General features: G+C 37.8%; 1 protein-coding gene and 2 long non-coding RNA genes across 4 annotated transcripts; 2 read left to right on the top strand and 1 right to left on the bottom strand.

The window, feature by feature from the left end:
- Positions 1 to 2,069: 2,069 nt before the first annotated feature.
- On the bottom strand, positions 2,070 to 3,596 carry LOC131535030 (uncharacterized). The gene is made up of 4 exons (XM_058768160.1): positions 3,492 to 3,596; positions 3,108 to 3,404; positions 2,728 to 3,027; positions 2,070 to 2,606 (listed from the first exon to the last, which is right to left on the bottom strand). Exons 1-4 carry the CDS (start codon positions 3,532 to 3,534, stop codon positions 2,242 to 2,244), a joined length of 1,005 nt encoding a protein of 334 aa, XP_058624143.1. The 5' UTR covers positions 3,535 to 3,596; the 3' UTR covers positions 2,070 to 2,241.
- Positions 3,597 to 27,412: 23,816 nt separating this feature from the next.
- Positions 27,413 to 30,989, top strand: LOC131535032 (uncharacterized). Of its 2 annotated transcripts, none has more exons than XR_009269493.1 (6): positions 27,413 to 27,549; positions 28,157 to 28,173; positions 28,294 to 28,389; positions 29,010 to 29,095; positions 29,208 to 29,238; positions 29,859 to 30,989. It is a non-coding gene; the product is annotated as an uncharacterized LOC131535032 (long non-coding RNA). The 2 variants fall into 2 exon arrangements; XR_009269494.1 differs by having other exon boundaries at positions 28,291 to 28,389.
- A 4,462-nt stretch (positions 30,990 to 35,451) lies between these two features.
- LOC131535031 (uncharacterized) lies at positions 35,452 to 41,537 on the top strand. The gene is made up of 3 exons (XR_009269492.1): positions 35,452 to 36,647; positions 40,907 to 41,114; positions 41,364 to 41,537. It is a non-coding gene; the product is annotated as an uncharacterized LOC131535031 (long non-coding RNA).
- The last annotated feature ends 11,777 nt before the right edge of the window (positions 41,538 to 53,314 follow it).

The following is a 53,314-nucleotide window of genomic DNA, read 5'->3' as shown; positions in this document are numbered from 1 at the left end:
TTGTATTGAGCAACTTTCTCTCACTGAGAAAGAAGCTTTTCAGCATCTGTGCCCTTGGATTCTCTTCAATTGCTTAGTTGCACTAACACAGCATTTAGTGTTCTTAGAAGCTCCAAAATAGTAATTCTGAGCATTGAAGCTCTAACATAACTTTCTCTGCAAAAAAGCTCTAACTCATGAAAATCTGATTCTGCATTGCAAATTACATGTCATTTCATGAGAAAGAAACATCTTTCATGTACTTTAGCTTTACTCTTAAAACTGTATTGAGCAACTTTCTCTCACTGAGAAAGAAGCTTTTCAGCATCTCTGGGAATTCGTGTAATGTTCACAGACTTAATTAACCTCCGAATCTGTGGTGGCATCACGGAATCGCCGAAAATTCCGTGATGTGCTCACAGAAGGCATCAGCCGTGGTCCATGCACGGATTCACTGGTTCAACACCAGCTGCATCGGACCACGTGAAAAGAGTGACTCCGATGCAGTTATACTTTCACTGGAGTACCTGACCCCACCTCTACCCTAAACCTACCCAGTTCTGAACAATAATGATGACAATAATTTTGTTTTTTTTTTTTCAGGAGCCAGTTGTTTGAAGCGTGACAAGGGCAATAATGGATCCTCCCAGCAAGTGTTTCAGGAAGTGTGTTGCCATGCCTGTGTTATCTGACTGGACGACACACATGACTTGTCAGAGGATCATGTGCATTCTGTCCTCAAGGAAGAGTCGGAGGTGACTGTGGAGGACGAAGAAGTATTGGAGTCCTCCCAGAGGTTATGACACGACTATATGGAGTCAAGAGACCGCGGTGTTACAGCCCTACAGTACCAGACCAACCTGCTCACGATCTCTAGTAAGATGTTCTCGGGTGGACTGGGTACTGCCCCTAGCCTGAGCTCAGTCTGTGTCTGGATTACATAATTCATGAGAGTTGGATGCCCCTCCCTCCCTTTGTTAAGGAGCTATGGCTTCACAAGATACGTGTCTGACAGGGTTAAGTATTTATATTTTTCTGGGTTTTTAGAGGTTGAACTAGACCCTCTAGAGGTAGTGAAAGTCAAGGGAACTTATATTGTTTCCAGGTACAAAGTCATAAAAACTTATTTGTGAAGCGATGTGTATAAATCTTTAAAAAAAAAAAAGATCAAGGGCTTACCCATATTAACTTTGAGTCTAACTTTAGACATGGCGTGAGCTCCACACCAGTATATCCCAGAATCCTCTTCTCTCAGATCAGTGATGTTCACAGTAAAGACTCCAGTAGATGCTTCATCACTGAAAGAGAATCGATCATCTCTGATCGTCTCCAATGAAACTCCCTCCTTCACACACATGGAGGCTTCATGTGCTTTGCAGAAGCTTTTCTGATCTTCATCATGATGTTTGCACTGGATTGACACGTCGTCTCCTTCATACTTAGTCAAGATCAGCTCTGGAAATGATTACAAAACACAAGAACATCAATTCACAGCCGTAGCTTCACATATTCAGATGAATAAACCTTCCTCACCCTCGTTCATGATGACCATCAGATGAGTGTAAAGATAATTGAGGTCTGTTTCTAATGTCACTGCACACCAGTATTTCCCAGCATCCTCTGCTGTCAGTCCAGTGATGGTCCCAGTGAAGACACTTGCAGTGACGTTATCTTTCAGAGTCAGTCTGTCAGTCTTGGTCTCTTTCTCTTCTCTCACAGTCTCACTGAGAGGATTTCTGTCTCTAGTGGAGCACTTCCCTTACAGAGACTTTGTGTTTGATTTATAGATTGAATCATAAGGACAGATGATCTCAGCAGATTCTCCTTCATGTCTCACTACTGGAGCCACTAAAACAAACAGACCTTTCACACAAATAATTCTGAATAGACTCTATTTGCTACATTGAAATCTTGTGAATCAACTCACTGATGAGGTTGAGCTGTATTTTCGTGGTCAGGGAGATGAAAGTCAAATATGTGTCTCTGGTTTCTGCTCCACACCAGTAAACTCCAGCATCTCTCACGCTCACATTACTGATGCTCACTGTAACAACTCTCTCTTCATCAGATGAACCACTAATTTGTGTGCCACTTTAGATGAGCTGATGTTCTGACAGATGTGATTATCATCCTCTTTACAGAAATGAACTTTATGTTCCTCTGAGATCTGACAGCTGATGTTGACTTCACCAAAAGGAACATATTCTGTCACCATCTTTGTAGATATTTTGCATCTATAAACCAAAATAATTTACACAAAAATCAGAAGAAATAATTTACATATACAAGATACAGTATTTGTGGTTCCTCACCGTGTTTGACGCTCAGCTGAAGTTGAGTGAAGCTCTTAGTATAGTCAGATACTTTCACTCCACACCTGTATGTTCCTGCATCTGCAGCTTTCAGCTCTCTAAAAAACACCATCAAGACTCCTGCTCTGGTGTCGTCATATAAAGAAACATCTCCATTCTCCATCCATTCATCCTGAACTCCTGGATTCTTCCTCTCTGAACATCCAGCTGATTCTTTACAGATGTATTTTGTCTTGGTTTTGTATTGAGGATGTTCACACTTGATCATCAGACCACCTCCTGAGTAGCCACTCACTCTAGACACGCCCACTTTAGCTATCAATCAAATATCTGACGGGATCAGTGTCTTCATTGAATACAAAAACTAACAATTATCGAAGCAGCAAACACTGATATATTAATTTATTCTATGACACTGAAAATTTATTCTACTCACTCATAGTTTGCAGATGAACAGTAGTACTAATGGAGTATGACTGTTTGTCGATCCAAACTCCACACAAATAAACTCCTCCATCATCTGGTGTCACAGCAGTAATCCTCACACTGAAGAAGTTATTGTGTCTGTCATCAGAAATACTGAATCTTGCTTCCTCGTTATATGCGTCAATGGAGTTTTGTCGTTCTTTGAATATGACTTTTGCATCATTAATATGATTCTGTGAATATTCACAGCTGAAGGTGGCAATTTCTCCACTCTTTACAACCACTTTCTTCGACACCACACAGCATGAATCTGTCATTCACATAATGAAATATACTTCACAATGATGTACCCTTACAAAAGACACATTATTACACACTTGTATTGCTTACCTTTTTTCACATTCAAAGTTAAATCTATATACCACTTATTAAGAACCCTAATTCTGTATTTTCCAGCATCCTGTGTGTTCAGTTCTCTGATCAATATCATGAGTTTTCCATATTTGTTGCGAAAAAGAATGAATCTTCCTTCACTAGTCCATTCACTGTGTTTCTTGTAATTTATTATGTTTCTCCATGGGTCATGTTTAACCATATATTTAGCAGAGTCACTGAACCAAATTTTCCCAGAATCAACAAGCACGCTTCCTCCAGAATATCCAGTGACGCTAAAGCATCTCACTGCATCTGTCAATCAGATTGATAATGTGATCAGAAAGCTGATGAACAGAAAACAGCATCATTACTGCAGTGATGAAAAAGAAAAGCTCTGACCTGAGATCAGGTAGAAAGTGAAGAAGATGAGGAGGATCTTCATTGTGACTTGAGTTCAGTCTTCTTTATGCTGAATGATCTCTGTGTGAATCTCTCTGTCTCTACATCTGTCTGCTTTAGTTACTTCCTCTTTATTCAGCTCTTTATCAGTAATGAGCAGCTTTACTGGCTCCTCCCACCATCACCACTGTCTGAATATCACATTAATCACACTGAAAGAGCGCCACCTACTGGAGGATACAGTGTCTGATACTGAAGCTCATACAGGTGTCATGTTCTCTGTATCAGTGTTTGTCAAACCTGTCCTGGGGACCCTCATCACTGCATATTTTGTACATCTCATCTAACACACCTGATTCAACTCATCAGCTCACAAGAAGAAACTCTAATACCTGAAATGAATCAAATTGATCAGCATTATTTAAATCTAAATTTAATTATACTTTACATGCAAAGCGTCTGGGTGGCCCGAGTATACTTTAAATAATTTAAATGAATTAAAACAACAAAACATGATAAAAAAGTTAAAAATCTAAGATATAGTACAAAATAACATTAACCTCTTAACTGTCACCGTCCACCCTGTGGGACGCCTACCTTTACTTCACTATTTTACAATTAAATCCTAATCTAATCATGACAAACTATATATCGTTGGAAAGGTCTAAGACTCCTAAATAGGTATTTTACCACTTTTTCTGTAAAAAAATTATGTAGGAAAAGTAATAGATTAATTTATGACCAGAGGTGTCAAATCCAGGGTCAGAAAGTAAAAGTCCTGCCATTTGTTTATTCCACCCATGAACTCAGCAGCTGATTTCACCAGAGGAGGAACCAACTCATTCCTTTCAAGTCACAAGCAAGTTTCGAGTCAAATCCCAAGACCTCAACGAGTTGAGGTAATTAAGAGATAATTGAGAGACTAATTAAATGTTGATTGTGCATTAGTGATGAACACCTGCTGTTATTGAGAATTACAGAGGATCAGACGTTGATGTTTTATTGGTTAAAATGATGCCACCATCATGGAGATCAGTGTTTGCTTTAGTTGGGCTCTTGACCCTTTTAGTAACTGAGAATGGATTGCTTTTAAGCAATTGCAATATTGCTTCACAACAAACATTTGCACATTGCTGAATTAAAAGCTTGAGAAAGCAGATGAGCTTACACTTTTGGCTTTTATGTCACTTGAATGAACATCATGAAGGTGTCTCTCTTTGGTTTATTTACTAACGTTCAGCTGTTACAGAACTGCAGGAATTTACTATTAAACAAATGCCATCGTAATATTAAATATTGGAAAAAATTAAGAATTATATTGCTCAGGCTTTTAGACATGAACACTTATCATACGATCCTCAACAGTGGTGACAATAATTATTCATAATGTGGTGTTACCCAGCATGCATTGCAGCATGAAGCATTTTGTTGATTGTCACCCTTGTTGAGATTCATACGCTGGTTCTTGATGTCTGTGTGTGTCTGAGTAGGACTGGAGTTTAAATATTTAAATGCATTAGATTTAAAATTCTTTCTCTATAACTGCTACAGCAGTAAACTCATTGCGTACTGTGGTTTCACAGAGTTGTTTATTCAAAAGCAGAACATAAATTAAAAAAATGAAAAATGTATGTGTATATATATATATATACACACACACACAGTATATTGGATGCAAACAGATAAGCACCTGATGATTACCTCATCATATGAAAACAACTAACAGTTGCTCACTGCACAGCACTGATCTCTCCGCTTTACAACAGCACATGCATTGCTACAGAGAGATCTAACACAGGAGTCAAGGGTCAAGAGCCCAACTAAAGCAAATACTGATCTACATGATGGTGGTATCATTTTAACCAATAAAACATCAACATCTGATCCTCTGTGATTCACAGTAACAGCAGGTGTTCATCACTAATGCACAATCATCATTTAATTAGTCTCTCAATTATCTCTTAATTACCTCAACTCATTGAGGTCTTGGGATTTGACTCGAAACTTGCTTGTGACTTGAAAGGAATGACTTGGTTCCTCCTCTGGTGAAATCAGCTGCTGAGTTCATGGGTGGAATAAACACATGGCAGGACTTTTACTTTCTGACCCTGGATTTGACACCTCTGTTTATGACAAGAGTGCACCTGAAAAAAATCTACATCATGACATGAATTCTGACCTTTGTCACAGAAAGTCTTCTTAGTTGCCTTTTTCTCTATCACGAATTAGAAATCATAAGAAATTATTTATCAGTAGAAAACTTAAAATTTCAAAATTCATCCTTTGAAACCCATTTTAAAATCAGACATTGCATTACCATGTAAATGGTACATTAAAATCATGTTACAAAATATTTTCATTCATTAATTATAAAAAATTAAGTTTGGATAGTGCACTATAATGTCTCTGTTCAAAACTGTGGGTGACAGTTAAGGGGTTAAATAATTAATGCATACATCAGGAAGTGTACATGTTGAGACACAAAGGCTGATCCACTCTCATATAAAAAGAGCATCTTGAGCAACTTCACATCTTTATCAAATAGCATCACCTTCCTGTCACCCTGGAAAATCAAAATAATCCATATTTTTTATGTATTTGTTTGTTTGTTACTTTGAGTTCTTTGACTTTGGTTTTAAAAATATATTCATGAACAATAGCCCATGTAATTATTCAATAAGATCTCAAAGTTCATTTTTCCAGATTAACTCTTTCATTTCAAACTCATCAAAATCAGTGTGATTTATAATTCCTCAAAACAGAACACAAGAATAAGAAACAGGCACATACTCTATCAGCTATAATACCATACCATAACATAAACAAAGATAATTTCAGAAAAAAACAATAAATGTAACAAGCATTAGCACACATTTACCATTAGATGGAGCCAGAGGTTTCAATAAGACATGTGTGTTTGTTTACAATCTCAGTCAAGTTTGTGTTATCAAGGTGTCTTTTTGCAGAATGTGTGTTCAGTGTATTTGTTGTCTCTCTTTAACGGGTTACTCCACCCCAAAATGAAATAAAAACTTCTGTAGATGTCTGACAGAAATAAATTCAATCTGTTTAGTAATAACTGAAGCTGCTAACCCAGTCAACACGTGAGATCACGCGATGATCACAGTGACATCACACCATTCTCATACAGTGATACTCACAATGTGAGTAATATATGAGTTCATTGTGAACCCAAAAAGATGAGCGGGGTTCTTATTTCTGTCAGACATCTACAAAAGCACTTATTGAGAATTAACAGATTTAGATGATGATGTTTTATTGTTTTGTTTGACGTTACCATCGCGGTGAGTAGTGTTTGCTTTAGTTGGACTCTTGACCCTTGACTTTATAATATTATATTTTTTGGGGCTGCTGTAACTGTGTTTGTGAAGCACATTTGTTATGGCAAGGAAAACAGTATGCATGGCAAGGATTCAGTATGCTGCCTTTGTGAGGAGTTATTAATCTAGTTTAAATAGATATTTTTATAATAGCTCTGTAATTATGCAGTATAATGCAATAAGTCATAATCGTTTATGAAGGATTTTAAAAGCATAAGACAAGACACAAAATTTCAAATTACTGTAAGTTTAAACACAAAGAGAGACATCAAGAATCAGTGTATGAATCTCAACAATGGTGACAATCAAAAGCTTCATGCTTCATGCTGCAATGCATGCTGGGTACCTAGTCTCTGTGCAGTGAGTGCACTTTGACCTCACATTAGTATGAGCACACAGCAGAGGCGGACAATCCAGGGGTCAGAAAGTAAAAGTCCTGCCATGTGTTTATTGCACCCATGAACTCTGCAGCTGATTTCACCAGAGGAGGAACCAAGTCATTCCTTTCAAGTCACAAGCAAGTCTCAAGTCAAATCCCAAGTCCTCAAAGAGTTAAAGTTAATGAGATAATTAAGTGTCTAATTAAATTATGATTGTGCATTAGTGATGAACACCTGCTGTTATTGAGAATTACAGAGGATCAGATATTAATGTTTTAATGGTTAAAATGATGCCACCATCATGGAGATCAGTGTTTGCTTTAGTTGGGCTCTTGACCCTTTGACTCCTGTGTTAGATCTCTCTTTGCAGCATTACATGTGTTGCTGTAAAGTAAAGAGGTCAGGGCTGCACAATGAGAAACCATGCTTTTACAGCTGTACTGATTGTTTGTTTTCTTATTCTTTGTGTTGTATGTTTAGGTTTTGAAAAATCAATCTTGTGAAATAGCGTGCAAGGAACTTGTTGTTCTAATAGTTATGATGAATTCATTTGAAATCAACTGTATTTAATGCATATAAACACTTAAACTCCTCTGCTATTTAGACGCACGCAGACATAATGAACCAGAATATGAATCTCAACAATGGTGACAACCAACAAAATTCTTCATGCTGCAATGTATGCTGGGTAAGACCATAGTAAAAACTCCCATCATGCACTGCAGTATGAATTATTATTGTCACCACCGTTGAGGATCATATGATAAGTGTTCATGTCTAAAAGCCTGAGCTGATGCTGTTCTTCCTCATATGTAATCACTACAGTAGCATTTGTTTGGTAGGACTTTTTTTTCCTGAAATTCAGTAATAGCTGAATATCACTCAATAAACCAAAGCGAGACACCTTCATGATGCTCATTTAAATGATTTAAAAGCAGAAAGTGTAAACTAAACTGCTACATCAAGTTCTTGATTCAGCAATGCACAAATGTTTGTTGTGAAACAATATTGCACTTGCTTAAAAGCAAATTACTTTGATTTACTAAAAGGGTCAAGAGCCCAACTAAAGCAAACACTGCTCTCCATGATGGTGGCATCATTTTAACCAATAAAACATCAACATCTGATCCTCTGTGATTCTCAATAATAGCAGGTGTTCATCATTAATGCACAATCATAATTTAATTAGACACTTAATTATCTCATTAACTTTAACTCTTTGAGGACTTGGGATTTGACTTGAGACTTGCTTGTGACTTGAAAGGAATGACTTGGTTCCTCCTCTGGTGAAATCAGCTGCAGAGTTCATGGGTGGAACAAAAATATGGCAGGACTTTACTTTCTGACCCCTGGATTGTCCGCCTCTGGCACACAGTGAGGGCGCTGTGAGGTTACACTTTAGCTCACTGTTACCTCACATTGTGACCTCATCACGAGTATCCTGTGAGCTCATAGTGACATCACTGTGAGATCAAATTGTTGACTGGGAATGCTGTTTGTGGAGTTGTTGTATCAGATCTTGAGAGATTTAATGTATTTTATCTTTATCTATTACAGCCCGCGGATGTTACACTTACACAGTAACTACACATAACAAGGGTATATGTTTGCATAGTAGTTAAGAAAAATGTTGTAGTACATTTTATTCTACTTGCCTCAAACCACATACGGACGCTCAAGTGCACCAACAGCACTACAGCTATCAAAAAAACATAAATTTGGTAAATTCACGTGTATTATGATGGTGTATTTATATGCTATATCCTGGGAGCAGCTGGAAACAGGTAATCTAGTTTCTCACTACTGCACCTCAACGGACATGATTCGCTGCTGAGATGACCATATGCAATGCTCTTTTATCAGGTAAATTTTCATATAAAATTTTAAACCAAATCATAGCAGAAACTCATTACAAAATTTCCCCATACTTTAGTAATCTCGACCATGGTGGTTTTTAACTTCACTATAATTACTAAATTATACTACAGTATAGGCCTACTATTTGTATCAATGTCATGTAAGATATATGTTGTAATAATACAATAAGTACCCAGTATGTAGTGTAAAATATACTGCATCATATATTCTATGTTAGTACAATAAGGCAACTTGTTCTAAATCATAACATTGTTGCCAAACACAGTAGGTCATGCATACCACATAATCTTAGAATAGTTACGCATTACTTATGAAATACTAACAGTATAAATACTTTTAATTTTCCAAGTCATTGCCCCCTTATCCCCCAAACTTTGCAGTGCACATTGTTTTCGTTTACCTACACGTACTACAGCTGTAAATTATGCTGACGCAGAAAATTGCGCTTTGTGTGTCATATCACGTAATTTCAGAATAGGTACCCTTTAATTATAAAAATACTTACAGTATAAATGCTTTATAATTTCCGCAGGTTATTACCCCCTTATTCCCCAAACGTTGCATATTGTTCCCTTATACCTATGAGTAGGTACTGTGGAGGTACTAAATAGTGTTCTAAAGTTAAATAGGTATCTAAAGTGTTACCGAACATTTTTATGAAAGTAAATTGGTCAAATCAAAGATGGAGAATTTGTTGATCATAAGATGTTTTTCAGGCTTTTGTTGAATGTGAATCACTGAATGAGCAGCTCTTAGTCTTCGATGTCTTCTGTTCACGATGACGTTCATCTTCTGTCTGTCTCTGTTCAGTCTCATGTGTCTCGCTGTGGGTTTCCTGAATAAGTCTGTTTCATCTTTACACTCAAACCAAACTGAGACCCTGAACCTTCACCAGTTTTCTGTGGTTTTGAGCTGGATGGAAAAATGGCAGATCCATCATGCATCAACTCCAAAAAAAAACAAAAAAACACACACACACAAAAAACAACAAAAAAAAAACAGCATTCAGCATTCATTAGAAACACATTAAAATCCCAGTGTTAAATCAACACTGCTTCAGAGTGTATTTGGTCCCACTTCAAATAGTGTTAAAGTAACACTGAAGCAGAGTTAAAGTTCATGAGATAATTATGTGATTAATTAAGTGCTGATTGAGCATTAGTGAATAGCACCTGCTGTTAACAAACATAATCACTGACAGAAAGAGAAACACAAGAACAACAACTGACTTCAGCCACAGCCTTTGATAAAATCAACTGAAATAAAAGACATTAAATCTTTCAAGATCTCAGCAGGGGATGATTAAACAACAAAAAGAATCACCAGCTTCACTCATGATTGACTTTATTTCTGTCAGATGACTACTGAAGCCCTTATTGAGAATTATCAGAGGTTTAAATGTTGATGTTTTATTGGTTAAAAACAATGCCACCATCATGGAGATCAGTATTTACTTTAGATGGGCTCTTGACCCTTGACTTACTGTATTCATTTTTTCTTTGCAACAATACATGTCCTTGTGGCAGCGGAGTGATCTGGGACCGAGGTAGAGCTGGCAGAGCAGGAAACCAGGGCGGAGTGGATGGGACTTGAGCCTACCAGGGCGGACCAGACGGAGCAGGAGCCCACCAGGGCGCCACGGCGGTGCTGATAGAGCAAGGAGCCCACCACGACGGATCAGGAACCCACAGCAGAGCCTGGGACCTAGGGAGGACGGAGACACAAGGAGGAGACAGAACATGCACAGACACAAGGACTGAGGCAGGGAACACAGGAAGTTCATGTTAGGTCTCCATAGCCGTGACAGGACAGAACGAGAGTTCATTGACGGCCTCCATTGCCGTGACAGGACAGAACGAGAGTTCGTTGACGGCCTCCTAGGCTACTCTTTTTATGCCCCCATTTTTTTTTTAAGTGAAAGGATGAATGCCTTATATTATAAACAGTGACATTTAAGACTTGCATTTAATTCACCCCAAAATGGGCCATTTGCACATTTTCACTTAACTTCTGCTACTTCACGGAGTAAGGATAATTATGAAATTAATATTAGCCACAACAGAGGTGCAAATTTTGCAATACATAATTCAAATTTTAAAAATTAAATAGACCGCAGCAATTAACATTTTGTCAGAACCTCTAGTAAATTACAAGCTATTTGTTTGGTTGTCTATTGAGAATCAGATCTCTATTTGGGGGGAAAAAAATAAAAAATATCCAGAATTGTGCATATTCCTATGTTTGACTGACTGTTTCTCCCATGTAGTGAGAAGCCGAATATTCACCAGAAGAGACGGACAGCAGCTCGTAAGTGTTGCGATACTTAGTCATAGATCTGTTGTTTAAATTATTTACTTGCTGTTGGGAAGGAATACTTTCGTTTCCTTCTATTTCTATTCTGCATTTTCGTTGAGGTTTCGTTGTTTGATTGCACTTTCTGTTAATTATAATAATTTGCACCTCGGCTAAGAAGGAACCTGGATCATTTTCAGTGCTCCTTGCTAGCGAAGTGTTAGTTTCGTCTTGAGTTATTTGCACAAGGCTATTGGCTGGGCCAATCAGAAGCCGCCACAGCGACTGTAAAAGTATTTAAACTGCCTGTTCGCTATTACAAGTCGGGAGAAGCCGAATATTCACCAGAAGAGACGGACAGCAGCTCGTAAGTGTTGCGATACTTAGTCATAGATCTGTTGTTTAAATTATTTACTTGCTGTTGGGAAGGAATACTTTCGTTTCCCTTCTATTTCTATTCTGCATTTTCGTTGAGGTTTCGTTGTTTGATTGCACTTTCTGTTAATTATAATAATTTGCACCTCGGCTAAGAAGGAACCTGGATCATTTTCAGTGCTCCTTGCTAGCGAAGTGTTAGTTTCGTCTTGAGTTATTTGCACAAGGCTATTGGCTGGGCCAATCAGAAGCCGGCCACAGCTGTTTTCACGGTAGTGTGTTAGGCTGTATTTATCAGAGGTCCGAGCGCTGACGCGGAAGCATCAGCGGAAGCGTTCAGCCTCCTCGTGTGAAGACAGACGAGGGTAAAGACCATCGACTTTTCCTGCGCGACTTTAACCGAGCAACGACTCCGAGCGACACACTTAAGTATCTTTTCTTTTTTCCCCCTTCCCTTACACACTCTCCGTTTCCATCCTCTTTCCTGCCACCTCTATCATGTGTTTCCAAACTATTCCGGTTCTCTCTCAACCACGCTCTAACGTCCCACGCAGACGGCAACGTAATCCTGCTAACCTGCGCCTTATCTCTACCTCCTTCACTACACCTCTTCCTTCTCTGTGGGTCTCTGGAATTGTCAGTCAGCTGTCAACAAAGCTGACTTCATTTCTGCTTTTCTTTAAAATCCACGCTCAGCATCTTGGGCTTGACTGAGACCTGGATTCGTCCAGAAGACTCAGCAACCCCAGCTGCTCTCTACTAATCTCTCTTTCTCTCACACCCCCGCAAGTTGGCCGGGGTGGAGGCACTGGTCTGCTCATTTCTAACAATTGGAAATACTCAACCCGCTCTTCCCTATGCAATTACAACTCATTTGAATCTCATGCCATTACTGTATCAGCTCCGATAAAACTCCAGATTGTGGTCATTTACCGTCCCCCTAGCCAAATTCTAGCCACCTTCCTAGAGGAGCTGGACGGGCTGCTGTCCTCTTCGTGGAGGATGGCACTCCACTCCTAGTCTTTGGTGATTTCAACATTCACCTAGACAAGCCTTATGCTACAGACTTCCATGCACTCCTAGCTTCGTTTGATCTCAAACGCCTTACCACTACTAGCACGCACAAATCAGGCAACCAACTTGACTTAATTTACACATGCAATTGTACTGCAGATAACATTCTGGTACAACCGCTACATACTTCGGACCATTTCTTCATTACATTTACATTACACTTTGCTTCTCCTGTGCCACCAACCCCTACCAGTTACTTTTAGACGAAACCTCGCTCCCTTTCTCCTTCCCATCTTTCCTCTGTGGTATCCTCCTCTCTTCCTTCACCCACCCATTTCTCATCTCTGGATGTAAACGCAGCTACTGAGACTTTATGCTCTACCTTAACCTCTTGTCTAGACGACATTTGTCCTCTCTCCTCTAGGCCCGCACGGGCTGCTCCTTCCAACCCCTGGTTATCCGAGGTTCTTCGTGAACATCGGACTACACTCAGAGCGGCAGAGAAAATGGCGCAAATCAAACGATCTGTCGGACCTCAGTAGGTACCAGTCTATGCTCACATCCTTCTCTGCTAAAGTCCACACTGCCAAATCCTCACATTTCCGCAACAAGATCGACAGCGCTCCAGACATGCGTAATCTCTTCAGAACATTTAATTCCCTCCTCTGTCCCCTCCACCTCCTCCCTCCACCTCTATTACAGCTGATGACTTTGCCACTTTCTTTACAGACAAAACTAGATCAATCAGTGGTCAGTTTTCACCTCCACGCACACAGGACCCTCACCCTACCACATCCACTGCTAAAACTCCCATCTTTTCTTTCTGTCCACTCACTGAAGCTGAAGTATCCAAGCTTCTCCTCTCCAACCATCCTACAACATGTCCTCTTGACCCAATCCCCTCACACCTTCTCCAAGCAATCTCACCCACACTCTTACCTGCACTCACACACATCATCAACACATCCCTACTCACAGGTAACTTCCCCATTATGCGTTCAAGCAGGCTCGGGTAACCCCACTGCTCAAAAACCTACATTAAACACTTCTCTTATAGAAAACTACAGACCTGTCTCTCTCCTTCCGCTCATAGCGAAAACACTTGAACGAGTTGTCTTCAACCAAGTCTCACTGTTTCTTTCACAGAACGACAAACTGGATGCTAAACAGTCAGGTTTCAGGAGGGGCCATTCAACTGAGACTGCGCTTCTCTCGGTCACTGAAGCCCTGCGAATTGCAAAAGCCCATTCCAAATCATCAGTCCTCATTCTGCTGGACCTATCTGCCGCTTTTGACACTGTCAATCATCAGATACTCCTGTCCACCCTCTCATCACTGGGCATCTCTGGCATTCCACTTCGCTGGTTTGAATCCTATCTCACTGGTAGGTCTTTCAGGGTGGCCTGGGAGGTGAGGTATCCAAAGCACATACACTGGTCACTGGGGTTCCTCAGGGATCAGTTCTTGGACCCTCCTCTTCTCCACATACACTACATCACTGGGTCCCATCATACAGGCACATGGATTCTCATACCATTGCTACGCTGATGACACACAGCTCTACCTCTCTTTTCAACCAGATGATCCAACGGTAACTGCAAGGATCTCAGGTTGCCTGGCGGACATCTCGGCATGGATGAAAGAACATCACCTGCAGCTCAACCTGGCAAAGACTGAGCTTCTTGTCCTCCCTGCCACTCCGACTCTACAGCATGACTTCACGATCCAGTTAGGTTCATCAACAATAACCCCATCAACTTCGGTCAGAAATCTTGGTGTAATCTTTGATGATCAGCTGACCTTCAAAGACCACATTACAAAACTGCTCGATCTTGCAGGTTTGCACTATATAACATCAGAAAGATCAGGCCCTTTCTGACAGAGCATGCTGCACAACTTCTTGTCCAGGCCCTTGTCATTTCTAGGCTGGACTATTGCAATGCTCTTCTGGCTGGACTTCCGTCTAATACAGTCAAACCTCTACAAATGATTCAGAATGCAGCGGCACGACTGGTCTTCAACGAGCCCAAAAGAGCCCATGTTACACCTCTCTTTATCTCCCTGCACTGGCTACCAATCACGGCTCGCATCAAGTTCAAGACACTGATGCTTGCATATAGAACAACCACTGGCTCAGCACCCGTTTACTTGCACTCTCTATTAACAAACCACATCCCTCCAGAAATCTGAGATCTGCTAGTGAGCGACGCCTCGTGATACCATCACAGAGAGGCGCAAACTCACTCTCTAGATCATTCTCATTCACCATTCCTGGCTGGTGGAACGATCTTCCCACCTCTATCCGGAATGCTGGATCCCTGTCAATCTTCAAGCAACAACTGAAAACTCATCTCTTTCGACAGCACTTGACTTCATCCTAAACTTAAAAAAAAAAAAAAAAAAAAAATTATCTTTACTTATTCCTTCCTTGGTAGTTTGTATTTATTTGAACAATGTCTGAGACTTGGTGTTGCAAGCACTTCGTATGTCTGATTGCCTCTTCAAGATTAATCGCTCGATGTATTCCCCAATTGTAAGTCGCTTTGGATAAAAGCGTCTGCTAAATGACTAAATGTAAATGTAAATGTAAATGTAATGTAGTGACGGGCAAATGTAACACCCCTCCCCCCCACTTCCCCATACCATTTACAATTTTTATATATAGTGAAAAGAGTGTTCACTTTGGCTGACGTCTTCATTCGAAGTTGTTGTTGAAGAAGCAGCAACTCTGTCAGCCTCTTGTCTCGGGACAAAGCAGGCGCGGGCGCAATCATCAATCTTATTTAAACGGAAGCCGACGCGTCCTGACCGCATCACTGTCTTTACTGGGTGTTTTTAGGGAATATTTGCATTTATTCACAGATGATTTGATTAGCAAATCATGTGGTGGACTGTCATTATTTTGGCTAATGCGAGGCACCACTGAATGCGCATCAGTGGGTATTTAGAAGTAGGTATAGGCTACGCAAAGCCGACTGATACGCCGTATACCTGAATATACCCTGCACTACACCACTGAGACTGACAAAACCATGCATCAACAGATTCTTAGCTCACTGACAAATATCTGATCTTGTAAGATGTTCTCCCTTTACACAGAGCACTGTACGCGTGATGGCCAAATCGAAAGTGAAAGTGAAAGGCGCGAGCTCTCATTCAAAAGAATTTAAATTCCGCGCATATTGATAGCGGCTCCCTGATGTGCGAGTATTAGCACGTATGTGGGTGTGGGCGGTAAGAAAACGAAAAAGAAAAAAATATACTGTATGAACCTCATGAATATCACAACAATTTTGTGATTGGCTGTTATGTGTGGGGCCAGGGTGGGCCAAGCTTCTGATTGGGTGGGCCAGGCCCACCCTGGCCCCCCCGTGGAGCCGGGCCTGGTGCGGATCCATGTGCAGGCTTTTATTAGGCAGCAATAATGCGTACAATACTCGGCCCCAAGGGAGAGAATGTCCAGGGTTGAAATAGTGTATGTGATTAGTGATGCTGTGTGATCAGGTGTGCGTGTGATTAGTGCAATGAGTGATTGGTGACAGCTGTGTGCGTGTGATTGGTGAGATGGCTGATGGGAAATGCAGTCCATGTGATGTGTGGTGTAAAAGTCCATGTGGTGAGCAGGTGACCTCTAGTGGTGAATGAACGGGAGTGCAGACCAGATTCGTGACAGTTGTAAAGCAGAAAGGTCAGTGTTTTACACTGAGCATGTAGTAGATGCATCTATGTGATGAGATAATCATTGTGAACTGGCCAGATGTTTTTTTTTTTTTCTCTACCACTTATATATTTGGAGTTTGCACAACTAATCCTCTGATACTACAGTATGAGAATAAAACATTGCAGCCAACAGTTATTGTTAATGATTTTAAATCTATATGCATTTTTTTTTTTTTTTTTTTTTATTGTATCATGGAGACACACACAGATATCAAGAATGAGCATATGAATCTCAACAATGGTGACAATAAAAAATAAAAAAAACTCTTCACATTGCAATGCATGCTGGGTAACACCATAGTAAAAACTCCCATCATGCTCTGCAGTATGAATAATTATTGTCATCACTGTTGTGGATCTTATGATGAGTGTTCATGTCTAAAAGCCTGACCTGAATCTGTTCATTATTGAAGTGTTACAGTGTCACATGTTTAATAACTTTTTTTGGCTGTTTATTATTTGATGAATTTCAATCAATAACCAAAGAAAGAGAAACCACTTTGTCTTGTGTTTTATAAGTAAAAAGTGTAACGTGTTATCTATGTCAAGCTTCTGATTCAGCAAAGATCAAGCATTTGCAGCTAAACACTATTACAACTGCTTAGAAGCAGATTACTTAAAAGCTCAAGGGTCAAGAGTCCAACTACAGCAAACACCAACCACCATGATGGTGGCATCATTTTTTGACCAATAAAACATCAACATCTGAACCTCTGTTAATTCTCAATAAGATCTTCTGCTGATGTCTGACAGAAATATAGTCAGACTGGTCAATAATGAGTGAAGCTGGTGATGCTGTTTGTGGAGTTGTTTAATCCTCCTCTGCAGATATTTTAACAGATTTAATGTATTTTATTTCAGTTGATTTAATCAAAGGCTGTGGCTGAAGTCAGTTGTTCTTGTGTTTCTCTTTTTCTTCAGTGATTCTGCTTGTTAACAGCAGGTGTTCCTCACTAATGCTCAATCATCATTTAATTAATCACTTAATTATCTCATTAGCTTTAACTCTGCTTCAGTGTTACTTTAACACTATTTGGAGTGGGACCAAATACACTCTGAGCAGTGTTGATTTAACACTGTGGATTTTACTGTGTGCCATAAGTGTCTATATGTGTCTACACTGAAGCAGTGTCTGTTTGTGCAACCAGGCCATAGACACTTGGCAGTGTTAATTTAACACTAGGGATTTTGCTGTGAACTTTTTGACAAAAAATGAATCACAGATTAAAAATGTAAATTTCAGGTCTTTGAATATCACAATAACAAAAATAGTTTTAAAAATAAAAGTATTACTTTTCAGACTGAAGCTTTGTAAACTGGTAGTAGTGTTGTCAATGGAAAATAAAATAAATATGACTGGACAAAGTATTTAGAAAAAAATATAAATGAGAATATAAATGATTTATTTGTGCTGTCTTACATATCCAGCCAAGACACTGAAATATGTTTGAAAACAGCCATTATTTTGTGAAGTTATTTAATGATGTATTAGAAAAGAAAAATACACTTTACTTTAGAAAATGATGCAGACATAAAAAGTAAAAAATAGGGTACAACAGGGCTAAATGTACACATTAAGAAAAAATGTGCTATTCACTGCCCCTAAAATGAATAATTGCAGAAATATATATATATATATACTAGTCAACATTTGAAGTGGATCAAAACCTTTCATCAAAGTTATCCTAAAATCTAAAACCAAAATGCGTTCTTGATGCGCTTCTAATGTTGACTATTGTATATGTTTGTATTGAACATTAATGGAGCAACAGATTTTGTGTGAAAATGAATCATTCAAGTTGTTTATTTTGTCTAAAAATCTTATAAATGTATGAGGTGGCAAGGGGTCACCAGCATGGGGTAAAGGCACACAGTATTGATACAAATACTTAAGATAAAATAATGTTGTTGTTTTTAAATAATGTCTAAGTTAATACTTGTTCAAAACAATCACTTTAGCAAAGTTTGCACTACTTTCATCTTATTTTGAAAAATAAAATAAGTATTATTATATTTATTATAATAATATAAATAAAATTAATATATTAATTATTATTTTTGTTCAATAAATATATTGTCATTAAAATATGTTAATATAAAAAGATGTATTTTAAAATACAGAAACAAAATCAATTTAATAAGTAAAGATTCTGAAAGCATTGAAGGAGATCCAATAATAATTCAATATACAGTGAGGAAAATAAGTATTTGAACACCCTGCTATTTTGAAAGTTCTCCCACTTAGAAATCATGGAGGGGTCTGAAATTGTCATCGTAGGTGCATGTCCACTGTGAGAGACATAATCTAAAAAAAAAAAATCCAGAAATCACAATGTATGATTTTTTAACTATTTATTTGTATGATACAGCTGCAAATAAGTATTTGAACACCTGTCTATCAGCTAGAATTCTGACTCTCAAAGACCTGTTTCTTTCCACCTCCACTCCATTTATTATCCTAAATTAGATGCACCTGTTTGAGGTCGTTAGCTGCATAAAGACACCTGTCCACCCCATACAATCAGTAAGAATCCAACTACTAACATGGCCAAGACCAAAGAGCTGTCCAAAGACACTAGAGACAAAATTGTACACCTCCACAAGGCTGGAAAGGGCTACAGGGAAATTGCCAAGCAGCTTGGTGAAAAAAGGTCCACTGTTGGAGCAATCATTAGAAAATGGAAGAAGCTAAACATGACTGTCATTCTCCCTTGGACTGGGGCTCCATGCAAGATCTCACCTCGTGGGGTCTCAATGATCCTAAGAAAGGTGAGAAATCAGCCCTGAACTACACGGGAGGAGCTGGTCAATGACCTGAAAAGAGCTGGGACCACCGTTTCCAAGGTTACTGTTGGTAATACACTAAGGCGTCATGGTTTGAAATCATGCATGGCACGGAAGGTTCCCCTGCTTAAACCAGCACATGTCCAGGCCCGACTTAAGTTTGCCAATGACCATTTGGATGATCCAGAGGAGTCATGGGAGAAAGTCATGTGGTCAGATGAGACCAAAATATAACTTTTGGTCATAATTCCACTAAACGTGTTTGGAGGAAGAAGAATGATGAGTACCATCCCAAGAACACCATCCCTACTGTGAAGCATGGGGTGGTAGCATCATGCTTTGGGGTGTTTTTCTGCACATGGGACAGGGCGACTGCACTGTATTAAGGAGAGGATGACCGGGGCCATGTATTGCGAGATTTTGGGGAACAACCTCCTTCCCTCAGTTAGAGCATTGAAGATGGGTCGAGGCTGGGTCTTCCAACATGACAATGACCCGAAGCACACAGCCAGGATAACCAAGGAGTGGTTCTGTAAGAAGCATATCAAGGTTCTGGCGTGGCCTAGCCAGTCTCCAGACCTAAACCCAACAGAGAATCTTTGAGGGAGCTCAAACTCTGTGTTTCTCAGCGACAGGCCAGAAACCTGACTGATCTAGAGAAGATCTGTGTGGAGGAGTGGGCCAAAATCCCTCCTGCAGTGTGTGCAAACCTGGTGAAAAACTACAGGAAACGTTTGACCTCTGTAATTGCAAACAAAGGCTACTGTACCAAATATTAACATTGATTTTTCTCAGGTGTTCAAATACTTATTTGCAGATGTATCATACAAATAAATAGTTAAAAAATCATACATTGTGATTTCTGGATTTTTTTTTTTAGATTATGTCTCTCACAGTGGACATGCACCTACGATGACAATTTCAGACCCCTCCATGATTTCTAAGTGGGAGAACTTGCAAACTAGCAGGGTGTTCAAATACTTATTTTCCTCACTGTATATTTACAGAAGTAACAACAAATGACATTTTATTATATGATATGATTAATATCATGTTTTTTAATATGATGGTTTCATTCTAAACATGGTGATTATCTCTAATATGGACATTGTGGGGGGTGGGGGATAGGGGTTGTGGTCCCCAGACCATGGGCACGTACACCGGACCACAAGGGCACTTAGCAACCCTGTATATTGTGAATCATCCATGTCTTTAAATGAATAGTTTATTACATACATTCTATAATTTTTTTTTTTTTTTACATACATTACATACATACGTGGGTCGGCAGGCAGTTAGATAAATGACAGCAGTGTATTCATTGTAATCCTGATAATTCCTCAATCCGACACTGTCAGGACCAACCCGCCCAGTCAACAATTTGATCTCACAGTGATGTCACTATGAGCTCACAGGATACTCATGATGAGGTCACAATGTGAGGTAACAGTGAGCTAAAAGTGTAACCTCACAGCGTCCTCATACTAATGTGAGGTCAAAGTGCACTCACTGCACAGAGACTAGGCACCCAGCATGCATTGCAGCATGAAGCTTTTGATTGTCACCATTGTTGAGATTCATACACCGATTCTTGATGTCTCTCTTTGTGCTTGAATGACACAGTAGTTCATAATGTTTGTTTCTTATACTTTTATAATTCTTATGAAAGTGAATTTGTGCTGTGCAATTATCCCATCCAAAGTGCACACACACAGCCGTAAACACACACCTGTAGCAGTAGGCAGCCGTTTATGCTACAGCGCCCAGGGACGGGCACTTCAGATGTGGTATTGAGGGCTGTACATTCACTCCCCCCACCTACAATCCCTGCTGGCCTGAGACTCAAACCTGCAACCTTTGGATTACGAGTCTGACTCTCTAACCATTAGGCCATAACTTCCCAAGACCAAGACTGCATATTGAATCTAGGTGATGACAAAACAATAAAACATCATCTTCTAAATCTCTGTTAATTCTCAATAAGCACTTTTGTAGATGTCTGACAGAAATAAAGTCAGTCTGGTTAATAATGAGTGAAGCTGTTGATTTGTTTATTTCAGTTGATTTCATCGAAGGCTGTGTCTGGAAGTCAGTTGTATGTTTGGAGAAGGTTCTTATAACAGAAATCTGTTAGCTGGGCGTGCACTCGTGAGCTCATCATGTGAGAGCACTGTGATATCTCTGTGATAGTGTTGAGAAACAGGAAGTAGAATGTACCCCCGGTGACTGATATTTGATCTGCCTCCTCTCAACCTGCTCAACATTTTGGGTTCACAATGAGCTCATATATTACTCACACTGTGAGGATCACCGTATGAGAATGGTGTGATGTCACTGTGATCATCGCGTGATCTCACGTGTTGACTGGGCGGTCTCACGGCAGTTTGTGATTTAGTCACGTAATTTAATCTATTTATTCGTGGCAGGGACACGTTTATTTCGTTATTTTCGTAAATCCAGCACATTTTTTAAACTAATGCATTTCAATTGGATGCATCTTTCGTGCAACAGCACGATTCTTTCTGCCAGCCGGGCTGCAGCAGAGAAACTGTTTAATCAACATTTATTCACGAGATCTTATCACGGTTTATATGTGCAGTGCTGCTGCTAGCCATTTTGGTGCCCTAACCATAATTCCTTTATGATTTTAAACATAAAGACAGTTTGCCAGTCTTTTATATACCTCCTACTGTCAAAGTCAAACTTCGTCAGGTGCTGCGCAAGAAATTGCGCAATCCAACGGAGCACTGGGGGCACCATCTCTAGAGCAATTAAATACTCTTGTTATGCCTGAAAGGTGCCTAATAATATATACTGAAATAATATCGGCATTATAATTATTGACTATGATTATTGATTTTCATTAGGCTATTTTTGGTGCCCCTCAGCAAGTCGGTGCCCCACGCACTGCGTGGTGGGAGTGGCGGCGCTGTATATTAATTATGAATTATTATTTCGGTCTTTTTCGGTTATTATTTAGAAGCTGGATTGCTTTGCTGTTTATTGATATTTTTAAAACTATAACGCTACATCTATCGATATTTATTTAGATGTTATCATTGTATTCATTCATTTCTTTATTTTAATAATATTATTTCGGTCTTATTACCGGTGAAATATTACAGTAAGCCAGAACACGGGCGGCGGGCTCATTCTAAGCCCATTAGCCACAATGCAATGCGGACATTCATATCACAGAATCTGACAGCGATCAGCGGGTCATTAACGACAGTATAGTTTAATTAAAAAAATTCAATTAAAAAAAAAGTAAAAAAAAAAAAAAAAAAAAACATTGCGCATCTTACAGCAAAAAAAAAAAAAAAATTACATTTAATCTGTGTTTTTGTCACCAGCAATACAGTATGTTGCTCAGTTTTGTTACAGTAAGTTAAGCTCCAAATTTTTTTAAAATTTCCAGTGAGTTTCTTCTGTTGTCCTGTTGGGAAAAAAAAATATATTTTAATTTGTTCGCAATGTTTTAATAATTTATTATTTATTTTTTTTATTTTTTATTTTTGCGCAACAATATCCGGGTGACGGCGCTACTGCCAATTAGCTCCAAGTACTCCTCGCTGCAGACTGTAGCGCGGTGACGTCAGGTACCTACGTTACCTATGTATTTACCGTAATACGCAGGTTCAATAATGGTTCATTCGCTTCCAGAACATTTACTTACTTTTGTTTTCTTAAAAATGTGCGTTTGTATTGGCTTTTAATTGTAAGGATGCTTTGGTCATAATCACAGAGAGTGTCATTGCAAATGTGTGCGATTTCAAACATTTATGACATGTTTTATGATATGTGTTAGTATTCGACGTGACAGGGATTCTGCTGCTGGTCTTTAAAAGTCTTATTTCGCCTAAAATTAGCCTTTAAAGATGTATTGAAATAGAGCAGAAATACTTATATTAATAAAGTAATGAATTGCATGCATTGCAAAAAAATAAAAAATAAATAAATACATACATACATTTATATATATATATGTGTGTGTGTCTGTGTGTGTGTATGTATGTTTCTCATATTTGTCATCTTTTGCATTAACATTATCAAAAATTAATAGATACTGTAACAAATTGATTGTTCATTGTTAGTTCATGTTAATTAATACATTAACTAGTGTTAACCAATGACACCTTATTGTAAAGTGTTACCTCTTAAATTTACCTTCATGTTCATATGACTTTTTAGGGACATTATCAGTGAGACGAAATTCAGAGAAGAGGCCCACTTCATATGTCTAGACAGATAGTTCTTTAACTCCTTAACATGTAGTGAATACTGTAAAAAGTATTTGAGTGTCTGTCTCTCTTCTCATCTTTCTGTCTGTCTCATCTCAACTATCTGTTTTTTTTGTTGTTTTTTTTCCTGATAGACTGTATTGCCCTCAACTGTAAAACTTTCAAATTGTTTCAGGCTATGCTTTCTCAAGCCAAGCCAACCTAAATTTTGACTTGACAAACTTTTTTAATTTAGTTGGTTAATGATGATTATAAATTAAATCTCTTAGGTACTTTACAGACAAAGCAAACAACACTCTTTTTCTAACACCATCCTATAATATTTAAAAATACATTTAAAATATTTTCCTTGTATGGCTCTTTTGCCTTTCCTCAAAATGATTGAATATTGTTTGTTATTTTATGTAAATTAGGTGTCGTGAACTGGAGTGCATTTTCTGCACAATACAGACAGGAGTGCCGGGTGTCGTGTTCACAGACCCAGTGCCTACGGCGGATTCGACCTGCGTCGATCGCGTCAAAAAGTGAAAAATCACACGTTTTACCATCTGCACCACTAGAGCTGACGAGTGATATCATCTTAACTAGCCTAATAAGAAATATATAAGGCGCCGTTAAAGGGTAATATTACAATATACAGTGAAGTAAAGTGCAACAGAATCTTAATAAATTGTAAATAAAATACTACACAGATATTACAGAATAAACTCCTTATCATTTTACCTGAGATGAAACATAGTTAACATCATGGATATGTGCTGTATTACATTTTATTGTTTTATTTTTTTTCCCACCTTAGGGTTCTTAATACTTTTACATTTCTCAATTAGCTACTACTTCCTCTGGAGTCGTTGAGTAATAAAAGGATAAAATTATTGGCAACCTCATGAACAAGTAGCCTATATAATTCGATGAAATATGTATGCAAAAGTGTATTAGTCAAGTATGTTGCTGGGGTATTGTCATGACTGCCTTATGCCCTATTTTAACTTTTTGTGACATTGCTTTGGTGTTTCCATTTGTCTGATATAAAACCCTCTCGGGGTTGTAATCACTATAACAACCGCATCTCTCTACATTATCCTATTACATGGCTACTTACCAAAATAAATCAATCATTTGACACAAAATATTGAGTTTATTTTATTGATTTAAATACGATTTCATTGCTTCCGCTAAAGAAAATTGTCCGTTCAGTTTTTTACGGTTGTAATCCTGCAACGTAAACTTCTGTTTAATTATCCCCCTACTGGAAAAACCAGCATAGACCAGCATAATTCCCATGCTGGTTTATGCTGGTCTATGCTGGTATATGCTGGTATATGCTGGTTTGGTGCTGGTTTAGCTGGTGGACCTACCAGCATGGTCTTGCTGGTGATGCTGGTCTACTGGTCTTGCTGGTGATGCTGGTCAACCACACTGTAAAACCCAACAAGTTAGGGTAACTCAAAAGTTTGAGGAAACTGATTGCCTTAAAACATTTAAGTTTTTTTAAACTAATAGTGATGAGTACTCTGAACTTATTTCAGTTGAGTTCACTAAAATAAGATATACATTGCAGTTAAGTAATTAAGTGATTAATTAAGTGCTGATTGAGCATTAGTGATGAACACCTGCTGTTAACAAACAGAATCACTGACAGAAAGAGAAACTCAAGAACAACAACTGACTTTAGACACATGCTTAGATGAAATCAACTGAAATAAAATACATTAAATCTCAAGATCTGATTAAACAACCCCACAAACAGCATCACCAGCTCCACTTATTAATAACCAGACTGACTTTATTTCTGTCAGACATCTACAGAAGATCTTATTGAGAATTAACTAAGGTTTAGATGTTGATTTATTGTTTCATTTGAAGTAACCATGTTAGAGAGCAGTGTCTGCTTTAGTTGGGCTCTTGAGCCTTGACTTCTGTGTTGGTAGTTTTTTTTTTTTCTCTGGCTGTTGTAACCATGTGTTTTTCAAACATATTTGTTACGACTCAAAAGCCCAGAGGAAGTGGTCAGTAGTTGGTTGTTATATATTTATAATGACAATCATCTACATCTAGTTACAACAGCCAGAACAATAGTTGATTTCATCTAAGCATGTGTCTAGAGTCAGTTGTAGTTCTTGTGTTTCTCTTTCTGTCAGTGATTCTGTTTGTTAACAGCAGGTGTTCATTACTAATGCTCAATCAGCACTTAATTAATCACTTAATTACTTAACTGCAATATCTTATTTTAGTGAACTCAACTGAAATAAGTTCAGAGCACTCATAATTGTTAGATTTAAAAACTTAAAAGTTTTAAGACAATAAGTTTCATCAAATGGTTTGAGTTATCCTAACTTGGGTTTTTAAGGCAATTGGTTTACTCAAACGGTTTGAGTTAGCGTGACTTGTTGGGCATATATCTTATTTAGTGAACTCAACTGAAATAAGTTCAGAGTACTCATAACTATTAGTTTTAAAAAACTTAAATATTTTAAGACAATAAGTTTCCTCAAACGGTTTGAGTTAACCTAACTTGTCAGGTTTTTAAGGCAATCGGTTTACTCAATCGGTTTGAGTTACCCTAACTGTTAGGTTTTACAGTGCAGCATGGTCTTGCTGGTGATGCTGGTCTACTGGTCTTGCTGGTGATGTTGGTCTACTGGTCTTGCTGGTGATGCTGGTCAACAGCATCCCAGGTAGCCAGCGGAATCAGGCTGAATGCGGCTAAGTGTCGGCTCACTCGGCTGTGTGCTGGCAGCGGCTTGCCAGAATTGAGCCAGGTCCAGCCTAGCCCAGTAATGGTTGCCAGATTTGGCTTGGTTTTGGATCTGTGGATCTGGCCCGATTCTGGTTGAGAAACGGAACATTAGCCACATTCAGCCCGACTGTGGGCCAGAAGTCTCAGTCTTAAAATGTAAAAAATTCAGGTTTTACTCCTTATTTACTCCTTATCTGAATATTTGGTCCCCACAATTAAAAATTAAAAAAAAATTAAACATGTACACACACAATCAATCAATTAGGCTGAATTATAAAATTACAAAAATGTATATTTTTAAACAAAATACTTTAGAGTTGTAAACCTTTTGCCTGTCAAAGTTATTTATTCAATTTTATTATTATTTTAATTAATATTTCTATTAATTTTTAGGCTGACCTCAAATGGACTTTGGTTATAATTTAAAAATGTTCCCTTAAATTGACATTTTCTGACTGTGTGTGATTGCAAAAACTGATACCTCAGTAAGAAGTGGTAAACTTTTACAAAATATGATTTCAGATGTTATAATAGTGATTTTATTATGTCCAAATAAAAGTACCACAGCAAAACTTAGGCTAGTGGGTAGAATGAGCCAATAAGTGATTCTCTGCTGCCATCTTCTGAAATCAGTGAGTGAAACTTTATTATTAATAACTGTAACACTTATGTATGTATGTGTGTGTGTGTGTGTGTGTATGCATGCACCTTTGTTCTGCAGTGAGGGGCTACTGCATTTTTGTGACAAATCAGGACATAGATTTGTATAATGACAAGGGTATGACAGGTATTACAAGGAGAAGGTGACTTTTCAGAACATTACCCCATGTCCCCACTTTTCAAAACTCTTATAAATCACACAGAATGGAGTGTATTGAAAATCTGAAATAGCAGAAAGTTTCCTGTAAGGGGTAGGTTTAGGTGTAGGGTTGGTGTAGGACATACAGTTTGTACAGTATAAAAACCATTACGCCTATGGGATGTCCCCACTTTTCACAAAAACAAACATGCGTGTGTGTGTGTGTGTGTGTGTGTGCGTGTAATTTATTTTATTTATTTATTTATTTTTTTGCCATTAAAAATAACATGAGGTAATGATTTAAATGTAGCCTACATCTTAGATTATTACAAAAAATAAAAATATCATTCAATAGATATAAATGTAACTTTGACTATTTGACACCTCACGTGCAAAGCCCGCGAAAGAACCGGAGGTTATATAAGCTGCGGTCGTCACGTGACGCGCACAGCCGGACTCTGACGGACATCGCCTGACGGGAGAGCTTTCACGAGGTAAAGTATTTTTTGTGTACATAAGTATAAAATCGACGGCCTGTCATTTAAATGTACCATAAGCCTACTGCTCACATAAACGAGCCTTTCCGTCTTTATTTTGTACGGCCCGCTCTTCAGCACCGTTAATTACCGTTAATGCCGTTATATCTGTGTGACGTCATTTGCGCAGATCTGCTAGAATTGAGAAAACCTCCTTTCGTTTCACATTCATGTCGGTCAAGGTAACGTTAGTTTAAAAAAAATGTAGCCTATATATTTATTTTACAATTAATATTTTCACATTTAAGCAGTGTTGTCTCACAGATTTGTCTGAGTGAGAGCGCGCGACACTGACGCACACTGAACGCTCTCTCTCTCTCTCTCAGCGTGTGTGGTAGAGCGAGCGAGAGACAGAAGACTCACACAAGCCAATGTAGCCTATCCTTATGAGATAATAATTGTAAAAATAATAATATTTCTGCTTTTTAATAACAAATAATTACAATAAAAGTAAAACATGTATGCATGTGTATACACCAGGGAAGAAATACAAGTCATATTCAAGTAAAATTATAATTATTTTCAATAATGAAAATATTTATTCTTTTTTTCTTTCTTTTTTCAGATTGTCATCCGATTGTTGTAAGTGATCAGTCAAGCAGTCATCCTGCATCTTGGATTTGCCATGTTCAGTTTGTTCAAACATTATCTGATATTGAGTGAGGCTTTTTCTTTTTCTCCCCTTTGTTTGTGTGTCAGTAGCTGCTGCACCCCAAAGCCTCCACACCACACCACAGCACACCACACCACAGCACACCACAGCACAGCACAGCACAGCACAGCACAGTCTTTGGCTTTGTAAGTATATATTTTTTAAGCTGACTGTCAAACATTTTCTCAATTTTTTTATTTAGGTTCATTAAATATATGTCATGCAGCAGTTATTTATTTATTTAACAGGCTTGCATTATCTGATCTGTTTTAAAAGTTATGTATTTTGTACTTTGTTAGTGAATTTTAATTATTTAATTACACAACATATTATGTGAATAGTGTAATAATGTTCCTGCTACATTTCTTCTAATATTTTTGTGATTACTTTTTCTTCCTACCTGGTCTTTATGCTAAGTTAGGAAAACCAGCTTCATGTTTAAATAGGCAAACTTGTGCCACATATACCAGGCTGACACACACACACACACACACACACACACACATATATATATATATATAATACCAGGACAGCCAGGCACAAGAACAGTTTCTTCCCCAGGCAATCTACAGAACAGTTAAATGCCTTTTTATTCTCATCTTATTTTTATTGTCTGTGTGTCGTTGTTGTCTCTGTGAACTGGAAGCTTTTGACACTAAAATAAATTCATGTATATGCTAGCATACTTGGCAATAAAAGCTCTTTCTGATTCTGATTTATATTTTTTATAAATATATATTTATTTATTTTTCTGCAAATACTGCAGTGTGCTGGATGGAGAAACTGAGAAGTTTATAAACAGAAGGCATGGAAGAAGAGAGCAGGTCCTAAAACAAAGAAATTCTTCTTAAGGTATATGCTCCAAATTAACCATTTACCATTGAGTTCACTGAGATCTGACTAACTATGTGTCTATATGTATCCCCTCTTTATCTCTCTCTCCTTTTTTTCTGTCCTCTTTTAGGATAAACCTGAGGTCCTGGGAGTTCTTAGAGGTTCTAAAGTGTTTATGCATTTGTTGATGTCAAATTTTCAATTGTAGGGTTTGATACATAAATATAATATAATTTAATTTAATTTAGTTTAGCTCAAAGGGAATCATTTATGATTTTATAAGGAATTTGAACAGAATCACTGTTTTGCGGCTGATCACTGAGTCGGCAGCGATTCACTGAACGAGCCGCATTACATTAACTCTGCACTGGATATTAAAATCCAAAATATAGTGAAAACACTATTAATAAGCACAGTAACAAGATTGGCAGATTAAGATATTAACTTGTAAGCACAAAACACAAGATACTTCTCTTTTAAATATAAATACGACTTTATTTATATAAACCTAAGACATAAACTAATCTAACATGAACACACACATTCACACGTTGCAGAAAGAGAGAAAGGATGAGTTTAGAGAATGAAAATGTGAAATCCCAAGTTTATAGCAATATGTATCGCATAGACCTGAACAACCATCAATCACTTAATTAACCCTCACGTTGAGTTTCTCAATGAGGCTAAAATTTATATTAAATGCACCAGTTCAGCTAGAATCTGGAGTTGTTTTACTTGCGTTGCCTTTGGTGACAGGGATTCCTTTCTGTCGTCGTTGCAGGAAAGGGGTTTTCCCGAGTTGGTGATTGGCTGGAAGTTCAGTAGTCTTTGAAGGGATGTCTTGGGAAGCCAATGGTTGGGCGTTGGCTGAGGATGGTCTTGGAGTCCGTTGCTGGTTGAAGTTTGAAGCGGGTCCAGTCGGAGCTGGACTTTGCGGCAAACTTAACTTTTGAACACGAGACTCAACAGAAAGAAAATAAACTAAAGTAAAAGAATACAATGAGTAACGAGACTAGGTGGTTTTTCTTCTCATCGTGGTGTTAGGTAGCAACTGGCCTGTAGGCCAGAGCACGCTCAAAGAGCGCTAAAACAGCGTCAAAACGCGGTGGCGAGAAGAAGAGAGAAGGACGAGAGAGGGAAGATTTGATGCTGTCCTGAGGTTTTAAACTCGGCTTTTGGACACATCCCATCTGGTGTCTTGACCAATTAGATAGGCTATTATCTTAGCTAGGGTTGTTCCTTCCATCATAAATCAGCATGTTATCAGTCACATGGTCTGAATTTTACACACTCTTGCAAAGTATAATTTCGGATGTGATTTCTATAACCAGAATATGATACATTTGACAAAGAATCAATTGGAAGAAACGTTTCAAGCTAGAATTGTCAAGCTCATACATACCAAACACGAATAAACCTTAAAGTCATTCAATAGTTATTAAAAAGACATACATAATATGTGCTTAAAACATGACAATCTAATGTGTGGGTTACATACATAATATAGTGTTATGCCTGGAAATGTCCTTTTAGGATGATTTTACGTGCATATGAAAAAGAAAGTCTCTGTGCATTTCTGTGGAGACCAAAAGACATGTTCTTTGGACAAAGGAATTTCAGTCTCAGTCTTTGTCTTGTATGTGTGGGGGAAAAGTAAAGCTAAAGAAGCTCGTGATTTCTCTTGTGGAACACATGTGATGGCCATCTCTTTGACCATTAATCTTGACTATTTACCCCAAATTTGACGATCTCCTTCCTACGTTGGACTTATCAATAAGTGTTCTTTTGTCTTAAATGTTGCAAGCTGTTCTGGAAGAGGCTTGTTAGTTAGGCTTGCTCCAGAAGTCGGAGATAGGAATCTTTACGACGTTGTCCTGTTCTCCTGTAATTTCAGCTCCTCATGTTTCGATGCTCTGATCGAATCTCAGTTTTGTCTGACTCGTTCTGATGCTACACAATAATAAATTCAAATAAATTCTCATAGTTTTTACATTTATATGGTGTCATTCCAACTGGGGGGTTATTGAAGGGGGAACTGCAAGTGTGTGTGTGTGTGTGTGTGTGTGTGTGTGTTATTTGTGGAAACAACATTGTGGAAACAACATTGTTGTTGGCTTCTGCTTCCGGCTTCGCTACTGTTCGGACGCTCCTGCTTATTGCTCTGCGCTTCGCTCCATATTTATGCACTTTTCTCAGATTTCTCTAAGATTTTAACTTCAGCATATCAGCACAGTGCTCAAACAACACAGTTTTTAGAAAAGGAATACTCTTTGCCTCCCACTGCCAGCAGTTTACATTCCGGAGACGGGAAAACACAGCTGCCTACATTCAAACAGACAGGAAAGAAAATGCCCCTTGTGGAATCTACTTGCTGCATGAACTGCCACAGACTTCTACAAAGGATTGCGGTTCTTGAAACAAAGTTACTTGCTGGACCTCCAAAACAGGTGGAACACACAGCAGATTGGCATCACAGACCCCCGCGGCATACAGCCGGTGAGTCCTATGAATCTAGTGAATCTCAACAGTTTATACAAAGTGTAGAAGAACAAGCTGATCGACAGACTAATCGATGGCACAAACAGGGAGCGAGACCCAAAGGCACTCGAGACATCAGATTGTCACGAGTATCTCGTATTGCTGCGGTAGCATCCTCTACCCCAGATACGGCTATGACAAGACTTGTAAACACTGGCATTTTACAACCCCCTATACATCTTGAGAACCGATTCGAAGCATTAATGAATGTGGGTGAGGAATCCCCAAATGTGACAAAACATGGATCGAATCAGCCAGCAGCTAACATCGCTACTAACAGGCGCTCGAGGTCGAGCAGACAGCGGCACTCAGCTCAGAGCGCAGCCGAGCCCAGGACTCTGATAGTGGGCGACTCTATTATCAGAAACATCAGTAGCAGGACTACAACTACATGCTGCTTTCCTCAAGCAACCGTCTCTGACGTGAACAAGGAACTTCGGAACATTCTGATGAAGCACAAGACTGCAAATCGAATCATCATCCATGTGGGGAAGAACGATATTCGCAAAGAGCAGTCAGAACTGCTTAAGAAGGATTTCAGTGAACTCTTTGAAACAATTCAAAGACTTGAAGTTCAGTCGTTCATCAGTGGACCACTCCCAGCAAGGGGAACTAACATGTTTTCACGGCTGCTTGGGCTGAATACATGGCTACAAATAACCTGCAGTACAAAAGGAGTCAACTTCATCGACAACTTCAATATTTTCTGGGGCCATAGACAACTGTTTAAACTGGACGGCTTCCACCCAAACAAACTTGGTGCGAGAGTGCTAAAGGACAATATCTATTTCTCCCTCCATCATCCTTCAGTGGTGTGTGCCAATCCACTCGGCCTCAATGGCACACACACACCTGGACAGAATATGAGTGACCACAGGACTTCATGTCAGCCTCAGAGTCATCTTATGGTTGACACATCCCACAAGGACACTGATAACACCACGCAGCCAAAACAAACTTTCCTCACAGAGACTATCCCGGCTGAGCCCTGCCCACACAGCTCATCACAAACAGACTGTGACGTACTACATCAGCTCCAAGACTCAGCACCCAAGGACAACTATCTGGAAAACAGCCAGGAAGCCAGGACAACATATCACAGCCACTGAAACACCAGAGCCAGAGCCCCGCCAGACACACTATCCTCTCTCCAGAATCTCCACTTCTAAGCTTCTCACAGAAAATGGAGGAACTGGTGTATGCTGGGACCAAACTCTCCCACTGCTCGCTGCAAGCCCCCAGATATTAACTAAAAACGGCGGGCCCCACAACCACCAAAGACTTCATGCCCAGCTCTCCTCCTCCTCCTGTGAGAGCACTCCGTCCGCTGCCACAACACCAGGGCCAAAACCCTCCTCCATCGGCTGTAGGTGAACCAAAACAACTGATAACAGCTCTCAGTGATATGTGTCGGGTCCCGCTATATTAGCAGCAACACTCACAAATGTTCACAGAACAAGCGGGAACCCAGTGTGCCTGTAGCTTTTATATTTCTGTTTTATCACGTGATAGAAAGTCTAAGGCCTTCTCAAGCCGTCGGCTGACCCATCTAATCTGCGGCCTGTAATGCGTCAATCTAAGATTGCTGTAGAGACAAAATGTAATTCCATCAAGTTAGCATTTTTAAACATTCGCTCACTAAAAATAAATCATTTCTGATCAATGATTTTATAACCACAAACAACCTGGATTTTATGTTTCTAAATGAAACATGGCTTGAAGACAGCTGCAGTGCAACAGTCCTCAATGAAACAGCCCTCCTAACTTTAACTTTACAAGTGTCTGCAGGACTGTTAGGAGAGGTGGAGGTGTAGCTGCTCTATTTAAAGATGTTTATCAATGCAAGCAAGTGTCATTTGGTCAGTATTTGTCTTTGAATATCTAGGTATTGTGCTGAAAGGTGCTCCACGCATTCTGTTTATCATTATTTACAGGCCTCCAAAATACTCTCCAGCCTTTGATGAAGAGTTCACAGAACTGTTATCAATGATTTCCTCAGAGTTTGACTGTTTTACTATTGCAGGGATTTTAATATTCACATAGATAATGCAGAAATCAAAACTGCAAAAGAAATTATTACTGTTTTAAACACTTTTGATCTGATCCAGCATGTGCATGAACCCACACACAATCGTGGACACACTCTAGATTTACTCATCAGTAAAGGTCTAAAAATTTCATCCATTGTTGTTAAGGATGTAGCACTATCTGATCACTTCTGTATTTTCTTTGATATATTGATCTCTGTTAACACTGAATCTAGATCTGTCTCTGTCAGAAAGAGATGCATTAATGAGAAAACTAGTGCGCTATTTATGAAGGCTATATCTTTAACACCAAGCATTTCTGCAGACTCTGTTGATCTCCTGGATTCTTTTAACTCAAAAGTTAAGAATGTTATTGATGATATTGCTCCGACAAGGGTCTGCAAGAAGAATGGCAGACAAAAATCACCATGGAGAAAATCAACAGCAGCTCAGAGTATGAAAAGACAATGCAGAAAAGCTGAGCGGATGTGGCGGAAGACAAAACTTGAAATTCACTATAGCATCTATAAAGACAGCCTTCATGCTTTCAATGTGGAACTAGCCACAGCTAGACAGACCTACTTCTCAAACCTTATAAACAGTAACTTAAACAACTCTCGCACTCTTTTTGCTACTGTGGAGAGACTGACAAACCCCCCAAGTCAGATTCCCAGTGAAATGCTCTCCGACAGTAAATGCGGTAACACTTTAGAATAATAGTCCGTTGTTGACAAGTAACTATGCAGGAAGTAATAAGTAGTTCTACATTAACTTAATGCACTTAACTAATATAGAAGCAAGATTAACTAAGCAATAAGTAATAGGTAATTTAGGACAGAGGTAGTTCCTTATTAGTTATTTGATAATTACTAAAGAAAAATATCGTCATTGAGAACTACTTACGAACTATGACCAATTAATAAAGAATAACCAATTAATTACTAATCACAACAGTAAAGTCTATAAAATGAACAATTAGGTTCTTTGTGGAAACTAATTTATGAATATTTAATTTAATTATTATTATTATTACATGTACAAATAAGGAAATGATGTTCACGATTGGATTAGTTCACTATTATGAGCTCCATTCAGTTCAATTAATTATTGATCAAACACAAATTAACATCAAATAACGATGTTCTCTTGTCAAAATGTCTGGTAGAATATCACTAGTGCTTCACAGAAATGTACGGATGTACAGTAGGCTATGTGTCAGATATGAAATATGTTAAATAAGTTTATTGTAAATTACTTGTGAACAACATGTTAACCCCTCACTAATAACTCGAGCGTTACCTTGTCAGTCCGCAGGAACTACTAGTGATCTGGACCATTATTTTAAAGTGAAAACATGTTAACCCCTCACTAATGACTCAAGCGTTACCTTGTCAGTCTGCAGGAACTACTAGTGATCTGGACCATTATTTTAAAGTGAAAAACATGTTAACCCCTCACTAATGACTCAAGCGTTACCTTGTCAGTCCGCAGGAACTACTAGTGATCTGGACCATTATTTTAAAGTGAAAACATGTTAACCCCTCACTAATGACTCAAGCGTTACCTTGTCAGTCTGCAGGAACTACTAGTGATCTGGACCATTATTTTAAAGTGAAAACATGTTAACCCTCACTAATATGCCACACTGCAAGAACTATATACAACATAAAAGAACTACAGTGATTGGGTCTAACATTTTTTATTATAAGCACTGAAACATTTAAATAGAAGAAATAACTGCACAATGCAAGAATAAAGCACTGTGAAAAATATTTCTGAATTAAACTAAATTTTAAAATTAAACTAAAATTAAATTCTTAAAATAAATTTGGCACAGTGATTAAACATTCTGCATTTCAGCCACATTCTGCATTTCAGAATGAAACAACATTCAATACATTCAAGAAACTGTGATGAAAAACTAAGCTAAACATGATGGCTATATATATATATATATATATAGGATAAACTAAGAACATATCCTACACAGGTAAGAACATACAGCCACTGGTAAACATGTTATTTACTTTTTTGTGTAATGTCTATTAGCTCTCCATTTCTCTTTTTTTCCTCTATGGCAGTGCACACTGGTTGCAGTGTGCACAACTGTCGGCAACGTTCTGCAAAGTCGGACAGCTTCTGCCCTTTTTGAAATGTAGCACGCAATTTGTTGTAAGCTGTGATGTCACAGGCCTCCAATTCAGCAATGGCACATGAGTCCACAATCGTTTTCCTGTCCACGCCACACTTGAGGTAAGCCTCTGTTTTGGTTGCTCCTTTTGACAGGTACCTCAGGACCTTTTTGTATCTTCCTATTACTTGCTCTGGTAAAAATACTGACAAAGAACAACATTTTGCTAGATTATAGTACATTATTAATAAAAACAATGTCTTCTTATAACACTAAAATCCATTAATCTTAACAAGTTTCTCCAAATATCATTATTTTGTAGTTATTCTGAAAGCATATAGGCAGACTCTACATGAGAGTGGCATATCATACAGTACAGAAGATAATATATCAGTGAATACATTTATAAATATAGGAATTTCTTTTTTCAGTAAAGGCAGACTTCCTGAATTCAGAAGTGACTGAGTGTAAAGCCATAGCCACCCATGCATATTTTAGGGCTTCTGTGTATAATAAATAATATGTAAAAGTACAATATAGTACCATACAAATTATTAAAATATACTGTTAATTTACTTGCGTTACACCATAAAAATTTTTGTATTGAGCCAATGACCTATTGGTCACATATCAACATTTTATCAACATGTTATCAACATTTGCAGGACAAGAGTTTACCAAACTTACATTTTTGGAATGGAAGAGAATTAAGCACAAAAAAAACTAATATAAATAATGCTGAAAGGCCACCGAACATACCTCTTTTGCTTTTTGAACTTTTCTGTGGTTTTTTTCCCCTTGTTCTTTTTGGTCTTGTGGGGTGATGAAGAGGAGTAAGCCTCGGAGGAAGATGAGGACTGGGAGGAACTAGAAGGTGAGTTGTCTCTCTTGGTCTTCTTCCTTCCCTTTCTGTACTTTTTCTTTTCTGCTCACATGGTCCTCATCAGAAGAATCTGTGATGACAATAGACCTCTTTGACTCTTTTGCTTCTTTAGTTGACAGGGCTGTAAAAAATTAAGAATCATTTGTAGTCATTTTTATTAGTGTTGTCCAGTCAAACTATTCCTGAAGTCTCCTCAAAATTTTGAATGTCACCCTTATTGGACACAGCCAGCAGATGAGTTCATTTAACTATGTTAAATAAGGGAGACATCTAAAATGTGCATTGCTGGGGAGGCTTAAGTGAACAGTCTGAAAACCCATGGTGCAGTGCTTTTTACAATAGGCATTATTTCAAACGAGCTTTCCACAGATGGAAATCAAAAAAGTTTGGAACAAAATGGCAATAAGGTGAAATGATAAGAGAATTAGAGTTTATACAGAGTTTTTTCTTTTACATTAACATAGTATTTTTTTTTTAATCAAATGTTTGCCAAAAATGGTCATAGTAGTAGTAGTAATAATAATAATACATTTTAAAAAATAAATAATAATAATGTGGACAAATAACAAACAATCTGAAACAGTTCTCACCATTGGTTAAACTGCTCCGAAGAAAATCTCTCTCATTTTCCACATCTTTGCATTTTTCTTCTAGGAACTTAACTTTAGACTTCAAAAAAGAGTTTTCTTCTTTGAGTTTATTGATGGTCATCTGTTGGGTTGGCGCTTGTGCTGGAATATAAAAGAAACAAGTAATCTATCAAACATAATTTAGAATGGTGTTAGACACATGAAACACACATTGTTTAAAAACTATAAAGTTTACTTAAATTGTTTCCGAGTTTAACAGCAACTCACTTTCATGTCTTTTGGGAGTAAGGGTGATTTTTTTTTTTTTAAATCTGATAGCCTGTTATTATAATCTAAATCTAAAATTAGGCTATAAATATGTTTAAACATTATATGTGAAAATCGCAAAAATGTGTGTGTGTGTGTCTATTTAACAAGATTAAGCTTTTTTTAATTAAGAGGGGGGAAAAAAACACAATTAGCCATTAACATTAAAAAGTGTCTGGTGCCAACCTTTATGCATCTCTACGCAAATAACGTTAAACAAATAAAATAAAATAAAATCCACCAGGATTCAGTTAAGATACCTGACGAGAAAGGAAAATGAAGTGTTTGATAATGTTTGGCCTTGAACTTACTTTACATAACGTTAGCTAGCTAGCTTGTTTGCTTGCAAACAAATTGTCAACACTGCTTATAACCAAAAGATTATTCAACTCAATCTCAACTCTGGCCCTTGAAATCCACTTTCAGCCTTAATTAAACACACCTGAACAAGCTAATCAAGGTCCCCAGGATTGCTAGAAAGATATGGTGAGACTGACCAAAGTTTGAGCTAAACTCTGCAGTAAAGTGGATTTCGAGGGCCACAGTCGTGAACACTGGACACGATACTAACATAAAAAAACAAAAACATGAATGACACAATACATTACCGGCTTCTTCCTTGTCATCCTCAATTAGCCGATGAGGTGCATTTCTCTTGCGAACAGTTTTGCGCTCTCCCTCTGCCGCCATGCTGTCTTCTGATTGTGAACTATCGCATTCGCTAACTCCAATATGGCGACGCGTCAACGCAACGTTGCAGAAACATCCATCTCTGCACGTGAATTCTACTGCTGGAAACGATTCTTCGAGTGTATTGTCCCAATACGATATGTAGTTGACCGTAGGCATTATTCCACTCGGTTTTAAGTCTTCCAAAACTTTAATTATGTTCTTTATTTTAATATTTTCTCCTTTAAATGGAACCAGTGTCATCTTGTAACGTTTAGATTTTATTTGATTCATTTGATCATTTGAGTCGGATCCGATTCTATGAACCAGGATAATAGTAAAACAACTTGATTAAAATATGAGGAAGTAAATGTTTAACTTGGATACAAAATACAAATTACTATTTTTAAGTGTGTAAGTGAATTTTAATAAATCAGTAAATGTTTACATATTGAAAAATAAGGACATAAACATTAACATAGAATCTGCTTTTATTTTATTTTAAATTTAAATATTTCCTGAAAACTGAAAAGAAAGAAAAAGAAAGAAAAGAAAAGAAAACTTTAAAATAAATAATTTAGGCAGTACTTCCGGAGTCATGACCGTGAAAAGGCGCTATACCAACGTCTGTGAAATCCGTGCATTTTCGAGTTGATAGTAGATGGTAACAATTGCCTGCAATTATGGGACTTGAAGAAAATTCTCTCCTCTGTAATCACAGGGATAGAAAAGGGACGAAAAAATGATCGATTTTTACAAAAACATAATCTAATTAAGTCAAGAATGACGTAACCTCTGTAAGGAATCGATGAATCTACAAAAGACACATACACGGGATGGATATCAGTGGTAAGAAAACTAACATAATTCATTAAAATAATTTTATAAACTCCTATACTAATGCTGAATGTGGTGATTTAGGGTATGCCGCAGAAGATCACATACTAGGAAATTTACAAAGAACTGCAGAGCTGGATCGATATTCGAAAAGAGCAGGACCACCTTACACAGCTGGATGACTTTTATTTACCGGTATGAATTACAGAAATGCACCTCACTGGCACATGTGGAATGATGATCTGGCCCACATGTAGCGTGGAATGATGGCACTTAGGTGGACCGCTCCTGTTTGCCAGATCTGGACCAAAAGCAGGCCATAGCAATGCCACATGTCAGCCAAGAGCAAAGAAATAAACCTGAGCCACAAAATCTTCATATATTATTTATAGAGTCCTCTCAGCTTGTTAAAAAGCAAAATCACTGAAGGAAAGAAGAGAACAGAAAAAAGAGACAAACAGAAACTCAAGAACTACAACTGACTTCAGCCACAGCCTTACATGAAATCTCTGAAGATCTCTACAGACAACTACACAAACAGCATCACCAGCTTCACTTATTACTAACCAGACTGACTTTATTTCTGTTAAAGGTCTACAGAAGTTCTTATTGAGAATTAACAGAGGTTTAAATCTAACGTTTGTTTCATTTGAAGTCACCATAATGGTGACTGGTGTTTCCATTAGCTTGGATCTTAACTCTTACTATTAATTGTTGTTTTTCATTGGCTGCTGTGACAGTGTGTTTGACACATTTGCAATACATGAGAGTTTGTTGTTGATGGTTTCACAATTGTCACGTAATGGCCTGATTCACTGAAATTATTTGAATCCTGAAGCTGTGTAATATAATGCTATCACGTTACAAACCCTGTGTTATTACAATGTGAATTGCAACGTCAGTTTGAATATATATAAAAAAAGGGAACAGCACTGACACACACAAATATCAGCAATCAGACTTCAAATGAAACAAACGTTAGATTTAAACCTCTGTTAATTCTCAATAAGAACTTCTGTAGACCTTTAACAGAAATAAAGTCAGTCTGGTTAGTAATAAGTGAAGCTGGTGATGCTGTTTGTGTAGTTGTCTGTAGAGATCTTCAGAGATTTCATGTAAGGCTGTGGCTGAAGTCAGTTGTAGTTCTTGAGTTTCTGTTTGTCTCTTTTTTCTGTTCTCTTCTTTCCTTCAGTGATTTTGCTTTTTAACAAGCTTAGACAAGCTGAGAGGACTCTATAAATAATATATGAAGATTTTGTGGCTCAGGTTTATTTCTTTGCTCTTGGCTGACATGTGGCATTGCTATGGCCTGCTTGTGGCCCAGATCTGGCAAACAGGAGCGGTCCACCTAAGTGCCATCATTCCACGCTACATGTGGGCCAGATCATCATTCCACATGTGCCAGATGTGGGCCGTATCTGGGCCGAAAATATGATGCTATCTGGGTGTATTGTTGTAATGGGCCATCAGCAGAAAAAGAAAAGAGAAGGAAAAAAAAATAAAACAGCCAACGGATGTAGAGTAGGATATGGATTGGTTTGCAAAAGGGAAGAGAAAGGCCATAGAAGTTGCACAGACCCAGGCAGGTCTTTCAAATCTAAATGCAGAAAATATGACGAAGCATATCTTGCTCTTGGCTTCACTGTTAATGTCGTTACACTACTGTATTTTAATGTTGGTCATTATGGTGGTACCTGGAGAGCCAAATGTTTTCTGAGGTGGTACTTGGCATAAAAAGTTTGATAACCATTGCCTTAGAGCAAATATGTTAAAACAAACATCTTTGTGATAATGCAGTGACCAATGTGAATCTTTTTACACACAATCTATTTTCACTCTTGTTAACAGATATTGTCAAGGACTGAGATTACGTCAGGTGGATATGATCCAGGACGGCATAGCCGGAAGCTCAGCAACACTGAGCAAAATGACAAAGAAGCTAAGAATGGTCTGTAAAAAAGCTTTGAGAAAGTACAAGAGAAAGACAGGACAGTTTGTGGGGGGCAGGACAGAGTTTGTCATTATTGATGAAAGCAACTTCCGTCACAAAAGAAAGGTATTTATTTTTAAGGCTATAATATATAATGGCTGTAGTGCAACTTTCAAATCAAATGTACTAAAATAAACTGTCTGTTGAAAGGGTAAAACAAAGCAAGGAGCAGCATGATTGGAGCAACATGTTTTGGCATAAACTCTCTGTCTCTCTCTCTTCCTTCGGCTTGCTCCCTTTTATACAGAAACTCTTAAAGAGGACATCAGATTAAATTTTTTTTTATTTATTTATTTATTTTTTGCACCTATTTAGGTTTCTGGCATATCTACCAGCTCAGAAAAGCCGAAAAGAAAACATGCAGCCGGTTCGTTTTGGGCTTTCTGAGAATGAAACTGAAACCTGTGAGCTGTTTCAATCTGCAGCCAGTTTCTACAGTGACTACGTTTACATGGACATCAGTAATCCAATTATTTACCTTATTCTGAATAAGACAATATTATGATTGAGGTGTTTACATGAGTTGCTTTTAGAATAATCCTTTCATGTTCCCGTTTTACATGTTATAGTACATAGATCGAATAATGGCACATGTCATTATTACCACGCCGACGCCATCCGACGTCTCCCCAGAATTTCACATATAAACATATAGTTTGTCTTCTTGATGATGCCATATACAGTTTTGGGTGATTCATATTTTAATTTTATGAAAGCTTCAAGTGCAGTTAATTATTTGTAAGTGCATACAGACGAACGGCGGTGTTGAAGCTCTTTTATTTGTCAAACAACGGTTGACCGCTGCCGTAGGCGTATCCTGTCGCAAAATGCGGCGAAAAGTTCTGCACGACGGTAATATTGTGATTAAGGTGTTTACATGTCTGTACTGCACTTCAATAATGCGACTGAAATAGGAATACTCCACATGTCTTAATTCGATTTGTGTTTACTTCACAGTAAAACCTCCAGTGTTAAATCAACACTCCCAGTGTATATATAATCCACACTCAGAGTGTTAAAAAAGTAACACTGAAGCAGTGTTAAAGTTAATGAGATAATTAGTTCAGTAATTGAGTAATGATTGAGCATTAGTGAAGAACACCTGCTGTTAACAAACTGAATCACTGAAAGAAAGAGAAAGAACAGAAAAAAGAGACGAGACGAGCAGAAATACAAGACCTACAACTGACTTCAGCCACAGCCTTAGATTAGATTAGATTACCATAGATTTCCAGCTTCACACGTTACTAACCAGGGCTGCGTTTCCCAAAAGCATCGTAAGCTTAAGTACATCGTAGACCCTTTGAAACCAATGGAGCTACGATCATCTTACGATGCTTTTGGGAAACGCAGCCCAGATTGACATTAGATTTTGATGTATTAGTTTTGTTTGAATCACCATTATCGAGGTCAGTGTTTGCTTTAGTTGGGCTCTTGACCCATGACTTAAAACATTACAATTATTTTAACTGCTATAACTGTGTGTTTGTTTAGACATGTTAGTTATGGCAAAAAAAGAAGGAATGGCCAAGAGAAAATGTGATCAGGGCTGGTTCCGTTTCAATAAAAATGTAATCAGCGTATAGTGGCTTGAGTAACTGATGCAATTTGGAGTATTAGTCACTGGTAGATTTATTAGTTAATTTTATAGAGTTCATGACATGTATAGTCTAAGATGTGACAGTTTTAATATTAATCTGAAAGACTTTTGAAACTTGTACTACACTGAAAGTTTTGCTTTTCATCATCAAACAGACTTCAAGGATCAGCATATGAATCTCAACAATGGTGACAATCAACATAAAGCTCCATGTTGCAGTGCATTCTGGGAGCACCAATCAAAACTCATCCATGGCTCCCAGCATGCAATGCGACATGAATAAATTATGACGCTGTCTTAGTATTTTATTTTATTCTTACTATTTCCTTTTGTTTTGCTATTTTGTTGTGACTTTTAGTAGCGTGTTTTGTAATGTTCACAGAGGATCTGTTTATCTGAATATGTTGATTGTCACCATTGTTGAGATTCATACGCTGAGTCTTGATGTCTGTATGATAATGCAGTTTTAACCTTTCAGTGCCGATTTACTTTCAAAAGTCTTTCAGATTAATCTTAAAACTGATGGATCAAGCTTTATATTTTATGTGAACAAAATAAATTTTAATCACTCAGTGACAATGCTCTGCATGAAACCAGTTGTGTGCATCACTAAATGCTGATGATTTCTTTATAGAAGTCAAACCAACGACACCTGATTGCCATAACTAACATGTCTAAACAAACACGCTGTTATGGCAGCCAAAGGAACTATAGTGTTTTAAGTCAAGGGTCAAGAGCCCAACTAAAGCAAACACTGACCTCGATAATGGTAATTCAAACAAAACTAAAACATCAACATCTAAAGTCAATCTGGTTAGTAACGTGTGAAGCAGGTGATACTGTTTGTGGAGTTGTTTAATCATCCTCTGCTGAGATCTTGAGAGATTTAATGTCTTCTTTTATCTTGTGTTGATTTCATCTAAGGCCGTGGTTGAAGTCAGTTGTAGATCTTGTTTTTCTGCTCGTTTCGTCTCTTTTTTTCAATGGTTCAGTTTGTTTTACAGCAGGTGTTCTTCATAAATGCTCAATCATCACTCAATTACTAAACTAATTATCTCATTAACTTTAACACTGCTTCAGTGTTACTTTTTTAACACTATGAGTGTGGATTATATATACACTGGGAGTGTTGATTTAACACTGGAGGTTTTACTGTGCATGGTCAACATATAAAAACCAGGTCTGGAGGTTGAGAGGCAATAGGACAGAAAAGCTGTTGAAGGAACACTTGGAATGCATTGAGTGGACATACTGGCTTGGACACAACCACCGTGAAGGTCCTCTAGGACGTTTGTTAAAAGATATTAAAAGACAATACAGAGTTTAATATTTTGGAGTATGCTCATGAATAAATTGCTAGTACCTGTGTGAGTGAGCATTTGTGTGCTAGATATTACTGTGGCTCAGTTTCTTATCTGTTTCATCACTGTGTGAAATTTAATTTTAGAATGTTATATTTTTCACAGTGCTTTATTCTTGCACACCCAGTTGTGCATTTTTGCATTGTGCAGTGTTTTCTTCTATTTAAATGTTTCAGTGCTTATAATAAAAAATGTTAGACCCAATCACTGTAGTTCTTTTATGTTGTATATAGTTCTTGCAGTGTGGCATATTAGTGAGGGTCAACATGTTTTTCACTTTAAAATAATGGTCCAGATCACTAGTAGTTCCTGCGGACTGACAAGATAACGCTTGAGTCATTAGTGAGGGGTTAACATGTTTTTCACTTTAAAATAATGGTCCAGATCACTAGTAGTTCCTGCAGACTGACAAGGTAACGCTTGAGTCATTAGTGAGGGGTTAACATGTTTTTCACTTTAAAATAATGGTCCAGATCACTAGTAGTTCCTGCGGACTGACAAGGTAACGCTCGAGTCATTAGTGAGGGGTTAACATGTTGTTCACAAGTAATTTACAATAAACTTATTTAACATATTTCATATCTGACACATAGCCTACTGTACAGCCGTACATTTCTGTGAAGCACTAGTGATATTCTACCAGACATTGTAATCTGGAAGATGTGATTTTGTGCTTAACAATATAAATGCAGTCAATGTCTTCATTAAGGATACAAATTGCTTTTGACAAGAGAACATCGTTATTTGATGTTAATTTGTGTTTGATCAATAATTAATTGAACTGAATGGAGCTCATAATAGTGAACTAATCCAATCGTGAGCATCATTTCCTTATTATTTACATTTGTAAATGTAATAATAATAATTAAATTAAATATTCATAAATTAGTTTCCACAAAGAACCTAATTGTTCACTTTATAGACTTTACTGTTGTGATTAGTAATTAATTGGTTATTCTTTATTAATTGGTCATAGTTCGTAAGTAGTTCTCAATGACGATATTTTTCTTTAGTAATTATCAAATAACTAATAAGGAACTACCTCTGTCCTAAATTACCTATTACTTATTGCTTAGTTAATCTTGCTTCTATATTAGTTAAGTGTATTAAGTTAAGTGTTAATGTAGAACTACTTATTACTTCCTGCATAGTTACTTGTCAACAACGGACCATTATTCTAAAGTGTTACCGTAAATGCAATGAGTTTGCTTCCTTCTTTTCTGAGAAGATCAATAATATCAGAAAGGAGATTGGCATATCTACTTTTGCAGAGGTCACACAGATTCGACCGCAATTTCAAAGAAGTGACTATGTCTGTTTTGAAGCAATTGATTGCAAAATTTTGAAAGAAATAGTACAGCACCTTAAATCATCAACCTACTATCTTGACACACTTCCCACATCTTTTTTCAAAAGTGTGCTTAACTGTTTAGAAGCAGATCTCTTAGAAGTGGTGAACGCCTCACTTCGTTCTGGGACTTTTCCAAACTCCCTGAAAACAGCAGTTGTTAAGCCCCTTCTGAAAAAGCGCAATCTTGATAACACAATGTTGAACAACTATAGACCAATATCAAATCTTCCGTTCATAGGTAAGATTATTGAAAAGGTAGTTTTTAATCAGCTGAACAACCACTTAAACTTAAATGGATACCTGGACAATTTTCAATCTGGTTTCCGAGCACATCATAGCACAGAGACAGCACTCATTAAGATAATAAATGATATTCGCTTCAATTCTGATTCAGGCAAAATATCAGTGCTGGTACTACTAGATCTTAGTGCTGCGTTTGACACTGTTGATCATAACATACACAGTAAAATCCCCAGTGTTAAATCAACACTGCTCAGAGTGTATTTGGTCCCACTCCAAATAGTGTTAAAGTAACACTGAAGCAGAGTTAAAGCTAATGAGATAATTAAGTGATTAATTAAGTGCTGATTGAGCATTAGTGATGAACACCTGCTGTTAACAAGCAGAATCACTGAAAGAAAATAGAAACACAAGAACTACAACTCACTTCAGCCACAGCCTTTGATAAAATCAACTGAAATAAAAGACATTAAATCTCTGAAGGTCTCAGCAGAGGAGGATTAAACAACTCCACAAACAGCATCACCAGCTCCACTTATTATTGACTTTATTTCTGTCAGATGACTACAGAAGCTCTTATTGAAAATTATCAGAGGTTTAAACATTGATGCTTCATTGGTCAAAAACAATGCCACCATCATGGAGATGAGTGTTTACTTTGGTTAGGCTCTTGACACTTGACTTGCTGTGTTAGTTTTTTCTTTGCAACAATGCATATGTTGTTGTAAAGGAGAAAAATCAGTGTTTTACGCTGAGCACCTAGTAGATGCTGCTGTGTGATGAGGCAATCATTGTTAACTGGCCAGACTTTATGCTTTGTTTTTTTTTTTGGGATTTTTGCAATTAACTCGCTGATGTTACAGTATGAGAAAATGTTGCAGCCAACAGTTATCGTGAACGTTTTTAAAACCATCTGCATAAAATTTTTGAACAACTGTATTGTATAGACAAACACAGACATCAAGAACCAGCATATGAATCTCAACAATGGTGACTATCAACAAAATTCTTCAAGCTGCAATGCATGCTGGGTAACACCATAGTAAAAACTCCCACCATGCACTGCAGTATAAATATTTATTGTCACCACTGTTGAGGATCATATGATAAGTGTTCATGTCTAAAAGCTTGAGCTGAAACTCCTCAACTTTTTGAAATGTTACGGTCCTATGTGTTTAATACAGAGCTCAAAATTATTGTGGAAATGATAATTATATCTCCAGCAACACATGATATTATTTATATATAAGCTTACATATTTTCTTGGCTGCTTTTTAGTTGATGAATTTAAATCAATAATCAAAGAGCAAGCAAGAATAACCACTTTGTGTTGGTTAGTCATGTCTTTGATAAGCAGAAAGTGTAATCTGCTACATCAAGCTTCTGTTTTATCAATGTTCAATTGTTTGCAGTGAAACACTATTGCAATTAACTAGAAGCAAAATTATTTAAAAGTTCTACAAGGGTCAAGAGCCCAACTACAGCAAACACCAACCTCCATGATGGTGGCATCATTTTTTGACCAATAAAACATCATCTAAAGTTAGTTAATTCTCAATAAGATCTTCTGTAGATGTCTGACAGAAATAAAGTGAGTCTGGTTATTAACGAGTGAAGCTGGTGATGCTGTTTGTGGAGTTGTTTAATCATCCTCTGCTGAGATCTTCAGAGATTGAATGTCTTTTATTTCAGTTGATTTTATCAAAGGCTGTGGCTGAAGTCAGTTGTTGTTCTTGTGTTTCTATTTTCTTCAGTGATTCTGCTTGTTAACAGCAGCTGTTCATCACTAATGATCAATCATCATTTAATTAATCACTTAATTATCTCATTAGCTTTAACTCTGCTTCAGTGTTACTTTAACACTATTTGGAGTGGGACAAAATACACTCTGAGCAGTGTTGATTTAACACTGGGGATTTTACTGTGTACTTCTAGAGACTGGAAAACTGGATCGGGCTTTCTGGGATGGTACTCAAATGGTTCAGGTCATACTTAGAAGGGAGAGGTTATTATGTGAGTATAGGAGAGCATAAGTCTAAGTGGACGTCCATGACATGCGGAGTTCCACAAGGCTCAATTCTTGCACCGCTCTTGTTTAGCCTGTATATGCTCCCACTAAGTCAAATAATGAGAAGGAACCAAATTGCCTATCACAGCTATGCTGATGATACAATTTTTACCTAGCCTTATCTCCAAATGACTACAGCCCCATTGACTCCCTCTGCCAATGCATTGATGAAATAAACTGTTGGATGTCCCAGAACTTTCTTCAGTTAGATAAGGAGAAAACTGAAGTCATTGCATTTGGAAACAAAGATGAAGTTCTCAAAGTGAACGCATACCTTGACTCTAGGGGTCAATCAACTAAAAACCAAGTCAAAAATCTTGGGGTGTTTCTGGAGACAGACCTTAGTTTTAGTAATCATGTCAAAGCAGTAACTAAATCAGCATACTATCATCTCAAAACATTGCAAGAATTAGATGTTTTGTTTCCAGTCAAGACTTGGAGAAACTGGTTCATGCCTTTATCACCAGCAGGGTGGATTATTGTAATGGTCTCCTCACCGGCCTTCCAAAGAAGACCATTAGACAGCTGCAGCTCATCCAGAATGCTGCTGCCAGGATTCTGACTAGAACCAGAAAATTTGAGCATATTACACCAGTCCTCAGGTCCCTACACTGGCTTCCAGTTACATTTAGGATTGATTTTAAAGTACTTCTACTCGTTTATAAATCTCTAAATGGCCTAGGACCTAAATACATTGGAGATATGCTCACTGAATATAAACCTAACAGACCACTCAGATCATTAGGATCGAGTCAGTTAGAAATACCAAGGGTTTACACAAAACAAGGGAGTCTGCTTTTAGCTATTATGCTGCCCGCAGTTGGAACCAACTTCAGAAGAGATCAGATGTGCTAAAACATTAGCCACTTTTAAATCCAGACTCAAAACTCATCTGTTTAGCTGTGCATTTGTTGAATGAGCACTGTGCTACGTCCGAACTGATTGCACTATGTATAATCACTTTCTATTCTTAAATGTTTTAAATTCTTTTAAAATCAATTTTTAAATCACTTTGTTTTTATTGTTGTGATTTTTATTATTTTTTAATAATGACTATTTCACTTCCTTTTATGTAAAGCACTTTGAATTACCATTGTGTATGAAATGTGCTATATAAATAAACTTGCCTTGCCTTGCCTTGTTAAAAAAAATACTGGCTTTAATAATACATTTTTTTGTAGTTTTTAGAGAACCAATTAATTACATGAACAGTTTTTTCCATGTAGGCTATATATATATATATATATATATATATATAATATTGTTTTGGTAAATTTTGTTGTTGTTATTAATTAAATTAATATTGGTTTGTATTTCATATACATTTGCATTTGGTATCCAGACTCGGGCCAGTACCGGCTAATTGTATAATCTATGCTGGCGTGATTGTGGCCCGATGCCGGCAGTGTTGGCTCAGTTTCAGCAATCGGACTCGGACCAGCGTACTCGGACCGATTCTAGCACGTCATTAATTCACAAGAGTCCGGCAACTGCATCCGGGCGAGCTATTTCTTCCGGCTTACGGTTTGGGCTGTTATCGGGCGGATCATTTTGGCTACCTGGGATACCACCAGCATCCCATGCTGGTCACCAACATCAGCAGCATCCCATGCTGGTCACCAGCATACCACCAGCATACCACCAGCATCCCATGCTGGTCACCAGCATACCACCAGCATCCCATGCTGGTCACCAGCATACCACCAGCATCCCATGCTGGTCACCAGCATACCACCAGCACCCCATGCTGGTCACCAGCATACCAGCACCAAAACACAACATATGCTGGTCTTGCTGGTATGACCAGCTGCTGGTCTATGCTGTTTTTTCCAGCAGGGCCGGACTTCTTTCAGCGGATTGATAGTTGTCCTCCAGACTCCGAGTGAACAGAACTGCTTACATTTTAGTTTTTGAGATCTTCAGTGCTCATTAAAAAAGTTATATTTAGCTGCACCAGTCACAAAAATGTTATATGTTATCCATTGTTAAGTAAATTAATGGTCTCTGTCCCATTAACTCCCTTCCCCTAAACAAGTGTTTTTTTTTTTTTGTTTTTTAGATTCTACCAACCTACCTACTAGTAGATCACCAGTAGATCACCACAACCAAAGGCCCTTTTAAGCGCCAACCTATCTGGATTTGTGCACTGCCTCTCATTTCTGTCTGTGTCTCTTATCTCTGTCTGCCCCTTTGTCCATCTCAGTGTCTGTCTGCCCCTCTCTCTGTTTCTGTGATGAACACTACACGTGTCACCGACTGTCAAGATGACTATTACATGAAGGGGAGACGGATGGCTCTTGAAATGAGCTTAGAACATGTTCTGACTGAAGCCAGGGTAGGTGCATTTTAGGTGTTGAATTTTCAGATGCAGTGAAGTAGAGTGCCTACATCGAGTCCTATTCTATGTATTGCCACGTACAAAAAAACAACTATCCATTGTATCTTAATGGTTGAATAAATATTTAGGCTATAATAATCACTCTGTAGCTTATCAGAAAACAGTATTATATAAGGCTATTATATAAGCCTAGGTACCTCAGACTCATTTAGTCTGTGATTGCATCTAGCTGCTCTCAATTCTCAAACATTTTCATGAAAGGGGTGTAGAGTTGGTTTTTACTTTTGAACTCCTTGGTCCAGCCAAACTCAATGCATTGATCAAGGATTCTTTCTTGAATTTCTTTCTAATGCAATTCTTGAAATTAAAACATAATATTAAAAAGTCAAGGGTCAAGAGCCCAACTAAAGTAAACACTGACCACTATAATGTTGACATAAAAATTGTGATTTTCTCCTTTGGTGATTCTGCCCGTTAACATCAGGTGTCTTCAATAATGGCCAATCCTCACTACAATTAATCACTTAATTATCTCATTAACTTTAACTCTGCTTCAGTGTTAATTTAACACTCTTATTTTAACACTTTCACACTCTTGAGTTTGGTCTCACATGTACTCCCAGGAGAGTTAATTTCACTCTGGATTTTTTGCTGTGTACCTTTTAAAAACGTTCCTCTAACGTCAAGAAAACTGGACATTGTTTATGTTCCCAGAACCAACGCTCAATATTTGGAGAACATTCTTATAACAAAATTATGTTAGCTATGTAACAGATGTAACATTATACCTAAAGTGAAATGTCAGTTTCTGATGTTGATTTGTGATATTTTGGAGGACAATCTGTGATATTATCAGTCTGTATAGTTGCGTCTGAATATTTACAAGAATATTTTAACCCCTTAACTGTCACCCACAGTTTTGAACAGAGACATTATAGTGCACTATCCAAACTTAATTTTTTATAATTCATGAATGAAAATATTTTGTAACATGATTTTAATGTACCATTTACATGGTAATGCAATGTCTGATTTTAAAATGGGTTTCAAAGGATGAATTTTGAAATTTTAAGTTTTCTACTAATAAATAATTTCTTATGATTTCTAATTTGTGATAGAGAAAAGGCAACTAAGAAGACTTTCTGTGACAAAGGTCAGAATTCATGTCATGATGTAGATTTTTTTCAGGTGCACTCTTGTCATAAACAGAGGTGTCAAATCCAGGGTCAGAAAGTAAAAGTCCTGCCATGTGTTTATTCCACCCATGAACTCAGCAGCTGATTTCACCAGAGGAGGAACCAACTCATTCCTTTCAAGTCACAAGCAAGTTTCGAGTCAAATCCCAAGACCTCAACGAGTTGAGGTAATTAAGAGATAATTGAGAGACTAATTAAATGATGATTGTGCATTAGTGATGAACACCTGCTGTTACTGTGAATCACAGAGGATCAGATGTTGATGTTTTATTGGTTAAAATGATACCACCATCATGTAGATCAGTGTTTGCTTTAGTTGGGCTCTTGACCCTTGACTCCTGTGTTAGATCTCTCTGTAGCAATGCATGTGCTGTTGTAAAGCGGAGAGATCAGTGCTGTGCAGTGAGCAACTATTAGTTGTTTTCATATGATGAGGTAATCATCAGGTGCATACCTGTTTGCATCAATATACTGTGTGTATGTATATATATATACACATACAACATTTTTCATTTTTTTAATTTATGTTCTGCTTTTGAATAAACAACTCTGTGAAACCACAGTACGCAATGAATTTACTGCTGTAGTAGTTATAGAGAAAGAATTTTAAATCTAATGCATTTAAATATTTAAACTCAGTCCTACTCAGACACACACAGACATCAAGAACCAGCGTATGAATCTCAACAATGGTGACAATCAACAAAATGCTTCATGCTGCAATGCATGCTGGGTAACACCACAGTATGAATAATTATTGTCACCACTGTTGAGGATCGTATGATAAGTGTTCATGTCTAAAAGCCTGAGCAATATAATTCTTAATTTTTTCCAATATTTAATATTACGATGGCATTTGTTTAATAGTAAATTCCTGCAGTTCTGTAACAGCTGAACGTCAGTAAATAAACCAAAGAGAGACACCTTCATGATGTCCATTCAAGTGACATAAAAGCCAAAAGTGCAAGCTCATCTGCTTCCTCAAGCTTTTAATTCAGCAATGTGCAAATGTTTGTTGTGAAGCAATATTGCAATTGCTTAAAAGCAATCCATTCTCAGTTACTAAAAGGGTCAAGAGCCCAACTAAAGCAAACACTGATCTACATGATGGTGGCATCATTTTAACCAATAAAACATCAACATCTGATCCTCTGTAATTCTCAATAACAGCAGGTGTTCATCACTAATGCACAATCAACATTTAATTAGTCTCTCAATTATCTCTTAATTACCTCAACTCGTTGAGGTCTTGGATTTGACTCGAAACTTGCTTGTGACTTGAAAGGAATGAGTTGGTTCCTCCTCTGGTGAAATCAGCTGCTGAGTTCATGGGTGGAATAAACACATGGCAGGACTTTACTTTCTGACCCTGGATTTGACACCTCTGGTCATAAATTAATCTATTACTTTTCCTACATAATTTTTAACAGAAAAGTGGTAAAATACCTATTTAGGAGTCTTAGACCTTTCCAACGATATATAGTTTGTCATGATTAGATTAGGATTTAATTGTAAAATAGTGAAGTAAATGTAGGCGTCCCACAGGGTGGACGGTGACAGTTAAGAGGTTAAAGAACAAACATAAGTTTGACTTTGTTAATTTTAAAGTGTAATTTCAGGAAAATGCTCTTCAACCCTTTTTTTTTAATAGGATAAAGTGAGTTAGGTCTCAGTCTCAGTGCTTTGGGTTTGCAGGGTTTATTTTTATTTATTTATTTTTTTTAACACTGTGGTCAGTGTGATAAAGCTCATTAACATGAGATGCTCTCCAGCTTGAGGTTTTCTTTTGCTCTATTTATCTTATGTAGGTCAAACCAGCCCTTCAGCCACTGCAGGTATGATAAAAACAGGAAATGGTTTATTGAGTAACAATGAACACAAACTTTCCATTCCATAAGAACCCAGCCAGCAAACACATGTGGGGCCCAGATGGGTGGCACCTGGGCTATCTAACTGGGGCCCAGCCAGTGTAGTCCTCAGTTTCCATGAGGGCCCCACATGTGTCAGCCCAGATTAAACAATGAAATTAACTCTGCTCAGTATGCATACTACAGAGCAGAGGTGGGACTTTCAAGTCACAATCAAGTCTTCAAGTCAAATCCCAAGTCCTCA

Source organism: Onychostoma macrolepis, unplaced genomic scaffold (assembly GCF_012432095.1).
Source record: "Onychostoma macrolepis isolate SWU-2019 unplaced genomic scaffold, ASM1243209v1 Scaffold11, whole genome shotgun sequence".
In the NCBI taxonomy this organism is placed as follows: Eukaryota; Metazoa; Chordata; class Actinopteri; order Cypriniformes; family Cyprinidae; genus Onychostoma; species Onychostoma macrolepis.
This window is presented reverse-complemented; position numbering and strand designations above follow the sequence as displayed.

What these genes read in the sequence shown, in the direction of transcription:
- LOC131535030 (XM_058768160.1), bottom strand. Translation starts at nt 3,534, where the DNA reads ATGAAGATCCTCCTCATCTTCTTCACTTTCTACCTGATCTCAG. An exon ending in CACTTTCTACCTGATCTCAG is followed by an intron (nt 3,405 to 3,491) that starts GTCAGAGCTTTT and finishes TCTGATTGACAG; the next exon opens with ATGCAGTGAGATGCTTTAGC. An exon ending in TGTTCATCTGCAAACTATGA is followed by an intron (nt 2,607 to 2,727) that starts GTGAGTAGAATA and finishes TTTGATTGATAG; the next exon opens with CTAAAGTGGGCGTGTCTAGA.